Source organism: Arvicanthis niloticus, unplaced genomic scaffold (genome assembly GCF_011762505.2).
Source record: "Arvicanthis niloticus isolate mArvNil1 unplaced genomic scaffold, mArvNil1.pat.X S10, whole genome shotgun sequence".
NCBI classification, from domain to species: domain Eukaryota; kingdom Metazoa; phylum Chordata; class Mammalia; order Rodentia; family Muridae; genus Arvicanthis; species Arvicanthis niloticus.
This window is the reverse complement of record NW_023044982.1, coordinates 368,087-429,034: the sequence shown is the minus strand read 5'-3', so window position 1 is coordinate 429,034 and position 60,948 is coordinate 368,087. Positions and strand designations below refer to the sequence as shown.

The 60,948-nt window shown below is 41.4% G+C and overlaps 2 protein-coding genes and 1 pseudogene across 2 annotated transcripts; all 3 read left to right on the top strand.

The window, feature by feature from the left end:
* The first annotated feature begins 15,024 nt into the window (after positions 1-15,024).
* On the top strand, positions 15,025-17,965 carry LOC117696040 (PRAME family member 12-like; annotated as a pseudogene).
* A 5,371-nt stretch (positions 17,966-23,336) lies between these two features.
* LOC117696073 (oogenesin-3-like) lies at positions 23,337-29,357 on the top strand. The gene is made up of 4 exons (XM_034486667.2): positions 23,337-23,399; positions 26,545-26,852; positions 27,369-27,917; positions 28,562-29,357. The coding sequence occupies exons 1-4, from the start codon at positions 23,370-23,372 to the stop codon at positions 29,124-29,126; spliced, it is 1,452 nt and encodes a 483-aa protein (XP_034342558.1). The 5' UTR covers positions 23,337-23,369; the 3' UTR covers positions 29,127-29,357.
* Positions 29,358-44,072: 14,715 nt separating this feature from the next.
* LOC117696039 (PRAME family member 12-like) lies at positions 44,073-50,896 on the top strand. The gene is given in 5 exon segments (XM_034486645.2): positions 44,073-44,356; positions 45,525-45,604; positions 48,946-49,161; positions 49,164-49,515; positions 50,332-50,896. Coding segments are annotated over 5 exon segments (1,497 nt in total).
* Positions 50,897-60,948: the final 10,052 nt, after the last annotated feature.

Sequence of the window (60,948 nt, the reverse complement as noted above, 5' to 3'; positions counted from 1 at the left end):
GCTGTGAGAGGCAGCTGGGTACTTTGGTGAGTGCAGGCCTAGAACCCCAGAACTCTAAAAAGCAGGGAGTTTGGCCTTGCTCCTGGGCCATGGTTCCTTTAATTTATCTACAACCCCTCCCAAAGAAAGGTTTGTGACCTTAGGTCAACTTGCACAGGTAGTACAGGAAGAGGGAATGACTACAGGCCATAGAGCCTCAAGAAATCTGCATATTAATGAGATACCTAAAGGCCAGAGGGCAAAGCCAATTAAACATTCCTCCCCAGACCCTCCTCCTTGCAAAAGTTATTTAACCTCAGGCTTCCCTTGGGGACATGGGGTACAGCTTTATTCACTTTCTGCCATGACAATAAACGTTTTAGAATCATGGAATTCCTCTTGACTTTGGGGCCAGCCATAGGGAACTGTTGAGGCCCACACTGCCCCTCACTTGGGGGCTAAGTACTCTGGCCTGAGGGGATCAGACAACATGATCTAGCAAGAGTGAGGGTGGAGTGGCAAGAGACAAAGAATGGAGACAGGACAGAAGGTCTGATCAAGTCTCTAGTCTCTCATATTGAAAGGAAATCCTGGGTATTTATACAATTTGCCATGTGCCTTGTAGGCGTGGATTCTACATGTGTCTTGCAGCAGTGGATACCACATGTACCTTGCAGCTGGGGGCACTAAACAACAAAGTAAGTTATGTGGGATAAACAAGATGTTTATCAGAGTGTGTTCAGCTGTTGTAGGCTGTTGAAAACAAGTCTCTTGTCAGAGTATATATGGCCTGAGATGGCTGCCCAACAGGGAACTTTAAAGGGGGCCTTCAACCAATGAGCCACTGCTTAATCTCCTGCCTGATGACCTCTTTGCATTCCAGCCATGGAGGCCACCAACTCAAGCAAGCTAGCTGAGCCAGCTATGACCTAGCCAAGCAAGTCACTTAGACCAAGAGTCTCTACCCTGCAGGGTGCCACCAGAGCTTCTCTCCCTTGTCCCTCTGAGCTGCAGGCCAATCCAGCCCCAAGTCTCACCTGACCTCAGGCTCCCAGTGGTGCCTGGGAGCCCAGGAGTCTGAGGCCAGTCAATCCTCACATGCCTTCTTGCCCAGGGGCCACACCCAAGAGCTCTGCACCTCCTGGTCTCAGACTGCTTTCTCCCCACACCCTAAGCAATGTTCTATGACTTCTCATGGCTCTGCTTGGAGTGAATTCAGTCAAATTCCTGAGCTTCTAGCCCTCCCTGAGCTGTGGTCACAGACACATGGGAGACAGAGACATAGGACCACAATTCACCCAATGGGACCCATGCCCACGCACAAGCACCACATACCCAACTTAGCCCACTATAAACAAGCAGGACAGGAAAGACTCAGGTCTCAGAAGGTAGAGGTTGAACATTTAGTGTTTCATGGTACTTGGCTACATATAGACTTTTGGCTATCCTGGGCTAAGTGAGGTTTGCTTCTTGAAAATAACCAAACAAAGAAAGCAGGCAAACATTAAAGGAAACAAACAAATGCAAAAAAAAAAAAACCCACTTCAGATGAAATGGACACTGTCAAGCCAAGTCATAAGGGGTATCCTGACGGGTATTAATGACTTACTTGCTTTGGACACTGCTCTCAAAAGCTTCAATCCCAGAGTGGTCAGGCTGGCAATCTAGACTCCAAGGCTCAGAGGGTTTTGTGCAGCCTTTTGAGGTCTTATATACTATTTCTCCCTCACACCTCCCCTTTGTAGCCACACCTCTCAGGCCAAAGCTGCCATCTGATAGGATGATGAAGATTCCACCCATTTCATCTTAGTTTGACCTAACTATAGTGTATCATGTCCTCATGTGGAAATGCACAAAATCTCATATTATGGTCAGGATCCAAGTCCAGCCAGGATCCTTTTTCTCAAACTCTGAGCTCTGTGATATTTCTTTGTCTGCCACATTAATTTGCAACCTGTTTCTCAGGTCTCCCTTAAGTATTATGTAGCTAGAGCTGACAGGTAGGTCCCAGTAACAGGATTCAGTATGGTGACATGAGATAGGGTGTGTCCACTATGATTAGATCTCCAGGCAGAAAATGAAGGACCCATAAATGAAGCAGCATTCAGCAAGTCAGTGTACAAACACTAAATATACCTCTCTGTTTATCTGTCTGTCATTTTCTCTGTCTCTATCTCTTTGTCTCTCTAAGTTTTTCTGCCTGTGTCTGTCTGTCTTTTTCCGTCACTTTATCTGTCTCTGCCTTTCTTTTCTCTCTGTCATTCTCTATCTTTGTCTCTGTCTCTCTCTTTCTCTTTATGTCTCTCTCTTTCCCCCACTGTCCCTCTCCCTCTCCTTCTGCCTCTCTCTCTCTCCAATCCTCGTCTATCTTGATTTGATTTGATTTCTATACCAGCTTTGCCTTTGATGAAATCATTGAAGGAGATGAGTTCGAAACTGTTTAGGGACTGTATGGATGTCTCAGACTTTTCAAGCAGAGGTCTTCTTCCATAGGACCAGTGTTCTATTCCTAGCTTCCACATGCCAGCTGATAACCATCTACAACTCCAATTATAGGAGCTCTGTCAGGCTCTTCTGCCTTCTGAGAGTAGTGCATGCTAACTCATAAGCAGGGATAACAAATATTCCTAAAATAATACAAAAACTGCTGAATGTGGTTTTGGAGATGTTATTGTGTTATATGCCTTAAATACGACTTTTTGTGAAGCACAGAAAGGTGGATCTCTCTGAATTCAGTCCAGCATGCTCTCTCTTGAGAGTTCAAGGACAGCCTTAGCTACACAAAGATACCCTAACTGAGAATAAACAGAGATAAAAGAATACAGAAAACTGAGTGTTTACATTTAACACTTTAATACCACCACAGCACAGGAAGAAGAAGGGAGATCTCAATGTGTTTGACACCAGTCTGTATAAGATATTTTTTATTACCTAGATTAAAAGTTTTTTCTTAAGAAAAGCCAAAAAACTGAGACTGGCTTGATAGAAAAAACACATTAACTAAACCAGTCTGATTCACTGAGTTTTAATTCTTCCTTAATTTTGTAGCTCGTTATACATTGCTTTTTACATTTATTTTTGAGGAAGAGACTTTTATTCTAGCTGAAGTGATCTGAAACACCAATTAGCAACAATCCTCCTGCCTCAACACTATTGTCTAAATAAAGATACCTACAGCAAATAGCTGGACAGAAGAGAGATGTGTGAGACTTTGGCCCAAGCTTGGGGTCTGAGGAGAGTAAATGAGGAGAAGTGGAGAAAAGAAAGAATCACAACAGCAAGAGGGTTGGCCTGATAAAGTAGGAGCAGAGCAGAGACACCTTGATAAGTTATCTCCTTGGGATAGTGACAGTGACATGGTCAAAATAGTATAGACAGTTATATGTGCCAAGCTCCAGTGTTATTAAGGCTTCCTAGAAATATAAAGGTTCTATGTCACTTATTTGGAATCTGAATGATCAAAAATGGTGTAAAAACTCCCAAATAATTTTTACTACAAATATCCTGGAGAGTTTAGCACTGGCTATTCATCATGGAATCATGGGCTGAGACTTAAATTTTCCTGGTGATCCTTTCCCAGCCAGATGTATTCACCCAAGTTATGGTTGGATTTGAATATGGTCTCTGGGAAGAAGGAGACTTTGTAGAGTTTTCATAGCCTAGAGAGGAGAATTTTGGCATTGAAACTATTGAGGCCAATTACTGGTGATACAGCCAGCCAGGGTTGATCCACACCTTTAATCCCAGCATTTGGGAGACTGAGGTAAGCAGATCATTGAGTTGAAGGACATTCTGATCCATAGGGCATGTTTCAGGATATCCAAGGGCACAGAATAATCCTGTCTGGAAAAACAAATACTAGACCTACACACTTGAGAAACCCTGTTTGGGGAAACAAAAAAATAAACAAACTCTCTGTGGAGTCCCTGTAAACAGATCTCAAGTAGGCAATGTAATGAAGACCAACATATGGATGGAATTAACAAAGACACCATCATTATGTAGGGTTTTTCTCATGCTATTGTTAGCAGAAGCTCTTTTTATCTGTGTCTGCTTCAGCTAAACATTCCTTCACCAGTCTCCCTTAGCCTTCTGCCTGTTTCTGCATCAGTGAAACATTCCTTCATATGTTTGCCACAGCGAAACACCATGCAGTGGAGTGTCTCAAGAAGGCTGAAGAAATGAGGACATTGTCTTAGGATTGATCTCTATCTCCTTCCTCACTTTAGTTAATCGAATTCACATCCAGGCTGGTGTTGCTGCTCTGGATTTAATGCCCTGAGCCTCTCCTTTACAGGTTTGTTATGGGTCCCTCTCCTCTGCAACATCTGGAATGCTGAGATTAAAAATGTGCACCACCATGCTGGGCTCTTTTTCTTAAAAGAGAACGTTTGTGCCTGGATGCTCTTCATGAAGCACTGTGAATGACCCAAGACAATTAAAAACAGGGGTTTTATGGTCAGGTCCATTTACAGAGAAAAACACTGTCCTGGATGGATTCAGGAATGAAAGAATGAGTGGTTATGCAAGGGTTACAAGTTGTATGCGTCTGGGACAGATATGTCCAGAAGTGAACTTACAGCTTCACAGATTTCCAAAATAATGAAAATAATTTCATTTACACTACTCAATCCAGTTCAGGCTGATTTGGCCCCAAATTGAATGATACCCAGAAATGCTTACTTAGACACTTGAACAGAAATTCCCTATAATTGATTATTACTGGGGGCAGAGAAATGTAAACTATACTTTACAAGTTGAAGTATGTGTAGCTCTGTATAGGGAGGGCTGAAAAGTTTGTGCATGCTGTTGATGAATTATTTGTAAAACGGTGTGTGTGTCTTGGACATGCATATCAAGGTGCTGGGATGCTAACTACATTAATGTAAACAGGGAGTGTGTACAACTCATACAATGGGGCTTGACTGGAAGTATTTTCTATGTTTTTCTGACTTCAAACAACTTCAGACTCTTATTGTCCCTGCAGGAAGACATGGAGGTGCAGTCTTAGATACCTTAGGAGCTACAGTTGTCAGATGTGTATAGCTCAGCCCACAAGCTGACTTTCTTTCAAAATTTGATCCTTTCAAACTTAAGGTTTTTATTTACTGGGTGACTTTAAGACTGTAGAATAATTCAAGAACAGGAATGGGGTGTGCCCTTGTGCTTGTATGCATGTCTAGAAAGCCTGAGTCCTCATAATCCATCTTGAAGCTTCACATGTGCACACACACACACACACACACACAAAAACAATAAAATAATGTGTTTATTGGGAAATGCACTTTCAAAGCAAAGGTTACATGTAGAGCACTCATATTCATGTGTATACTATTTATATAATTAGAAGAATAGACAATTAGAAACCTATATGTGTACCTTCTCCCCTACTTAAGGCACTGGTGTTCCCATTATGCTCTTTCTAACATTTAATCTCTATCTTTCTCTAACCACTTGCAAAAATGATCAAGAAGAAGCAAGATTTGGCCAGGCTGTGGTGGTGCACACCTTTAATCCCAGCACTTGGGAGGTAGAGGCAGGCAAATTTCTGAGACATTAATGGCCAATATTTTCTTTCTTTTGTTTTCTTTTCTTTTTTCTTTCTTTTGGTTTTTAGAGACAGGGTTTCTCTGTGTATTTCTGGCTGTCCTGAAACTCACTCTGTAGGCCAGGCTGGCCTGGAACTCAGAAATCTGCCTGCTTCTGCCTCCCAAATGCTGGGATTAAAGGCGTGTGCCACCACTGCCTACTGAAAGACCCCCAAAAGGAGACCCTCACCCAAGTCCGGACCTGCACCAACCCAAGGACACACGAGAACCCATCTTGATGCAATTGCAGAGGAGGTTTAATGACGAGGACCCTCAGGCCGGAACATATCTCATGCAGGAGATAGAGGTTCTGACCAGAAACCCAGGAAACTTGGGATATTTATGGGTAGGGGTTGGGGAGAGCAGGAAAATTTGGTGCGGTTACATATGATTGGTTGCACTTTCATGCTGCTACACATGATTGGATATTTCAAACATCAGCAACTTGCAGAACTGGCAGAACTTGCAGAACCTCGGACCTCCCAGAAAGGGAGGGAGAGAGAAGTAAACACCAGATAGCCCATTACTCACTTGGGCTTGTTTGGACTTGTCTGGGCACACCCTTGCATGCCTTTATTTTTGGTCACCCTGCCCCTGCAGGGACTTAATATTTTATTATGACTAAATTTAACAAATTGTTGGTGGTCTTTGCTGACCATGAATTTTTTTTGTTATTGTTTCAACGCTGCTTTCAAATTTTATTTTCACACCTACCACGGCCAATATTTTCTAATTCCTGGTATATTTTTGGTGCTAGTACTGTAGGAATTTGGTTAAACTTAATTTTTAGTTAAAGGTAATTTTTAACTGCTCCAGGACACATCCTGGGAGAAACAAGTTCCTTAGTAAAAGGACACCTGCTGGATTACCCAGCTAGATTACCATTCAGAGGAACAAGGGATTAACATTCCTCAAACCACAGGGAAGAAAACCCACCTGCCTGTGGGGAAGGCCCAGAGCATGTAGACAGACCATCCCTTGGCACCTCATTCCCCAAAGACCAATTGTCCTTTTGCCCTTCGACCTGAGCAAAAAAATGCAAGTTCCAGAAAGCAGAACTGAATGTAAGATTTTAACTGTCCCGGGACATATTCCGGGTGGAGGACATTACATTATCCCTGAATCAGAGGACACTTGCTGGATTAACATTCCTCAAGCCTCAGGGTGGGCCTATAACAAGTGAGAAATAGTTAACCTGAACTGGTTGGTAATGACAGGGTAGGGCACAGTGACATGGTAAAACTACATTTTTGAGAATGCAGAGTGATTTTCACGTGGCTCTAAGTCATTTGGGTGGTTCCAAGAACTAGCTAACTTTCCACTGTTCTTGGTTACTCCCCCTTGAGGTTTTCCCAGTGTTACAGCCTGATGTTCAAAATTTGTAAAACAGCCAATCATGTGTAACAACACGAAAATGCAACCGCTCATGTGTAATCCGCGACAAAATTCCTTCCTTTCTCCCACCCCATGCTATTAAAAAAAACCCCTCAGCTTGCTGGCCCTTTGTCAAAATTCTGTTCCTAAGTGGACTGAGCATGTTTTGACCTTGGCTAGCCAACTCCCCAATAAACCTCTGCTGATCACATCCAGGTATGGTTTCTTGTGATTTTGGGTGTTTGTGATATCCCAAGACTTGAGGAAGGGTCTCCTGAGTTTGGGGGTCTTCACAATCAGTTTAAAAGTCACACTGCTCGGCCAATCATATCATGCCTAGTTGCTATTTCTCTCATCCACACCTTAAACTGTATAAAAACTGCTCTTAATCTCAACTCAGGGTTCTTCTTGTCTGTGTGTGAGAGAACCCCAGTGCACTGGATTATTATTATCATTAAACCTCATGCTATTGCAGCGAATCCCATCTGTGTGAGTTTCTGGGGGAGGATGTTCCCTGGTTTTAGATTTTAGAGTCCAAAAGTATATGTATGTGTGGTTCTCTTCTTTTGATTTTAGTGATGTGAAATCATTTATTCCTTGTATTTTCTTCAGTGCAGTTAGCCTCTTTGTATTGGACTTTTCCTTCTAGTATCTTCTGACTGGCTCCCTCTTGGACATTTTTTTCCCCAAGTAATTTCTCCTAGTATACCTAACAGCTATAAGCAACTCATTATGTAGCCTATGCTAACCTGTAGGTCAAAGTAATCCTCTGGCCTCAGGGTACTGTTATAAAATAGAATGTATACAGTTTTATTAGATCTCTGTGAAGACAATAAAATAAACTGAGACCTCTTGAATATGAGAACCCTTTCACAGAGTCACTGCAGAGACACTAATGCTTTCTTCTTCTTTTTGCCTGTTATAAGTTTGAGTAATTTTATATTTACATCTATATATTTAAATGAGTACATTCATACACTATATAGTTAAGGACATTTATATCAAAATGAATACAAACACAAAATTTTAGTATATCTGGTCTTGATTTAACTTTAGTAAGTGTTATTTACCTAGAAAATGATCCATTTCTTTTAGATTTGCTAGGTTTGTCACTGCATGATTTTAAATATAACACAATTATTTGTGATTTTGCTTAAGTATTTGTTATGTTCTCATTTTCTCTTTTGATTTTATCAATTTGAATAGTTTCTCTCCATCATTCAGTTAGTTTCAATAAGGGTTTATTGCTCTAGGTGATTTTTTTTAAAGAACCAACTCTGTTTCATTGATTACTGGTATCTCTTCTCTCTCCCTCCCTCACTTCCTCTCTCCTACCCATCCCTCTTCATTTTCCTCTCCCTCTCCCCATCACTCTCGCTGTCTCTGTCTCTCTGTCTCTCTGTCTCTCTGTCTCTCTGTCTCTCTCTCTCTCTGTCTCTCTCTCTCTGTCTCTCTCTCTCTTTCTCTCTCTGTATTTCATTCATTTCAACCCTCACTTTGATAATTCCCTGCCATCTACTCCTCTTGGATATGTTTACTTCTCTATATTCTATAGTTTTCAGTTGTGTTGTTAATATGGTAGTATGGGATCTCTCTATATTTTATGTAAGCATTTAATTCTATGTACTTCCTCTTAGCACCACTTTCATTGTACCCATAAGATTGCCTATATTGCATATTCATATTTATGTTTGTTGATATGTTTTTAGACAGAGTTTTAACCTAGCCTATTTGAAACTGAGTAGACCAGGACAGCCTAAAAAAGGAAATCGCAGGGATAGTCTGGCCTCTGCTTACCTGTTGCTGGAAATAAGAAACATCCAAGATTTTCAGGCCTAAATTGAAATAAAAACTAGCATTAAAAGCAGTTGAGTTTTTCCTATCTGTGAAGCAGAAATTTACCTGTTCTTTGGAAACCAGTTTAGGTGGTGTTTTGCTGGGGCAACACATGAACAATTGTTTAGCTGAAATGGACAGGGGTGAAAGACTAAGGCAGACACCTGAAGAAATATTTTCTGAGGCAGACACAGTAGACAGGATACTCTGCTAATGCAAGCATAGGGAAATACAAGTGATGAAAGATTCTATGCTAATAATATGCATGTATTGGTATGCTTTACATGGCATAGTTGAGTTGCATTGGTCTGGAATCCAGAGAGAAAAAGGTATGGGAAAAAAAATCTTGTTGTATATAGCAGTTTCTTACAACTTCTGAGGTTTTGAGCTGTTTGGTAGTGATGTCACTGAGAAAGGTGAATGTGTTGAAGCAAGACCCATGAAGGACACATGATGTTTGGAAAGAGTATAAAGAGGATTTCACAGATAGTGATGGAGGCTGAGCTTGGTTGTTTTTAGATGTATCTCTGCAATGCTTGTGAGTCACAATTGTTTGCTGATCTTTGCTTCCCTGAGAGAGGAACAGCAAAGAAATTCTTCATGAATTCCTCTTGGTCCCTCTTGCTGATTCCAGGCCAGGCTGTGGCCTAACTGTTTCTGCTAGGTAGTATTACCACTGCTCTTTCATGTTTGCTAACCAGACTCTACTGAACTGGACTGTTGGTGTATCCATGGAGTGTTTGTGACTGGATTGACCTGACACTTCCTACCTGTGAACAGAGACCACACTTGTTCCAGAAAACCTTTCTAAACAGGTCCACTTCCCCTCTTACCCTTTCTCTCTCACTATCTATGGTGCGTGGTGGGATAAAATGGAGGTTAAAGTATTTAAAAACCATCATTAAATGTCTGCTTTTGAAAATATTAAAGTTCAATACCTGTCATCCCTGCCAAAATTGCCACCAGCTAAAGGTTTCCTAGAGATTCCTAGTGATACAGTCTAAACACACAAAATGATACAAACACACTCAGTCTCACACACACACACACACACACACACACGCAGAAAGAGAGAAGAGAGAGTGTGACAGAAGAGAGAGGAGAGAGAGAGTGAATCCAGCATGTTTAGTTCACTAAATGCATTCGGAGAACAGAAACCAAAGAGCTGTAGAGAGAAATTAAGGTGTCCTGATTCTAAGGAATAATTTCCAATTGACTGCCTCTGGAGAATAACTGCCTAGTGAAAATAGATGCAAGCCATCCTCCTTCCTCAGTCCTCTAAGTAGATAAGAAGCTAAGAGGACAGAGGATTCAAGTCACCTATATATACTAGAAGATAATGTGCATTTGTGACAATACGGGTGTCACAAATTTTCAGAGCATATTTTAGGAGGTTTTGTGTGCATGTCTAATGTCAGGAACAGAGTAAAGCCAATGTGGTACTCACTCAGAACCATGAGAAATTCACATGTGAAGAAAACTCAACCAGGTGTGTTGGCTTACAACAGCCAGCTCACTGAGTAGAATGTGGAGGCAGGAGGATTTTTTGCTAATTGGAGTTTCAGATCACCTATGCTAGAGTGAAAGTCTCTTCCTCAAGAATTAATTTAAAAAGCAGTATATAAAGAACTACTAAATTAAGAAACAAATAAAACTAAGCGAATCAGACTGGGTTAGATAATGGGCTCTTGGCTATCAAGCCAGTCTCATATTTTTGGCTTTTCCAAAAGAAACTCAAGTTAAATAAGGAAAAATATCTTATACAGACTGGTGTCAAACCCATTGAGATCTCCCTGCTTCTTCCTGTGGTGTGATGTGGTTAAAGTGTGAAATGTAAACACTGGGTTCTCTGTTTTCTTTGATTCTTGCTTATTTTAAGTTAGGGTGTCTTTGTCTAACCAAGGCCATTCTTGAACCCTCCAGAGAGACTATGAAGGACTTGAACTCAGAGAGACCATCCTGTTTGTGCCTCTTAAGAACTTGTATTAAAGGCATATAACATGATAATAACTGCAAAGACACATCAAGCAGTTTTGTATTATCTTAGGCATATATGTTTCCCTGCCGACATGTTAGCATACCCTACCCTAAGAAGGCTGAAAAGAGTGAGAGGAGAGTTGTAGTTGGTTATGAGCTGGCATTTGGAAACTAGGAATAGAATCCCTGTCCTGTGGAAGAACAGATCTTCTTGAAAAGTCTCAACCATTCATACAGTCCCTAAACAGTTTAAAACTTACTTCCTGCAATTATTTCAACAAAGGCAAAGATAGTACAGATAAAATCAAAGAAAGAGAATCACAGGAGAGACAGAGAGAGACAGACAAAGAAATAGAGAGACAGAGAGGGACAGAGAGGGGGAAGAGAGAGGCAGAGATGAGGCAGAGAGACAGATAGAGACAGGAAATGGCAGAGAGACTAACAGTGATATATTTAGTGTTTGTACATTGTCTTGCTGAATGGTTCTTCATTTAGGGGTCTTCCCTTTCCTCTCTGGAGACCTAATCATACTGGACACACCCTATCTCATATCACCACACTAAATCCTGTTACTGAGACTTACCTGTTAGTTCAGGCTACCTAATCATTCCAGAGAGACCTGAGAAATAGGTTGTAAATTGATGTGGGAGAACAAAAAAAAATCACAGAGCTCAGAATTAGAGGAGACATATCCTAGCTGTGCTTGGATTGTGACCATAAGTTCAGATTTTATACATTCCCACATGAGGATCTGATTCACTCTAGCTGGGTCAAAATAAGATTAAATGGCTGGAATCTTCATCATCCTATCAGGTGGCCACTTTGGCCTGAGAGGTGTGGCTTCAAAGGGGAGGTGAGAGGGGAAAGGAGTATATAAGGACTCAAATGGCCTCACAAAACCATCTGAGTCTTGGAGTCTGGTGTGGTTGTCTGACCTTGCTGAGATTGGAGCTTCTGAGAGCAGTGTCCAAAGCAGGTAAGTCACTTATGCCCACAAGTCAGGACACCACATCTGACTTGGCTTGACAGTGTCCATTTTATCTTAATTGTTTGTGTGTGTTTGTTTCATTGTATGCTTGCTTGCATTCTTTGTGCGGTTATTTTGAAGCAGCTGTCCTCATTTAGAGATAGATAGCCACAAGTCCATATGTAGCCAAGTGTCATGAAACTCTAAATGGTCATCCTCTACCTGCTGAGACCTGATGAAGCCAGGCCTGGCATGTGTATAGTGGGCTAAGGAGGTAATATTCAAGGACTCAGGCATACTGGACAAGTACCACATATCCTGATCTACTCTAATCTACCTTACAAAATTTTCACTCAAAGTGAATATAAATTTATAAAATGACAAAGAAGAAAATTTTTATATGGAAGAACACCGGAGCATGAGTTCTTGGAAATCATCAAATTGACAATTTTAAGCATTCAATCTGTTTTTTGATTAATCAAGTGATTAATTTTTACTTTCTGACTCCCACTCAACCCTTCTCCCACTCCTCTAGTCTTCTGCTCTGAGTGAGCAGGCCCGTGGTAAGTATCTTCCCAAGGTGATACATCAAGTCTGTGAGATTAGGTGCTTCTTCCCCTGCTGTGGTCCCACAGGGCAGAGCAGCATGATGAATAAATCACACATACAGTTTACTGCCTTTGAGATAGACTGCTTAACCAATTGTTTGGGCCTATGTGAAACAAGCTGCATTAAAGCTACACATATGTGTAAAGCCCTAGGTTTTGTCTCTGTATATTTTTTTGATGGTGGTTCAGTCTCTGAGAGCCCCAAGGGTCTACATTACTTGGCAGTGCTAATCTTTCTGTGGCTATTCTATCCCTTTTGAGGCCTGCAGGCCTAACTCCTATTCTTCTAAGAGTCCCCAAGCTCCATTCACTGTTTGTCCATGAGTCTCTGAATCAGCTGCTGTGTGGAGCCTCTCAGAGAATAGGAATTCTCGCCTCATGTCTGCAAGCAGAACACAGTATCATTAATAATGTCAGGAATTGGTGGTTGTCCATGGGAATGGTCTCTGGTTGGGGGACATTGTTATTTTGCTATTCAGTCTCTGTTCCATGTAGCATCCTGGCATTTCTTGTACACAGGATACATTTGTAGCCATGTTTTTGTAGTTGGGTTATTGTTCCCATTACTGGTGTTTCTGCCTGGCTAAAGTAGATGGCCACTTCATGTTCAATTTCTCCTATGCTGAGAGTAACAGCTAAGGTCAACCCCATATATGATTGGGCACCTGCCTTATCTCAGTTTACTGCCTGATCCTGAACATATCCCAACTTCTATCCCAGTCAGCTGAAACTTCCATTCATTCTCATTGACATTTTATATCTTTCCTGTCTCTGCCCACACCTGATCCTGACCCCAAGCATTATCTTCCCCACCCTCACTCCCACCCCATTTCCTCCTTCATCTGCCTATGATTATTTTATCCTCCTTCTATGTGAGATTCAAGCATCCTCACTTGTTCCTGCCTTCTTGTTGAGCTTCTTTGGGTCTGTGGACTATAGCATGCATATCCTTTATATCATACAATGTCCACTTTTTAGTGAGTATATACCATGCATTTCCTTTTCAAACTGGGTCATCTTACTCAGCATGATGTTCTTTAATTCCATTCATTTTCCTGCACAATTTATGCTGTCTTTGATTTAATAGCTGAATAATATTCCACTGTGCAGATGTACTACATTGTCTTTGGCAGTCTTCAGCTATGACCATCTCTGGCTGTTTCTAGTTTGTAGTTATTAACAGAAAGCTGCTATAAACATAGCTGAACAAGTATCCTTGTGACATGGGGGAGCATGTTTGAGGTCACCAGAGAATGTGCATATCATTGGGATATTACTCTGCTCACGATGGCTTAACTTGGCCCAGAGGACTCATCATGTGGCAAAAATAACTTGGCTTATCATGTGGCTTCTCTGTATAGTTCAGGACACCCCAGTCTGTTTAAGTGGAAGGAGAGGTGGCAAGAGAATTGAGGGTCCCCTGAGATAGAAGGATGTTCTAGGTATTTTGATTTGTCCCAGATGTCTTCTTAGTGAGCAGGTGTTGGGGACCACACTGCCCCATGCTTTGGGGCTACTATGTTGCTGTCCACACTGCTCCATCTTTGGGGCTAAGTGCTCTGGTCAAGAGAGTGGGGATGGAGTGGCAAGAGACTTGAAGAATGGAGACAAGACAGGGTGTGTGGTCAAGTATCGTTTACTGTCTCCCATAGACTATATTCACCACCTTTTATCTCTCATTGACCTCTCCTATTGACTTCTCCTATTGACACTATTTGACTTCTTTTATTGACCTCCTACTATTGACTCTATTGACACTATTACAAGAAAATCCTGGGTATTTATAAGCACAAGCAGGAGAACACAGCTGAAGGCATTTTACCACATGCACCATGCAGGTGGGGTCACTAAACAGAAAAACAAGCTATGTGGGATAAACAAGATGTTTGTCAGAGTGTGCTCAGCTGTTGTAGGTTGTTGATAAGCAAGTCTCTATCAGGGTATATGGCTCCAGATGGCTGCAAAGATGATAGCTGCTTTCTAGGGGCTTTCTGCTAAAAGTCGGCTCCCAACAAGCAGAGAAGATGTGAGAGGGAATGGACGCTTACCTGTATGGTTTCTGATCCACAGGTCTGCTGAAGGTGGCAGGAGATTGCATATCCAGAGGGAACACGGTGCTTAGGGCAGATTAGGAGGCCTGAGAGGACTCAATGAGCAGGGAAGATGGTGGAGAAGGGAGGGTTACCTGAATGGTTCAGGTTCCCGAGGTCTGATGAAGTTTGAAGGAAAGATGGTGGGAAGAATGAAGGAAGCCTTTGATAGAAGGCTGCTCAGGGCCTCAATGCATTCAGTCTCTCAAAGAACAGGTTAGCATTTAGCATGGCTCCTGCTTTTAAATATCATGGAAGAAAAATTTTATTCATTTTATACAATATATTGTTCCACTGATTATAGTAAAACTTTAATTGTTTCCCACAAAAGTGTCAGATTCATGTGTGAGTCTCCTGTTACATCTTAGAGCAGGACTCACAGGAAAACTACAGTAGATTGTGTAGAATATCAGGGAAGATCTGTTGAAATGGGTGCTTACATATTACCAGGAGGACCTTGAAGGAACTGTGACAAGGAGAAAGACAGATATCTAGTAATCTGAATCACAAGGTTTGCAATGTCACCAGACCAGCGATTGGTCCCCCTTCCTGGTTCATGTAATTAGCGTGGGTAGGGTGTGAAAGGCTTGCTAAAAGAGTTTTAAATGAAATATTTTCTTTCCTTGGATATTTCCATAGCATCTGCATAACTGAAAATCATGATGAGCCTCATGGCCCCACCAGCACTCCAGCAGCTGGCAAGAAGAAGCCTGCTGAAAGATGAAGCCTTGGCCATCTCTGCTCTGGAGGACCTGCCCTTGCAACATTTCCCACCACTCTTCAAGGATGCATTCACCAGCAAACAACCTAACATCCTGAGGCAGATGGTAGCAGCATGGCCCTTCCCATGCCTTCCTGTGGGATCCCTGATGAAGATGCCTCACCTGGAGACCTTGAAACCTCTGCTTGATGGCCTGGATTTGCTGTTGGCACAAAAGGATTGACCCAGGTAAGTAAGACCTTGGTAGCATGGGGGAGGGGGAAAGTTTGTATGGATGGAAGTTTATACAGTACTCACAATGTGGTCCTAGGTGAAGAAGAGGATTCTGATCATAGTGGTCAGTATCTTCTAGAACAGAAACGAAGAAAAAGGACAGTGGTGTATGTAGGACAGCTTAGAATAGAAAGAGTCAATATGCAATGATTCTGTCTCTGCCTCTGGCTCTGGCACTAGAAATGGGACCTGAGTATTTTCTTTCTTTCTTTCTTTCTTTCTTTTTTTTTTTTTTTTTTGCTTTTCGAGACAGGGATTTTCTGTGTAGCCATGGCTATCCTGGAACTCACTCTGTAGACCAGGCTGGCCTCGAACTCAGAAATCCACCTGCCTCTGCCTCCCAAGTGCTGGGATTAAAGGTGCAAGCCACCACCGCCATGCAGACCCAAGTATTTTCAAGGAATTGATTTAAGGGAGTTTGAATTATGGGTTATGCGGATTACACATTGTGTCTCCTGTCATATGAACTTCCTTCTACTTTACCCACAGAACGTGGAAACTACAAGTGCTTGATTTACACGATGCGCACCATAACTTCGGAAATGTTTGGGCTGGAAGACAGCATATCATTTGCTCTCCAGATGTAAATGGCAACAACCAAGCAGTGGGAAATCATCGCATCCTAGGTGGGAAACAGGCCATGACTGTATTGATGAACTGTTTCCTCATGTCCCACCTTCCCTCCAAATATCTAAAATATGTTTATCGATGGGCCAAGCAGAGGAAAGATGTGATAGAGGTGATCTGTCAGAAGGTAGAGTTTGGAGCGTTTCCTGCCTATGACCCACTGGAGATTTTGGAGGTTTTTGACACAGGCTCAATACAGGAATTGGAAATAAACACATGCTGGGACATTCACACCCTTGCTTTGCTAGCCCCTGGCCTGGGCCAGATGAAAAACCTCCAGAAACTCACTTTCAAGGAAATCTATGTCCCTGTGCATTTGCCTCGGGACCAAGAGATGGAAGCCTGCTGTTTTACAGAGATCTTTTCCCAGTTCTCCAAACTGAATAAGCTCCAGCATCTCTATTTGATTGATGTCTACTTCCTGAATGGTCATCTGGACCAAGTGCTCAGGTAAGAAAGGACAGAGAGCTTTTTGCTGGGGTGAGCAAAGTATTTTGTTGTTGGTTTGTTTTACATTAAACATCTGTTTATATAGTGGCTTTCCAGCTCATCTTAAATTTATACAAATGTGAGCTTAGAATAATTGATATAGTACTTTATGCTGTTGTTGCATCCTGATTTCTCACCTTAGTAAAGCAGATTCCATCTCCTCTCCCCTGACTTTCCATGTTTCAGAGGAAATTTGAGCACAGGAAGGGGCTGAGTAGATGGGAAATGAGTGAATGACTGTGGTCAAAGAGAAACCCTATGAACAGAACAGAGGGTGTGTGTGGAAGCTGGAGTACATTGAGATAAATTTTAGCAGGATTGTTCTGAGTGGTTCCCAGTTGATCCTACTGGGTTTCTGTGCTTCCATCATCTGTCCCAAAATATGTTTTCCACTTACCAGTTCAGAAGGAACTGTGTGGAGCTAAGGCAGTAGCAGACACAGTGATTGCTTATGTCCTACCTAGAAGAACGTGACATTAGTTGTTAGCTCTTCAACAGGGAGCATCTTGTCCTTGACCTTAATAAAGGTCTGAGAATGACCTTGAGCTAAGGAGACTCTGCAATGTTGATTTCACAGCCTTTTCTCTGCAACCGTTAAACTTCAATGTTGTAAAGTCTTTTACCCCTCTCTCTTTCTCTCTAGGGGCTTGGAAAGTCAATTAGAGACCCTTGCTATCACTCAATGATTGCTGTCACAATCAGATATGAAGTATCTGTCCCAGTGTCCAAGCATCCATCAGCTCAAACACCTGGACCTGAGTGGTGTCACCTTTGTACATTTATTTTATTTATTTTTTATTTTTTTATTTATATATAATTATTTAAATGAGTACACTGTATCTGTCTTCAGACACACCAGAAGAGGGCATCTGATCCCATAATAGATGGTTGTGAACCACCATGTGGTTGCTGGGAATGGAACTCAGGACCTCTGGAAGAACAGTCAGTGCTCTTAACCCCTAAGCCACCACTCCAGCCCCATCTTTGTACATTTAAATGATGCATTTCTAGGAAGCCTGGAACAAAGACTGAGAGCTACTCTGCAGACATTAAAGTTGAAGGGCTGTATGATTATGGACATGCAAATCAGTGCCTTCCTGCCTGCACTGAGCCAGTGTTCCCAGCTCACTGAAGTCAATTTTGTGAAGAACTTGTTGTCCATGGGCAGCCTGAAGAAGCTGCTGCAGCATACTGCCAACCTCACACAGCTGACCCTGGAGAAGTACCCTGCCCCTGATGAAGTCTATGGTGACATTGGTGATGTTATTCCATACAGATTTGTACAACTTTGTTCTGAGTTTATAGACACACTCAAAGTTATAAGGCAGCCAAAACAGGTCTACTTTGTGAGTAAGAGATGCTTAGATTGTCGGAAATTTTTTACCTATGATGTGGAGGAGGCCAGGCTATGTTCTTATTGGGAATATACAAAATAAGGTCATTGCTGGGCTCTGATAAATGAAAGACAGGACTCAAGTGACTGATTAGAGACATAGGCCATGTGTACTAAAGCATTTCTGGATGAGCTGTGGAAAATAATTATTTCATGTCATTTGAATTCCAATCATATTCTTCAGATTTAAAGTAGTTGTGTTGACAAGAAGAACCATGATCTTATTTTCAGCCTAATGTCTACAGTACAGACCCACCATTGGTTAACAACAGTATTCCATAATTGTAGCCCTTCCATCCCAGCACTTTCATAATATGAGGGACCGTAGTGGAAGCACAGGTGATAGAGAGGACATTATAAAGAGCATAATGGAATTGAATAGGAGGACTCTGTGCCATTCTGCCTCTGGATGACATCCTCCTATTGGCTGAACTGAACCTAGGAGTATTTTTGTATTAGACTGCTATCACTTTTAAGCTGTGTCTCTTTCATGGAGTGCTCCTGCAGCCTGATATTATCTTTTCACACCACCATTCAAATTATAATCTGTCATAGATTGCAATAAATCAGTTCTGTAAGAACATGTTTATTTTCTTCTTTTACTGAGTTAGTTTTCTGACAACATTATACTTGTGTATTGTGCTAACTCTGGCCCTATAATCATGTGTCCCCTTGTCTCTGCCCCTTCCTTCTCTTGGATCTTTCAGAGTAAATAAAGACCACCATGTTTTTTCCTAGGGGAGATTTTATAATCTCATGATTGATTCATGAGACCCTATTCAAAGTCCTATATGGAATCATTTGGAGATGTTACTCAGAGGCAAACAAAGCTTGCTGCTCTTCCTGAGGAGCAGGGTTGATTCGCAGTACCCACAACCACCTGTATCTCCAATTCCAGGTGAATGACATTTTCCTCTAGTCTCTGGGAGCCCTTGAGTCAGTTGAGGTGACTAAAAGGTTAGCCTCTCATAATCCAGTCATGGATTTTTAACTAGGAGCCTGACTTCCCAGCTCACAAGGTGTGAAAGCGGAAGTACAGACAGGATCTTAGTAGGTATTTTAGTGCAGGGCCATGGAGATTTGGAGAGCTCAAGTGGTTGGAAATGGGGTTGATTTAGAGGAAGAAGAAGCATGTGGTCTGAGTGCTGACTAGATGTATAGTTGAGGCACATCTTCCAAAGAGAAGAGTGAGGGGCTGCTTGGAGAGATGGTCTCAGCAAATTCTGTTTGTCTCACACATCTCTCAGGGAAAAACATGCAATCTTCAAGCATCTTCCATGTTCTTCCTGTCTGAAGAAAACACCTAACATTTTAAACAACTGTTCCCACAAGGGTTAGGACCAACTGCAAGTTAATGTGGGTTGTAAATATTTCCCTAACTTGTTTCTTCTGAGGAAAAAAATCTTTTTATTCCCCTGAATAAAAGAGAAAGAAAAAAGGAAAGAAAGATATAGTATGAGGCCAGCCTGGTCTACATTGAGAGATCCAGAATAGCCAGTGGTATACAGAGAGCCTGAATGTCAAAACAAACAACAAAACAAACAAATTCCCATGTTTTCATTTCATTCATATTAATCTCATCACTCCAGAGTAAGAAACAGGCAGATCTCAATGGACTGATAGGATAGTGTCTAGACTGAATGATTTCCTTTTGGGAAAACCACAAAACTAAAACTAGAGTGGAACTCAAGTGCCCATTAACTAAACCACTCCCCCAATATAAGGTTTTTGTTCATTAATTTAGTAGCTATTTATCTACTCATTTTTAACTTGTGTTTGGGTAAGGTCTTGATCTGTAGCTAAGGTTGATGTAAAACCCCAGTTCCCAGCACTCCTGCCTCAGCATTCCATGTGATAGGATGACTGTTGTAAACCAACACACCTGGCTGAGTTTCCTTTGCATGTGATACACATGGTCCTGAGTGTGTGTCCCATTGGCATGGTTCTGTTCCTGACACTAGACATGCACACAGATTCTCCTAAAAATATTTTCTAAGGACTTTGTGACTTTGTGACACATCGTCACAACTGTGTATTCTTTCCTGTAATGTGTAGCTGACTTGGATGTGCTGTCATTCTTCAGTTGTACTAGCTAGCTACACAAGAGGGCTGAGTCAGGAGGATGGCTTGCAACTGCTGTTGTGAGGCAGCAGTTCTGGACATGCAGTCTCCAAATGGACTTAATTGAATTTGGTCATAGGTGCAACAGTAGAGAGAGAAACTCACTAAGATGCTAAGCCTTCATTACTGAAGGAACAGAGGGCTACAGCCTCTCAGGGAAGACTGACACCTAGCTAGCTCACACTAGTTAGTTTATTCAAACATCATACAAAGTTAATTGGGAATGGGAAAAATTCCAGCTACCAAGATTATCTTCCTCTTACTGCTCATTGGAACAGACAACCCACACCAATCTCAGTCCCCTTTGACTTTGGCTAGCCATAATCAAAAGAAAGAACTTCAGGTTTGCCAGAAGTGTCTCAGTACCAAGATGAATGCAGCTGCATGCTCTCACATAGCACCACGTGCAGACATTCTAAAGAGAAAATATTTCTTCAAGGGTCATACCTTCTCAAGGCAATTTCTCAGCTTCTCCTAATTGACCCAGACATACCAAAGGATTATGGATCATTTAAAGCAGTTTCAAATTTACATCATTTACACAGATGGTGTCCTTGTCTCCTAGTAAAAAAAAGCATGTCTCAGAAGAATCCATCCAGGAAACTAAGTGGTTGATATCAATAATTTGTGCTAAACCAGGCATGGACAAACACACACATGTTTAGAGCACAGGCTAGTCTTTCAAAGGACCCAAATAAAATTCCCTGCACACATATTAGGTAGCTCACAACACCTAAAATTCCAGATCCAGAGAGATTCTACTTCTTTGGCCTCTGGGATCTTTGATCCATGTTAACATTTCTCATTAAAGACACACATACACATAATTAAATATAAGAAAAAAATTTAAAGTGTGATAAATGAGATTATTACTCCAGCAATTTAGCAAATGAATGAATGATTGCATAAATAAATAAATAAATAAATGTATATATACAGATGTATACAGTAAAATTAATTTGAAGATGCTTTCTAAGCACTATTTTATTTATGCACAGCAGCCAGGAAAAATCTTGTAATTAAATACTCACAAGTACTTTTCATTTAAAAAGCATATTTTTTTATTTTGGCTTTTTTTGGTTTTTGGTTTTTCTCCTTTTTTTTTTTTTTTTTTTTTTTTTGACAGTTTATTTGTTTAGTGCTGGCTGTAAAGGAAACTGCTATATAGAAAAGGCTGACCTCCAACTCTGGGATATCCCTGAATCTACCTCCCTTGTGAAGAAGAAACTAGTGTCTCTGGAAAGTTAGTTATAACAAATGATGTTTTTCTGGGCCACACAGGTGAAAGGATATCTTGGTAAAGCAGACACGTGAAGAATATTTTCCTGCAGCAGGCACAAGTGAAAGGATGCTTTAATAAAGCAGACATGTAAAGGTTGCTTGATAAAGGAGTAACTATGGCCCTACAGACAGTAGGAGACCAGCACTGAGCTTTGGTTTGGATTGCTCTTCCCACTCTTTTCCACTATACAGCACCCATGTATTGGTTTGCTTTACATAGCAATGTTGAGCTCAGCTTGTAATAAGGCTGCTATTGAGAGAAACTTGCCAAGAACTGCTTGTGAGATTCCTGTGCCAGCTTCTGCTTCTATGGCATCTCCTGAAGCCAATTGCCAAGCCTGGTGGTTTCTTCAGGATTAAACTACAGCTACAGGTTCCTGCCTAGTGTCTGCCTGCTGAGAGGACTTGATTGAAGCCACTGGTTTCTGCATCTTGGGCTGCCTTGGGTTGCCTTTAGGCTCTGTGCATCCAGGAGCTCAGGAAATCATTCAGCACACCTGTCCACAGGGACATGTCTGAGTCAGAGGCGGTCTGGTAAAGCACTCAGGTGCCATATATTCATGCTATGCCTTAGGAAGTATAAGTCTCCCCCATCCCAGGCACCATCACAAGGCCAGAGTCCCTGCTCTGCAATAATAGAGGACTCAGTGTGCCCTGTTGTACTCTCTAGAGGTCTCAAGTCCAAACACTCATCAGTCTCAGCAAATGGAGGCTCTCATAAGAACTGACCCAGGTACAATTAACCTTTGTCCCACCAGGGGCCAAACCCTGCTCCTTTGAATCTCATTTCCCTTTGGAAAGGTTATTCAGGAGAAGGTAATGTGAGCAGCCTCTTCTGGCAAAAAGACACTGATCACCTATAAAGGCCCTCAAAAGAGACAGTCCTACTGTCATAGGCCCAACAACCCAGGTTCTGCTTTCCACACATTGAGTCTGCCAAGCACAGACTGAGGAGAATCTCTGAAATGTATGGCATTACTCTTTACTTTTAAAGTTGTTACCAGGTCCTTTGGGACATTGGCCTTTAGGATACTAATTTGGAGAGTGAGGTAGAAGTTCTGTGAAGTAGTGACCACCTGGCTTCACACCCAAACTGTGTCTGAAATTTGAAAGTGAACAAAGACATGTAAGTTTCCCATAAGCAGCTCTGGAGTCATGTGACTACACAAGAGTACTCTGAGAGACTGTGAATCTGAGAAAGACATGCCAGCGAACCCTTCTGCTTACATCACTTTCCCTCCTGTCCTTTCTCGTTTCTCTTTCTGTGGGTAGCTATGGACTATGCACACTGAGACAGGATGGTTTTGACTTTAAGACCAGTCTGGGCTATATGGTGAGACAAAGAAGAAGGAATCCAACAAATATGAATGTTGGGAAAGCCTTACCCAGGAGAGAAGAGTAAGAATTTCCAACTTTGTTTTTTCGATCTCATTTTCCATGAAGTGCTGGAGCAGGGAGTACATGTAGGAATCACTGGGTGGGGACCGGGATGAGGATAAGTGCTTACGGAGGATGCAATAGACCTTCCTACATGCACCATGTTGGCCTGATATAGCCATTGATATGATTTCCAGCCATGTTCTTAATCATGTCCACGCTGATACTCACAGGCCTCAGACTAGAATATGAATTGTGTGAGCACACAAGAGAAGGCCATGTCCTGGGAGTTGACCACAATATATAGGCAGAAAGAGATTGGATAAGTACCCTATGCTTGTAGACTCAGAGATCCACCTGTCTCTGACTTGCAAGTGCTGTGATTAAAGGCACGAGGCACAACCACTTGGTTTCAATAGATAAGTTCTTAACTATCTCTCTCGTCTAAGAATCTTCCTGTGTACAGATCTGATCCAATTTACCTACACCATCCAAATCTGAAGATAAGGAAGTGGGTGGAGACTCAATATTTAATCAGAGACCTACTTTTGTGGTGAGGGTGTGGCTACAAAGGGAGGATACAGCTGAGAGGTATATAAAGAGTCAGAGCAGGCAGAGAAACCCTCAGTCTCTTGAAGCCTGGAGTTACAACCTTCTTCTGCCTGAATATGGTGATCTGTTTCCAGTGTCCAGATGCAGTAAGTCCCTCAGCTCCATGAGGATACCTCATCTCATGCAACCTAGTCTAGCCTTGTCCTCACTTGAAATTTTGTTCATATAATTTTCTACTTGGTGGTTCTCCTTTTTTAAGATGAGTTCTCTCTAAGTAAGTTTGCCTAGCTGGTATCCTAGATATTCTGTACTTTTTGGTTAATATCCACTTACCAATTAGTACACACCATGCATGGCATTCTGGGTCTTTGGTAACTCATTCAGAATGATATTTTCTAGTTCCAGCCATTTGCCTAAAAAATTCTTGATGTCCTCATTGTTTTATTAGCTGGATTTTTTTCCATTATGGAAATGAACGATGTTTTCTATATCCATTCTTCAGTTGAGTGCTATCTGGGTTGTTTCCAGCTTCTGGCTATTACATATAAGGCTGCTATGAACATAGAGGAGCAAGTGTCCTTGTGATATGGCGGGACATCTTCTGGGTATCTGACCAAGAGTAATATAGCTGCCTATTCAGGTAGAAGTGTTTCTAATTTTTTTGCCAAACAACCAAATTGGTTTCCAGAGTGCTTGCACCAGTTTGCAATCCCATAGAAATGGAGGAGTGTTCTCATTCTCCACATCCTCACAAGTAAGTGCAGTCATTGTAGGGTTTGATTTCAGTGATTCTGATTATTGTAAGGTGGAATCTCAAGGTCATTTTGATTTGCATTTCTCTGCAGACTAAGGACTTTGAACATTTCTTTAAGTGCCTCTTGGTCTTTAGAGCTTTTTCTACCTTTGAATTAGGGGAAGGATTGAAGAAACTGAAGGGCAGGGCAACCCTATGGTAATCCCACTAGTCTAAACTAACCTGAAAGCCTGGAAGCTCCCAGAGCCTGAGCCACCCAACCTGTCAGCATACACAGTCTGGTCCAAAGTCCCCAGTACATATATATAGCTGAGGACTGCATGATATAGCTTCAGTGGGAAAGACTTGAGGCCCTAGAGAAGAGAGATACCTGAAGGTTTAGGGGTGGGTGAAGCATTCTCTTGGAGGAAACACTGAAAAAAATTAGATGAGGGTCTGGGGGAGGGAATCAATGGCTGGAATGTAAATTAATTAAAAAAATATCACCAGGCCATAAACTCACAGAAATTCTCCTACCTCAGCCACCTGAGGCCTGTTTAACCAGAATATCCAAGTGTGTTCTCAATTACATCTAATTATTAACTGGGTTATTGTGGTTTCTGTAGAATTTTTTTGTTTTATTAGTTTTGATTCTGTTTTTTTGAGACAGTTGCACTAAGAATGTCAGGGTGATCTTGCATTCTCGGCACTCTAGTCTGGAATGTCAGATATGAGTTACTCAAGTGCCTTGAGTGCTAATCTTTCTGTCAGTTTAAGCCTGGCATTCTTTGGTGTGCTTTCAATCCCAACAACAGGGAGGCAGAGGGAGGCTGTGAGTGTCAAAATAGCTGGATATTACATATATTTTTTGAAAAGGCGAAACAAGGGGCTGCAGAGAAGGCTCAGTGGTTAAGAACACTGAGTGCTCTTCCAGGGGTACTATGTTCAATTCCCAGTAAGTAAATGGTGGCTCACAACCATCTATAATGTGGTCTGATGCCCTCTTCCTCTTTGGGTGTGTCTGAAGACAGAGACAGTGTACTCATATACACTAAATAAAGAAATAGTTATATAACTAAATAAATAATGTAAAACAAGCAAACAAACACAAAATATCAAAAAACAAATGGTATTTGCATTTGCTCACTGATAAATAGCCTCTCATTATAATCGAACCCAGGATGTCCTCAAACTTGCAGGAAGAAATGTATATATACACATACATGTGTGTATATATATGTGTGTGTTTGTGTGTGTGTATAATATTCATTATATCACAATAACAGTCTTGCTCTCTCCTCTCTACCGATACCTACTCTTGACTGAAACAGAAATGCAGAGGCTGGATACTCATTAAGTTTGATGACAGACTAATATATATATAGAAAGTTTAAAAACAGCTATAAGATCATGTCTCAGAGAAGAAAAAAATTCCAAACCAATAAAATCAACAACACACACACAAAAGATATTTATATCTGCTGATTGATACATGGACTACTCTTTTCAAGGAAATCAGTATGTCTTCAAAGTTTCAGAAAGAATCCAGGTTTTTGTTATTATTAAATATTCAAACAGAAAAATCTAAATATTACTTAATATCTGCTCCATTTTTGTTACATGTTGGTCTTCATTTAGTTTCTGCTGGTCTCAGGATAGCTGGTCTGGTGCTGTATAAGTAACCAATTATAACATGGAGCTAGTGAGCCTCCTGGCTTCAGCCTGTGAATTATAATCTCTACCTCATAGTCTCTTTATTTTATAAAGGGTCACCAACCATGTCAATGGCTACTGAAGGATAAGTGACTTTAGTGTTTCTTTCCCACTCTGTTAGCTCTGTAGTTTGCAGACCTCAGGCTTGGAACTTTACCAACACCTTCTCCAAAAGACATGTAAGGGTCACAATCAAAGATTGATGTCAATAACTAATGATGGGTATTTCAAAGATGAGGTGACTCAATCTATGCACTGTAGCTGGATAGATAAAGATTGTAGACAATTTGGAAGCTGATTTTCTTTGCTTTCTTTGAGGGCCTGGAAAGCTAAGCACAATCATCATCCAACAAGTGGCTGAAGCTTCAGAGTTCCTCGTGATGCCTTCCCAGTGGGATGAATTCACCCTATCTCTGGCTGCAATTAAATGTGGCCTTTGGGAACTAGGATACTTTGGAGAAAAATCATAGCATCAGAGAGAATTATGGGTTTAAAACCAGCACAGGCCAGACCAAGCAGTGCTTGATTAGTCATGCTGTGGTGGCCCAGGCTGAACAGAAATGGAAAACACATGTAATGTCAACACTTGGGAGGTACAGTCAGGTATTTCTCTGTGGGTCCAGGCCACTGAGATCTATAAAGCTAGTTTTAGGATAGCCAGGGATATAGGTAGTTCTGTAAAGATATTATCTCAAAGAACACATGAAAAAAATTGGTTATTCAAAGTGACAAACTGGGTTCTCTGCCCTCATCTTTAGTAATCTAGCTCTCACATTTCCTTGTGTGTACAGAAGGGCTTCCTAAGTTTCTTGTCATTCATGGTATATTTTTCCTGGCTTCCCTAGGATGACTCTTCAGAAGACACAAAGAAAGTCTACTCTCCACTCACCCTTGAGAAGCTGGCAATGCAGAGGCTACTGAGGGAGGAGGCCTTGGCCATTTCTGCTCTCAAGGACCTGCCCCATCTTCTGTTCCCAGTGATGTTTGAGGAGGCCTTCATTAATGGGCATACAAAGGTCTTGACAGCCATGATACCTGTGTGGCCTTACCCATACCTTTCTGTAGGAATAATGATAGAAAACCGCAACTTGGAGACTTTGAAGGCTATGCTTGAGGGACTAGATATACTGATTACACAAAAGGTTCGCTCCAGGTAGGCAAGATTGGCTGGGGTTGGAGGGTGGGTCTCTGAGTGCTGAGGAGAAACTAGGGTCTCAGAATATTTGGCCAACTGTGGATCAGAAGCTTCTGATCATCAATTCTTTCTTCAACCCACAGTCTGAACTGTTACCTTCTGAATGTAGAGGCTGAGAATGTGTCAAGGTTTGTGCTTAGTCTCAACTCTCTGGGCAAATAATAAATAATGTAGAAGATAGAAAAGAATAGACACACCCAAGAGGAGTGGGTCTTTTCCTGCATCCCTCAAAGGTACAAGAGAAATGACATTAAGATTAAGGAGCTTGGAATGAAGGGAAGTAAGACAGGGCTAAAGATGCCTGTCTTGCAAAGAATGCTATTCATTCACTGAGCTTAAGTTTCAGGGTTTGATTCTAGACACAGGAAAACAAAGTTTTGAAAGAAGCTGCTTAAATGTAATATGTAGAGTAGAATCAGACTATTAAATGTGTCTTCTTTTACCATCTGATAGTTATACTCATTTCTCCCACAGTAGGTGTAAACTCAGAGAGATCAATTGGAGGAATGAATACCACGATGTTACTGGCATATGGGCTGGATCCCATGAACTCTTACCAAGATTAATGACACAGAAGCAGCCAGTGCAGAATAGTCCTGGCTGTGTGGTGAAGAAGGAATTGAAGGTGACAACACAACTTGAAATCATGGAGGGCAGACTTGATGAATCTGACAGATACTTGTTTCAGTGGGCCCAGCAGAGAAAAGATTCCATTCATCTGTGCAATAGAAATCTAGAGATTCGGGGTTTAACCAAAGCTACAGTCATAGAAATCTTCAAGTTTTTACATGCAGACTGTGTACAAGATCTAATGCTATGTCATCTTTCTATAGAAGATTTTGATTTTCTTAATCCCTACCTGAGACAGCTGAACAATCTTCTCAATCTCACAGTATGTCACATCACAGATACCCTAAGGATGGGTGATTCTGACATGTCTCTACTTCCCCCATTCCACTGTCTCCAGAAACTTTCTGTAGTTGAATGCCCTTATATATATGGCAACCTAAAAGGATTCCTCAGGTAAGGAAGGGTCCCATAGTAGACCAGAAAAAGACTAATCTCTTTTCTTTTGCCTTGATTTTGATGTGGTTTTGTTTTGTTTTTTGCAAGTTATAGAAGATTTTATCATCTGGCAAACATAAACCTATCACTCTCAGAGACCTAGCATATCGAGGCAATGAGCCCTGTGCCAAGATCTGTATGACTAGACACAAGCAACCTCTTATTGCTTATGTGTAAATAGTTTTAAGTTCAGAAGAAGATTGAGTGGATGAGAAATATGGGACAATGGGTTTCAAGGTGAAGACAGGATCATGGAACTTGGAGAAACAAAACCTCACAGAACTCTTAAAAATAGTACTAGGAAGTTGTTGAATTTTGTTTTGGGTAGCTAGTCCTTCTTACATAGACCATGTTACCCAGATATATCCATTGTTTTGGTTTTCTATCAGGCCCTGGGTCATGACTATAATGATATCTTAAGGACTCAGACTAGAATGTTGGGAGGTATGTGAGCAAAAAACAAAAGGTCATGTCCTGAGGGTTGTTCTCAATATACATTCAGAATGATTTGGGGGGGGGGCGATGTCATCTGCATAGCTGTCAATCCTATCCACCCTCTTCAACACAATTTGACAGAAAGCAATAATGTTTTCTCTCCTCAGGTGCCTGAAGAAACCCTTGGCGTCACTCAGCATCACTGACTGTAATTTCTCACAGTCAGACTTGGATTGCCTGTCCTATTGCTCAAATATTTTTGAGCTCAAATCTTTAAACCTTGATAGTATTAATTTATGTGATTTACTCCTTGAGCCTCTTGGGTTTTTCCTTGAGAGAGTTGGACATACCTTGAAATACCTGGGATTAGAGTCATGTGGTATACAGGACTCTCAGTTGAATACCCTGCTGCCTGCCCTAAGCCAATGTTCCCAGCTCAGAGTTGTCAATTTCAATGATAATGACTTTTCTCTGCTTTTCCTGAAAGAACTTTTACACCACACAGCCCAGCTGAGCCAGCTGGAAAGTGAGGCATACCCTGTCCCTCTGGAGTGCTATGACAGGGATGTAATACTTAAACACAGATTAGAAAAATTGTGTCCGGAGCTCCTGGATATACTCAGGGCCAAAAGAATGCCCAAGGAGGTCACCTTTGAAACATCCCAATGCTTCAATTGTGGTGGGTACTATATTTATGATCTGGAGACCGAAAGTTGCCATTATGAAATATAACTACTGTAAGGTTGATTGTGGAAGACAGAAATGGAAGCTGATTATTGGAGATTGATGAAACCCTAAGTGAATGTCCACTGCTGATTGGAGCATGGAAATGCTAATCACTTACAGGCCTGAAACACACTGGAAAGGCAAGATCTTTCTCTGAGCTGGTAAATGAATGTAGCATCTACAGAAAATGTCAAGCACTCTTTACTTTTCTAGGATTATTGTAGGTTGTGTGTATTATAATAGAGGTAACCTTCCATGAGGACATTGCCTCCCCTTTTGATTTATGCAATGAATACTTTGATATTTAATAAATATTTTGGGTTGATGGTATGTCTCTATTAGAGCACAGAACATAATCATCCTTAGCATTTCTGCACCTGTATCTGGTTTCTTCATTCCTCATCACCATAACTAGAACAATCTCAGATTTGTGCAGTTCCTTGCATCCCAGGAACAGTCTCATAAATGGGACCCAAACACAGAGCTTCATAAAGTGCTCAATGTTTTGGAAAGACATTAGTATGTAGTACACTCAGATCACAACAACTGAGTTGGTTATAGAGAACAATGGGATGAGGGGAGAGGCATATTTAGCAAGCATGAAAAATGAGGACCAAGACATTTTAGGACAGATGTCCTTGTATTTAACCTTTGCTGAAAAAATATTTGCAACAAATGAACCCTCAGAGACCTGATATCAAAATGAGAAGAACATGATGTTACCTTAATCCTTAATCTAGTTCTTCATAGTTTTTTGTTTTTGTTTTTTTTTTTTTTTTTTTTTTTTTTTTTTTTTTTTTTTTTTTTTTTTTTTTTTTTTTGGTTTTTCAAGACAGGGTTTCTCTGTGTAGTACTGGCTGTCCTGGAACTCACTCTGTAGACCAGGGTGGCCTCGAACTCAGAAATCTGCCTGTCTCTGCCTCCCAAGTGCTGGGATTAAAAGACGTGCGCCACCAACTCCGAGCTCTTCATAGATTTAAAATAGTTTTTTGGTTGGCTAAGAAAAGCTTCACTCCTTAGGTAGAGAAATATGTCCTAACACCTGCCCTGGTTCCCTGTGACATGTCTTTGTGGGGGACTCCAACCTTCATGTGTAGTGCAGCTTCTTTCAGATAGTGAGGTGACTCACAGTAGGCTGAGGAGAAGAGGATGTTCTCTATGGAACTTCCCACAGTCTCCTTATACTCTTCAGTTCATTTTATTAACATCCAGGCTGGCCAATGTCTCTGGACCTAATGCCCTGGGGCCCTTCCTCACTGGCTTGTTATGGGTCTAATTTTCCACTATAGAGCCCCCTGGAAAGATGAGATTAAATATATTCACCTCCATGCCAAGCTGTTTTCTTTAAAAAAAAAAAAAAAGTGCCAGGCTGCTCTTCATGAGATTCTATGAATAGCCTAATACAATTTAAAACCATACGTTTTTTTTGAAGGGATGCCCATACAGAATGAAAGGTGTTTATGGCTGGAGTCAGGAATGAATCATGTTCTTATCCTCAGAGTCTGCCTAAGATACCCTAACACCTACTTCTCAGCACAGAGAAGATCTATGTGCCCCAGAGGGACAAAGGTTAAGGGGAAAAACAGGGATTAAAAATAGAAAGTGAAGGTGACAGGGGAGAGGGTAATAGACTGTTTGTTTCTGAGGGACAGGGCAGGAGCAAAGAACTGCCTCAGGATAAAGAAGAGACAGAATGGCTAGCCTATAGGAGGAAGGCTTGTTATGAAGGTAAAAGGTAAACTCCATGTGAGGATGAGGCATTTAATTTTAATTGGGCTTCATAATTATGTAAGGCAAATGACTGGAAAGCTGGGCCCTGGTTGGGAGCCTCAAGAAGAGGAAGCTGCCATAAAAAGAAATGAACTTTGGGGGATACCTTTCAAAATATAAACTAATAGTTTTCAGTCAGGCACAGTGTCAAGGAAAAAGGAAAAGAGTTGCCACGGCCATGTTTGCTACTGTCAGGCTGGCAACAAGTTCCATAACTGAGGCAGGAGGATTGATGAGAGTTGAAGTTTCAGAGCAGAGACTGCAGGAAAGTGCATCCAGAGACTGCCCCACTGGGGGATCCACCCCATATAAAGTCACCAAATCCAGACACTGATGTGGATGCCAAGAAATCCATGCTGACAAGAGCCTGATATAGTTGTCTCCTGAAAGCCTCTGCCAGAGCCTGACAAATACAGAGATAGATACTAACAACCATTTGACTGAATATGAGGTCCCCAGTGGAGGAGTTAGAGGCAGTATTGAAGGAGATGAAGGGGTTTGCAACCTCATAGGAAGAACAACAATGAAAACCAAAAAAAGCCACCCAGAGCTCCCTGGGACTAAACCACCAACCAAGGTTTACTCAAGGTACTCAAGGCTCCAGCCACATATGCAGCAAAAGATGGCCTTGTTGGACATCAGTGGAAAGAGAGGCCCTTGGCCCTGTGAAGGCTCAATGTCCCACTGTAGCAGAATGTGAGGGCAGGGGGGAAGGAATGTGTGGGTGGGTGGGGGAACACCTTCATAGAAGGCAGAGAAGGGGGGATAAGATAGGGCATTTCGGAGGGTAAAACCAAAAAGTGGATAACATTTGAAATATAAATAAACTATCCAAATAAAAACAATCTTTGTGCAAAAGAGGCAGATGTAGGCAGATATCTAATCTCTGGGCCAGCCTGGTCTACAGGGTGAGTTCCTGGACAGCCAGGGATACACAGAGAAATCCATAATCACAGAGACAGTGCTTATGATGTCAAGTCTATTATATAAGCACACGCATATATTTGTATATACATACGTATATATATGTGTATATATATACACACACACAGACACACACACAGGTATATATATATATATATATATATATATATATATATATATATATACATATATATGTATATATATATGCATGTATACATACATATATATGCAGGTTTCTTTCTGCCAGTTTGAGAACTTCGTGAGCACCTTGAAAATAAGACACTGTGTATCAGGGAGGAGATGCAAATGCCATTTGTTTTTGGTATTTTGTGTTTGTTTGCCTGTTTTACCTCATTCATTCATGTATTGTATGTGAGTACATTGTTCCTGTCTTCAGACACACCCAAAGACGGCATCAGATCCCATTATAGATGGATGTGAGCTATGAAGTATTTAGTGGGAATTGAACGCAGGACCTGTGGAAGAGCACTCAGTGTTCTTAACCACTGAGCTTTTTCTCCAGACCCTTCTTTTGCCTTTTTAAAGACACATATAATACCTGGCTGTTTTGACAATCATTTAGGCTTCAAACTCAGAGATCAGCCTCACTCTGCATGTTTGTTGCTGGGATTAAAGGCACACCAAAGAATGCCAGACTTAATGTGACATAAAGATCAGTATTCAAGGCACTTGTGCAACTCACAGCTGTCATTCCACCATGGATTGCCTTGAGTTAAAAAGGTCACCCTGAAACTCTTAGTGAGACTACCTCAAAAACCAAAACCAAAACAAAACAAAACAAAAGTACCCCACGGAAACCACAATGACCCAATTAATACTTAGATATAATAGAGAACTCACTTGTATATTCTGGTTAAACAGCCTTCAGGTGGCCAAGATAGGAGAATCTCTGTGAGTTTGAGGCCAGACAAACTATTTTATTTAGTTTAATTCTATTTACATTCCAGATCTTGCCCCCCCCAAACACAGTTTTTCATCTAATTCTTTCTCCCCTTTGCCTCCAAGAGGGTGCTTCCCTTCCCCATACTCAGGTATCCCCCTTCCCAGGGTCTAAGTTTATTAAAGGATTTGATGCATCTTTTGCACCTGAAGACAGAACAGGCAGTCCTCTGCTATATATGTGCTGGGGGCTTTGGACCAGCCTGTGTATGCTGCCTGGTTGGGTGGCTAAGTCTCTGGGAGTTCCCAGGTGTCTAATTTAGATAAGACTGCTGGTCTTCCTAGAGGGTTGTCCTCTCCTTCAGTTTGTACAATCCTTCCACTAATTCAATCATAGAAGGATCTCAAATGGCTCAGAAGCATTAAAGAAATGTTCAAATCCTTAGTCATCATGGAAATTACAATGAAAATGTGTTGCGGCCTTTACTCTACCTCAACGGTTTTGCCTCAACACTTTTGGGGCTAAGTGCTCTGGTCAAGAGAGAGAGTGGGGCTCTTCGGGCAATAGACGAGAAGAATGGAGACAAGACAGGGTGTAATCAAGTCTCTTCTATTTTCTCAAGTCTCTCTTATTGAAGGGAATTCTGAGGTATTTATATACACAAGCAGGAGAACACAGGTGAAAACATTTACCACGTGCACCATACAGCTGAGGTCACTAAACAGCAAAACAAGCTATGTGGGGTAAACAATATATTTATCAGAGTGTGCTTCAGCTGTTATAGGCTTTTGACAACCAAGTCTTTCATCAGGGTATATGGAATATACCTGATATATTGGAATAACTTCAAAAGTAAAGAGTAATGCCTTACATTTCAGCGATTCTCCTCAGTCCATCCTTGGCCAACTCAACCTGTGGAAAGCAGAACCTGTGTTGTTGGACATATGACAGTAGTAGTGTTTCTTTTTAGGGCCTTAGTATTTGTTCAGTACCTTCTTGCAGTGACAAGTGTCTGGTCACATTGCTTTCTCCTGTATAACCTTTCCAAAGAGGAATGGGATTCAAAGGAACAGGGTTTTTTTCTGGTGGGATAAAGGTTAATTGCTGTGTTGGTTCTTGTGAGAGCCTGCATATGTTGAGGCTGATGAATGTTTGGAATTGAGACCTCTAGTACAACAGGGCACAAAGAGTTCTCTACTATTGCAGAGCAGGGACTCTGGCCTTCTGGTGGTTCCTGGAATTGGTGAGACTTACAGTTCCTAAGACATAGCATGAATATATGGCACCTGAGTGCTTTACCAAGCCCCTTCTGACTCAGGCATTTCCCTGTGTACAAGTATGCTGAATGATGTCCTGTGCTCATGAATACCCAGTGCCTGAATGCAGCCCAAGCCAGTCCAAGACACAGGAACTGAAGACCCCCCAAACTCGGGAGACCCTTCCTCAAGCCTCTGGATCGTGACCACCCAAAAATCACAAGAAACCATACCTGGATGCAATCAGCAGAGGTTTATTAGGGGAGGAGCCGGCGGTCAAAAAACGACAAGCTCTTTAGCTCCAAGAGCAGGGTTTTTGGCCCTGAGTGATGGGTACCGGGGTCTTTTAAAGAGCAAAACCACAAACCAGGGGAGTGGGGGAGGGGGTAAGAGGCTACCAAGGATACATAACATGAGAATAGTGATACATTACAAAGAAACCCACCCTAAAAGGTTAATGGCCATGGAAATTACCCAGTACAATCATTTTCACAAAAATCTGGTTTCACCAAGTCACTGTCCTACCTTGTCATTTATCAACTATTTATTCTCACTAGCTCCAGCTGTAAAGCCACAGTCCTGTCATTGTGTTTTTACCACCTGAATGACTTTCACTCCTTACAGCCAGTTCCTGGAACTGGCCTGGCTTGTTTCAGAGAAAATTTTCCATGTCCCTAAAAGAACTTGAAAGGCATCTATATATGTATATATTCTATAAAAATGATTTTTATAATTTTTCATTCTTCAGAACCAGCAGCTTCAGTCCAGGCCTTTTGCAAACATATTGCAGACAGAAATCTTCAGATGTAGTTTGATACTGAAGGAACCACCAGGCTTGCAAATTAGCCTTAGAAGAGGCTACAGAAGCAGCAAGCTGACACAGGAATTTCATGAGCATTTCTTTGTTGGGAGCCGACTTTTAGCAGAAAGCGGCTAGATCATCTTTGCAGCCTGGAACCATAGACCCTGATAGAGACTTGGTTTTCAATAGCCTACAGCAGCTGAGCACACTCTGACAAACATCTTGTTTATCCCACATAGCTTGTTTTGCTGTTTAGTGACCTCAGCTGCAAGGCCTACATGGTATCCACGCCTGGAAGACATGAGGTACACGTGCTATCCACTCCATACAGGCCTGTAAGGTGCAAATGCTATCCATGGTATATATGCCTGTAAGGGTTATGTCATATCCACACCTACAAGGCACGTGGCAAAATCATATAAGTACTCCGGACTTCCCTTCACTAGGAGAGACAGTAAGAGAGAAGAGACACAATAAAGGAGACTTAAGACTTGACCACACACCCTGTCTAGTCTCCATTCTTCTTGTTGCTTGTCCCTCCATCCTCTCTCTCTCTCTCTCTCTCTAGACCCTGACCCGAGGACCAGAGCAGCAGCTTGGGCCTGGACACAGTGGCCGCCAAGTGTGGAGCAGAGCAGGCCTCAACATTTTTGGCCCCCAAGCTTGGAGCAGAGAGGGCCGCAACATTTTTGGCTGCCCAAAGTGAGGCTCCAGCTTGGGCCACACAACATTTCTTGACAAGTTTTTCTCCCTGGGGATATTTTCACATTGGGTGCTGTTATTCAAATACAATGAGGAAGAAAAAAAAAAAAAAAAAAAAAAAAAAAAAAAAAAAAAAAAAAAAACCAAACCTGTCCTCCATGCTGGTCTCCCGCTGTCTGTGTCCTCTATTAAGCATCCCTTCACATGGCTGCTATATCAAAACATACTTTCACACATGTGTGCTTCCAGAAAACATTCTTTCTAGTGTCTGCTTTAGCAAGACATTTTTTTCACCTGTGCGCCCCAGGAAAGCATCATTTGACAGGAGTAACTTTCCAAAGAAAGTCCAAGTTTCAACTTCACTTGGGAGGTAGAGGCAGGGAGATCTCTGAGTTGGAGGCCAGCTTTTCCTACAGAGCAAGTTCTAGGAGAGCCAGTACTACAAAAATAAACTGTCAAAAGAAAGACAGACAGACTGAAGACCAAAACCCAAAAAAGCCACAATAAAAAATACTTTTTAACTGAAAAGTGCTTGCGAATATTTAATCACAAGATTGGTTGAATCCTCTGTGCACACACAAAAAACATACTGCTTAGAAATCATCTTCAAGCCAGGCAGTGGTGTCGCATGCCTTTAATCCCAGCACTTAGGAGGCAGAGGCAGGTGGATTCCTGAGTTCAAGGCCAGCCTGGTCTACAGAGTGAGTTCCAGGACAGCCAGGGATACACAGAGAAACCCTGTCTTGAAAAACCAAAACCAAAAACAAAAACAAAACCATCTTCAATATAATTTTACTGCATACATCTGTATATATACATTTATTTATTTCTTCATTCATTAAATTGATGGGTGATTGTCTTATTTTTGTTGCGCTTACTGGAGCCCGATGTTGGACACCAAACTGTTGCAGCCCGTACTGCCCGTTCCAGTCCGAGGGTCAGGGTCTAGTGAGAGAGAGAGTGGGGATAAAGGGGAAGAGATGCGAAGAATGGAGACAAGACAGAGATTCTGATCAAGTCTCGTTTATTGAAGGGAATTCTGAGCTATTTATAGGCTTTTGCCACGTGCCTTGTAGGCGCGTGGATACCACGTGCCTTGCAGGTGTTGATATGACGTAAGCCTTACAGGCGTCTATAGCGTGGACAGCACGTGCACTGCAATGCCTTGCAGGCTTGGATAGCACGTGCGCCTTATAAGTATGTATGGTGTAGATAGCACGTGGACAGCACGTGAACTGCAATACCTTGCAGGCGTGGCCACCACGTGCACCTTGCAGCTGGGGCCAGTAAACAGCAACACAAAATATGTGGGATATCAGAGTGTGCTTTAGCTGTTGTAGGCTATTGAAAACCAAATCTTTCGTCAGGGTATATGGTTCCAGATGGCTGCAAAGTTGATCTAGCCGTTTTCTGCTAAAGTCGGCTCCCAACAATTTTTTACACTTTAAAGTTTTTTCTTACGTTTAATTATGTGTACATGTGTGTTTTTAATGAGAATTGTTCAGAGGGATGAAACTTCTGAGAGGCCAGAGGAGTTAAATCCCTCTGGATCTGGAGTTTTGGGTCTATGAGCTACTGAAAATGATTGCTGGGAATTTTAGTTGGGTTCTCTGAATGTCTGTGCTCTAAACATGAGTCATCTTTCTTGCCACAAATATTAATGAAGATGAAGTCTCACTGTGTAGTCATGACTGGGTTGGGAGTTCCTATATAGAACAGGTTGGCCTTGAACACTGAGATTAGCCTAGCTATTCCCTTGGACCACTAAAATAAAAGAGTCACACAGACAAGCTTGACTAACTGTTTGCTCAGAAGAATTGACAACTATTTCTGGTCCTGTTGTGATAAGTGTGAGCCAACATCCTGTCTCAAATCTGTGTTTTTTAAACAGGGTCTGACCATGCAGTTCTGACTTTTCTGAAGCTTTTATGTAGACCAGGCTGGCTATAAAAACACAAAGATCAACCTGCCTCTGTCTCCAACATGCTAAGATTAAAGGTGTGTTTGACCATGCCTGGTTCAGCTCAAATTATTGACATCTATTACTTAGTGTCCTGGCTGATTTGTTCTGAGGCGCCCTCTTTTGACTGAGAGTTCAGGACATAATCTCTATCCATCATGTAAATTTAAAACTGTTTTTAAGGACAAATAAGTGTTTGGTACGTTTCGGTCAGTCAGTAGAAGCTGAGAAATTGTCATGAGATTGTTTGAACCTTGAAGAAATATTGTCTCTTTGGAATGTCAGCACTTGGTGCTATGGGAGAGCTTGCAGCTGCACTCATCCTGGTTCTAAGGCACTCTGAGTAAACTTAGAGTTCTTTCTTTTGATTATGGCTAACCAAGGTCAAATGGGACTGAGATTTGTGTGGCGTGTGATCTCATAAGCAGCAAGAGGAAAATAACCTTGGCAGCTGGAACCATTCCCACTCCCAATTAACCCTATATGATGTTTGAATAAAATAAATAGAGAGAGCTAGCTAGGTGTCAGTCTTCCCCAAGAGGCTCTTGCCCTCTGCCAAGCAACTTAAGCAGCCATTCGAAGGCTAGCCCCACAGTACAAGTTCAAAATGATTACTGTATTTCTCCATGGGCCAAACATGGTCAGATGCTGCAGGCTGTTGGGGAACATGAGTGGGGGAGGCCTCAACTCCAAACTCAAGACAGGTAGAAGTCATCAGTGAGAAGTCACAGTAGAAACAGTGGAGGCTGTTTCCTGCCTCCACCTTCTCAAACTATTTTATAATGAGTTTTTCTTTTATGAATGCGGGTGCCTTTGCATTTGGGGCATAGATATTTGCAATGGAGAAGTCCTCTTGGTGTGTTTTCCTTTAATGAACATGAAGTGTTCTTCCCAATCTCTTTTGCTTGAAAACTTTTTAGTAGATATTAGACTGCTTTCTATATTTTCCCTTTTGGTCCACTTGCTTTATAACCTTTATTTTCCAGCCATCTACTCAGAAGTAATGTCTATCTTTGTTGCTCAAATGTGTTTCTTGTATACAGCAGAATGATTGGTTCTGTTTATACATCCATTCTGTGAGCCTGGGTCATTTTATTGGGGAATTGAGTTCATTAATCTTGAGAGATATTAATGTCCAATATTTTCTAATTCCTGGTATATTTTTGGTGCTAGTATTTTAGGAAAATTTAAAGGTAATTTTTAGTTAATGCTTAACTGCCCCAAAACACATCCTGGGAGGAACACATTCCTTAGTAAAAGGATACCTGCTGGATTACCCAGCTAGATTAATATTCAGAGGAAAAAGGGATTAACATTCCTCAGACCACAGGGAAGGGAACCCACCTGCATGTGGGGAAGGCCCAGAGCATGTAGACAGACTAACCCTTGACACTTACAGACAAGGGAGGTCCTTGCCACCTCATTTCCCAAAGACCAATCAGTTTAAAAGTCACACTGCCCTGCCAATCATATTGTGCCTAGTCACTGTTTCTCTAGTCCATGACTTAAGGTGTATAAAAACTGCCCTTAACCTCAACTTGGGGCTCTACTTGCCTGCATGTGAGAGAACCCCAGTGCACTGAATTATTATTATCATTAAACCACATGTTATTGCAGCAAACCCTGTCCATGTGAGTTACTGGGAGAATACATTCCCTGGTTTTGGATTTTAGAGTCCAAAAGTATATGTATGCGTGGTTGTCTTCTTTTGATTTTATTGATGTGGTATCATTTATTCCTTATATTTTTTTGAGTGTAGTTAACCTCTTTGTATTGGACTTTTCCTTTTAGTAATTTCTGACCGGCTTTCTCTTAGACATTTTTTTTTTCCCTAAGTAATTTCTCCTAGTATACCTAACAGCTATCTGAAACTCATTATGTAGTCTATGCTAACCTGTATGTCAGAGTAATCCTCTGGCCTCAGGGTAGTGTTATAAAATAGAGTGTGTACGGTTTGATTAGATCTCTGTGAAGACAATAAAATGAACTGAGACCTGGTGAATATGAGAACGCTTTCACAAAGTCACTGCACAGACACTAATGCTTTCTTCTTCTTTTTGCCAATTATAAGTTTGAATAATTTTATATTTACATAAAATAATACTTTCATGCATTATATAGTTTAGTACATTTATATCAAAATGAATACAAACACAGAATTCAAGTATATCTGGTCTTGATTTAACTTTGGTAAGTGGTATTTATCTAGAAAATCATTCATTTCTTTTAAATTTTCTAGGTTTGTGTACTACATGATTTTAAATATAATTATTCATGATTTTGCTTAGGTATTTGTTATCTCCTCATTTTCTTTTCTGATTTTATCAATTTGTATATTTTCTTTCCATCACTCAATTAGTTTCATTAAGGATTTATTGATCTAGGTGATGTTTTTTAAAGAACTAACTCTTTGTTTCATCGATTACATGTACTTCTCTCTCTGTCACTCACTCCCTCTCTCCTATCTTTCCCTCTTCCTCTTCTTCTTCCTCTCCCCATCCCTCTCTCTGTCTATGTCTCTCTCTCTTTGTATTTCATTTATTTCAACCTTCTGTTTGATAAATCCCTGCCATCTACTCCTGTTTTATATGTTTACTTCTCTATATTCTATAGTTTTCATCTGTGTTGTTATTATGGTAGTATGGGATCTCTTTATATTTTATGTAAGCATTTAGTTCTATTTACTTCCTCTTAGCACCACTTTCATTGTGCCCAGAAGACTGGTTATATTGTGTTTTCATTTTTATTGAATTTTCAAAGTCTTTCTTTATTTCTCTCTTGACACCGTTTCATTGAGTAGAGAGTTGTTCAGTTTCTATGAGTTTTTATGTTTCTGGTTATTTTTTCTTGTTCTTGAAATCCAGCTTTAATCCATGGTAATTTGGTGAAAAGAAGGGATTTTTTTCAATTTCCAGTATCTGTTGAAAATTGCTTTGTAAACAAGTATGTGGTTAATTTTGGAGACAGTTCTCTGAGGTGCTGAGAAACATGTATATTCTTTGGTTTAGGGTGAAACGTTGTACAGTATTTGCTATGTCCACTTGGTTAGTATCTGTAAGCTTCAGTGTTTGTTTGTTAACTTATCTGAAAGCATAACAGAGTATCATTGATAAAGTCAGGAATTTCTGCTTGTCCATTTCATCTTAATATTTTTTGTGTGTATGATTCCTTGCATGCGTGCTTGCTTTCCTTGTGTGGTTATTTTGAAGCAGCCAACCTCATTTAGCCCCAGGTAGACTGAAGTCCATATGTAGCCAATTGTCATGACACTAAATGTTCAGCCTCTACCTCCTGAGACCTGTTGCTGCCCTGCTCTGCTTGTGTATAGTGGGTTAAGGAGGCAATATTCAAGGACTCAGGCATACTGGAAAAATGCCACATCTCCTGAACTTCTTCTAATCTACCTTACAAAAATTTTCCTTCAAAGTGAACATAGATTTATGAAATGACAAGGAAGAAAATTCTGTATGGGAGAACACCTGGGTATGAGTTCTGGGAAAGCATCAAACTGACAATTTTAAACATTCGATCTGTTTTTTTGATTAATTGATTGATTTGTACTTTCTGACTCCCACTCACTAACCCCTCCCTCAATCCTTCCCTCACTCCCCTAGCTTTCTGCTCTGACTGGGTTGGCCCTTCCTATGTATCTCCCAACCCTGTCACATCAAGTCTGTGAGGTTGGGTGCTTCTTCCCCTGCTGTTGTCCCACAAGGCAGAGCAGGGAAATGGATAAATCACACATATAGGCAACTGCCTTTGAGATAGACCATTTAAACATTGTTTGGACCTATGTGAAACCAAGCTGCATTAAAGCTACATATATATGGGGAACCCTAGGTTTAGTCTCTGTATATTTTTTCAATGGGGATTCAGTCTCTGAGAGCCCAAAGGGTCTATGTTACTTGGCAGTGTTGATCTTCCTGTGGAGTTTCTATACCTTTTGAAGCCTGCAGACCTACCCACTGTCCTTCCATAAGAGTCCCCAAGCTCCATTCACTGTTTGTCTGCAGATCTCTGAGTCAGCGTCTGGGTAGAGCCTCTCAGAGAATAGAAATTCTAGCCTCATGTCTGCAAGCAGAACAGAGTATCATTGATAAAGTCAGGAATTGCTGCTTGTCCATGGGAATGATCTCTTGTTGCTATCATTGTTACTTTGCTGTTCCTTCAGTCTGTCTCATGTACCAACCAGGTATTACTTGTACTTGGATAAATTTGGAGTCATGTTTTTGTAGTTGGGTTATTTATTGTCCCTATTGCCCTACTGAAGTTTCTGCCTGGCTAAAGTAAGTAGCACTTCATGCTCAATTTCCCCTAAGCTGAGAGTAACAGCTAAGATCAACCCCATATTATTTGGCACCTACCTTATATCAGTTTTAGGTCTGATCCTGGAGATCTCTCCAACTACCCATCCCATCAGCTGCAGATTTCCATTCACTCTCATGGCCATCTTGCATCTTTCCTGTCTCTGCCCACACCTGTTCTTCACCCCAAGCATGATCCTTCCCATCTCTCTCCCACTTCATTTCCTCCTACATCTGCCTCTTAAGAGTGTTTTCTCCTCTTTATATGTGAGATTCAACCATCCTCATTTGATCCTTCCTTCTTGTTCAGCTTCTTTGTGTCTGTAGAGTATAGCATGCTTATCCTGAATATTGAGGCTACTATCTACCTTTTAGTGAGTAATACCATGCATATTCTTGCTGACTGGGTTATCTTGCTCAGTATGATATTATCCTACGCCATTCATTGGCCTGCACAATTTATGCTGTCTTTGTCTTTGATAGCTGAATTATATTCCATTGTGTAAATGTACAACAATGTCTTTGTCAGTGTTCAGCTGACCATCTCTGGCTGTTTCCAGTTTGTGGCTATTAACAGAAAGCTGCCATAAACATAGTTGAACAGGTGTCTTTGTACCATGGGAGAGCATGTTTGAGGTCACCAGAGAATGTACATTAAATTGGGATAGCACTCTGATCAGGGCAGCTTAACTTGCCTCAGAGGACTCAACATGTGGTGAAAAAAAAGTGGCTTATCTGTATATTTCAGGACCCACAAGTCTGTTTAAGTGGAATGAGAGGGGGTTAGATAATTGAGGGTCCCATGATGTGGGGAGCAGACAGAAGTCGGTAGCATCCTTGCAGCCATCTTGAGCAGTGTATCCTGATAAGAGATTTGATTACAGTAGCCTGCAACAGCTGAGCACACTCTGATAACATCTTGTTTTAGATACCCAGGATCTTCCCTTGGGTGTGTGAGACTTAAAGCTGTGATTTAGAGCTGAGACTTAAGGGTGTGACTTAGAGATCAGATTTAGAGATAAGACCTTAGGGCGTGACTTAAAGGCGTGGCTCACAGGTGTGGCTTAGAAGTGAGTCATATAAAAGGAGAGAGGCAGACAGAAGAGTTCAGTACAACTTGGAGTACAACTTGGAATGAGTTATTAGGCATTAGGTGGAAAACACTTGGACAAGAGAACTCAGAAGAAAGCAACAGATTATTAGGCATTAGATATTAGGCACTTAGCACTTGGGAGAAGTACCTTGGAACTTGGAGGCACTAAAGTCTAGAAACCAGGGACTAGGAACTCAAGACCTGGGTCTTGGAGAGAAGAAGAGAGATTGAAGAATAAACGGGATTGAATCACACTCTGTCTGGTCTCCATTCTTTGAGTCTATACTCACTCTCTCTCTCTTGCTGAACCCCAACTTTCGGACAGGAGCTGCTTGGGGCAGTGTGGGCTAACAAGTTAGTTCCCAAGGCTTTTGACAGTACAGGTTCCAACATTGATACAGCAGTACCTGACATTTTGGCCCCAAATGTGGGGCAGCTCGGGCCACAACACCCTGAGATAGAAGGATGCTCCAGATAACTTGATTTGCCTCAGAGGTCTTAGTGAGCAGAGAAGACAGGAGAGGAAATGGATGCTTACCTGTATGGTTTCTGATCCACAGGTCTGCTGAAGGTGGCAGGAGATTGCACATCCAGAGGGAACACAGGGTGGTTAGGGCAGATTAGGAGGCCTGAGAGGACTCAATGAGCAGGGAAGATGGTTGGGAAGGGAAGGTTACCAGAATGGTTCAGGTTCCCCAGGTCTGATGAAGATGGGAGGAAAGGTTGTGGGAAGAATGAAGGGAGCCTTTGATAGAAGGCTGCTCGGGGCCTCAGTGCATTTAATCTCTTAAAGAACAGGTTAGCATTTAGCATAGCTCCTGCTTCTAAATATCATGGAAGTAAAATTTTATCCATTTTGTCAATATATTGTTCCATTCATTGTAGTAAAGCCATAACTATTTCCCAGAAAAGTGTTAGATACATACATGAGTCTCCTGTGACAGTGTAGATTAGGACTCACAGGAACATTGTATCAGATTGTGAAGATTTCAGGGAAGATGTGTTTAAATGGTGCTTATATATTACCAGGAGGACCTTGAAGGAACTGTGGCAATGAGAAAGATAAATATCAAGTAATCCAAATTACAGGGTTTGCAATGTCACCAGACCAGGGATTAGACGCCTGCCTCGTTTATGTAATTTTAGCGGGAGTGGGGTGTGAAAGGCTTGCTAAAATGTTTTGAATGAGTTTTTTCTTTCTTTGGATATTTCTTTAGCATCATCATACCTGAAAGTCATGATGAGTTTCACAAACCCACAAACACTCCAGCAGCTGGCAAGAAGCCTGCTGAAAGATGAAGCCTTGGCCATCTCTGCTCTGGAAAACCTGCCCATGGAACTCTTCCCACCACTCTTCAAGGATGCATTCACCAGCAAACAACCTAATATCCTGAGGCAGATGGTGGCAGCATGGCCATTCCCATGCCTTCCTGTGGGAGCCCTGATGGAGACGCCTCACCTGGAGACCTTGAAAGCTCTGCTTGATGGCCTGGATTTGCTGTTGGCACAAAAGGATCGACCCAGGTAAGTATGAACATGGTAGCATGGAGGTGGGAAGGTTTCTATGGATGAAAATGAATACAGTATTCATAAAGAGGCTCAAGGTGGATCAGGATTCTGATTGTGGGAGTCAATATCTTCTAGAACAGAAATGAAGGAACTGGGCGGTGGTGTATGTAGGACAGCTTAGAACAGAAATAGTCAATATGCAATGAGTCTGTCCCTGCCTTTTCCCCAGGCTCTAGAAATGGAAAATGTCTCTGTACAAAAAACTGATTTAAGAAAAGTTGAATTATGGGTCATGCAGATTAACATTGTGTCTCCTACCATATAAATGTCTTTCTACTTTGCCCACAGGAGGTGGAAACTACAAGTGGTTTGCGACACGCTACCTCGCCGATGAGGAGCATGTCACACTCAAGATTCTTCTGACAGCGTCTTTTATTGTTACAACTCTCTTAGTTAGAAGGATGCAAGATGGAGAACAAAGGAAGGACCCCAAGCCCCAGAATGTACTGACTTATATACTATCAAAGAGACATGATCTGTCCTCATTGGCTTACAGACTGGGGTCTCATTTACATATCCACTGATAGTACTATCAGCGGGAGAATTCGGGCCTACGCCTGCACACAGCTGAAGACACCAAGGCCAAGAAGAACCAGGAACAGGAAGCCAGCGCCATCTTCTAATGGTGAGCGTATAGCTACTTCAGCAAACACAGCATGGCTCCTAACATCTCCCCCTTCTTTATAAATAGCATAAAGTGACTAGAGACCTTTTGTGCCTTAGTCCCATGCAATGGGAACCCGAGCCCTGGGAGACATCAAAAGGCTGTCCCGTCTACAGCTTGGTGCAATGGGATCCTGTGCCCACAAGCATGCATAAATGGAACAGCGTCTCAGCACTTTAGCATATTCAACCAAGCTTGAGGGGATGCTCCAGTCTCAATGGCCATAAATGCCTGAGCAATAAGTACTTTATCACGTTGTTGTTGAGTTTTCATTTTACAGAACAACCAGAGTAAGATCAATGTCCCTCCAAGTAGCATACAGCCAAACAAACCTACCCCCACCCACTCCTTAAAGAAGGAAAATGCAGAAAAAAGCCAAGAGGTAAAGTCTTTAAAACTGATTATATCAAGGCTTGTATTTTTGAGGTCTAATATCTTCAACTGTAATTCTTCTTGAAGGAACTCCAACTCCTGGGTCCAATTCCCCTTCAGATATTCTGAAATAATAGAACTGTTAACAAGGGAAGAATTATCAAAAAGTAAGGGGGTTATACATAGGGAACGTGTGGAAGCCACACAAGAAAGTTGTACGACATCTCCAAGCGCTTGTAATTGTTGTTGTAATAAGTCAATGCACTGATTGACCAGTAAGACCCCTGAGGCCAAATGAGCATCAGTTCTTTTCACTGTCTCAAGTGCATCAGATGCCTTTTCAGTAATTTGACTAATAACTGAGGCTGTTTGCACTTGATTGGCCATGGCAATACCTGCAGTCACTGCAGCTGTAGCAGAAACAGTAATGGCAGTGATTATAGCTGCTGTAATTCCAAAATCTCTTTTTTGTCTCAATAATTGTATGATAGGAAAATCTTTGGGGTCAGCTTCAACAGGTACTGGTACAAATGTGGGAATATTCACCACAATTGCTGTCCGGTTTTTTCCATTCCAGCATTCTGTTAAGTAACATGTAATATTAGGACTATGGCAATTAATTATTGAGCTGTTTTCAAACAACTCTTCATCACATATAAGGAAAGAATATGGTGCTTGAACACACACTAGCGATGGCTCAAGCGTATAATTAGAATATTGTTGATTAATCTTCAAATTAGATAAACTGATCTTTGTTTTATTACTTTTCGTGGTCTCCAATCGTGTACCACTGACATTATTAGATGTATGGAAGCTTCCTTGTAGATTAGCAAAAGCTGATATACTAGTAGATGCCTCATTTATAATTAGAGATTATCATTTATAATTATCATCATTTATAATTATCATTTATAATTATCCATTAATAATTATCATCATTTATAATTATCATTATTTATAATTATCTATTCGAAAAATGGCCACTCACTCCCAGGACCAGAGTGAGTGTTATTTGTTTTAAATCTTTTTAACTTTTGATTAAAATAGAAACCCTCCGATAGTTTAAATTTCCGTAATTCTGGTGGTTGACATGCTGTAAATGTCGGAGGAAAATCCAATAATGGATAGCACCATTGTATCTGTCTTTTAGCGGTCACATTAAGAGGAGAATTATCAGGTATTGGTATAGTTATATTGCTAGTGAGCATAATGGTAGTGATATTAGAAGATGTATTATCACCACCAGTTCCACTTCCACTAGTTGCTCCAGTACTTATTTGTGACAGAGCATTCATTAATATCCCTGTGGGAATTTTATTAGCAACAAGTGGATCTTCCCAATATCCTAATTTCATTTTTGTAATTTTAATACATGGCCCTTTCCCAGAGCTAATAGTCTCATTTTGGAAAGTAAAACATAATGCTGTATTTAATTTTATTGAAGTGGCATTATATGGTTCTGTTTCAAACTTAGGCGTTTTGATGCATGGTGCTTCCATGGCACAACTTGTAGATAAGAATAAAGGAAGTTTAGTTGAATTAGCATGTACAGGCATTGGAATGGGCCATGTTCTCACTATTGCCCACAGAGGTAGGCTGCTCCTTATGGGAGTCCAAAGAGTTAATATCAGAAACATTGATGTCCACAGCCTCTGGATCCGGATTTTCTTTTTCTCCATCCTTCACTATTCTTGTCAATTTTGTTGGTACCCAGATCGGATTTTCTTGCTCCTGTGGGAAAACACAAATAGCTCCCCTGGCCAGTTAGCATATCAAAGCTCCATTGGGGGTGATTTTGTGCCATGTTATCTCTGGCCTGTGTAGCACACAAATCATGATAAAGAGATTTCCATTCTAAATATTTGCCTGTAGGGACAATTGCCTTGATAGTACTACACCAATCCCCAGGCGTCATAGCACTTTCTGCAAGTCTCTCTATTAAGGCTTGGGTAAAAGAGGCATTTATGCCATATGTTTGCACCGATTCTGCCAATGACTTTAATTGTTTCAAGTCTAAACTTCAATGGTATCTCTGCTGATTCTGATCTTCAAAGACCGGAAAGGCTAGGCTCTAATCCTTCTTCTCTCCTTTTCTGGATTCAAGGAGGTGGCTATTTGAATAACATGTCTCTTAGCCTGTTCCTGTTTTGTCTTCCGCACAAGCAGCTGCGGCGCCGATGGCAAACTGCCAGGTGCATAAGGAGGATCCGGATGATATCTTCCTTTCTCATAACGAGCTGCCTCCTCATTAATTCTGTTTGTTCGTCTGAATCCAACCCATCCTGGGACGAAGTATCGTCCTCGTTTTCTCCATCCTCAGAGGACGTCTCCTCTGAGGCGGAGTCATTCAGTGTTAATTTTCTAAACCCAGACAAGGCTGGATATATTTTTTTATATTTCTCTGACTGAGCTATTTTCTCAGCTCCATTCTCTTTTTTCTTTTTTCTTTTCTCCCCCTCCTTCTTCTTCTGACATGGAGGGCTTAAAGGCTGTTTATCATTGCCTTTTTTTCTGCTAGCATTCCCTTCCTTTTCTGCTTCTGATAGGCTATCCTGACCTTGGCATTTCTCATCCGCTATGCATGCCTGAATCATCTTAAAAATAGGTAACGTGCCTGCTCTCAATCTTCCCTCTTCCTTTTCCCGGGCTAAATCAGCTCCTAACTTTTCCCATGATTGCGTGGTAAGGGATCCTGTAGGACCATACCACGGAGCAACTCTATCTACCTCTTTAAAAAACTTCAAAAGAACCCCATCTGAAATAGTCAAGCCGCTTTCCTGCAGCAGCGCCTGCACTGCCACAAGAGCCGGCTTAAACTGTTGATTGCCCATAATTCTTTATCTACAGAACTGGGCGAACCTGCACAGTTATCTACCTGTGATTTACGGTTCACTTTGAAAAGGAGGACATGTACACTCCCGTCCCTTAATAGGCCAATTAAGGCAAAAGCAAAACACGAGAACAACCACCGCTCAGACAGGGATAGCAAAAGCAAGGCCAAGCATAGGATTCACCATATCTTACAGAAAAGTGTCTAGACTTACTGCACTGTCAGGTCTGAATCTTGTTTCTTCGAGCTAAGCAGGGTCCTTCAAGGTAGACGATCCTCGGGGACGTTCGGCTTCACTCCCGGGTTTCGGCACCAAAATGCGACACGCTACCTGGCCAATAAGGAGCACGTCACACTCAAGATTCTTCTGACAGCGTCTTTTACTGTTACAACTCTCTTAGTTAGAAGGATGCAAGATGGAGAGCAAAGGAAGGACCCCAAGCCCCAGAATGTACTGACTTATATACTATCAAAGAGACATGATCTGTCCTCATTGGCTTACAGACTGGGGTCTCATTTACATATCCACTGATAGTACTAACAGCGGGAGAATTCGCACCTATGCATGCGCACAGCTGCAGACACCAAGGCCAAGAAGAACCAGGAACAGGAAGCCAGCGCCATCTTCTAATGGCGAGCATATAGCTACTTCAGCAAACGCAGCATGGCTCCTAACAGTGGTTGATTTACGAGATGCCCACCATGACTTCTGGAATATTTGGGCTGAAAGACAGCATATCATTTGCTCTTCAGATGTCATTGGCAACAACCAAGCAGTGGGAAATCATCCCATCCTAGGTGGGAAACAGGCCATGACTGTATTGATGAACTGTTTCCTCGTGTCCCACTGTCCCTCCAAATATCTCAAATATTTTTATTGGTGGGCCAAGCAGAGGAAAATGTGATACAGGTGATCTGTCAGAAGTTAGAGTTTGGAGCCTTTCCTGCCTATGACCCACTGGATGTTTTGGAGGTTTTTGACACAGGCTCAATCCAGGAATTGGAAATAAACACATGCTGGGACATTCACACCCTTGCTTTGCTAGCCCCTGGCCTGGGCCAGATGAAAAACCTCCAGAAACTCACTTTCAAGGAAATCTATGTCCCTGTGCATTTGCCTTGGGACCAAGAGATAGAAACCTGCTGTTTTACAGAGATCTTTTCCCAGTTCTCCAAACTAAATAAGCTCCAGCATCTCTATTTGAATGATGTCTCCTTCCTGAATGGTCGCCTGGACCAAGTGCTCAGGTAAGAAAGAACAGTGAGCTTTACCCTAGGGTGAGCAAAGTATTTTGTTGTTGGGTTGCTTTACATTAAACATCAGTTTATATAGTGCTTTGCCAGCCAATGTTAAATTTATATAGATCTGAGCTTTGAATTATTGATATAGTACTTTATGCTGTTATTGCATCCTAATTTCTCACCTTAGTAAAGTCAGACTGTAAGCATGTGTCCATGATTTATAGAAGGTCACTTGAGAAACCCAGATGACAAAAAATTACATCTAGAGAATGTATGAGATCTTATACCACATGTCCTCTAATATCAACTCTGTTCTCAGAACTGTATGAACAGTTTCCATCTCCTCTGACTTCTCATGGTTCAATGGAAACCATTTGAACACAAGAAGGAGCTGAACAGATGGGAAATGAGTGAATGACTGTGGTCAAAGGGAAACCCTATGAACAGAACAGAGGCTGTGTGTGGAAGCTGGAGCACATTGAGATAAATGATAGCAGAGATGGGGATGGTTCTGAGTGGCTCGCAGTTGATCCTTCTGGGTTCTCCTACTTACATCATCCGTCCCCAAACATGTTTTCTGCTTACCAGTTCAGAGGGAACTCTGGAACTGCCATAGTAGCAGACACAGTGATAGCTTACGTCCTACCTAGAAGAACATGACATTAGTTGTTAGCACTCCATCTGGGAGCATCTTGTCCTTGACCTTAATAATGGTCTGAGAATGACTGAGGGATGAAGGAGATTCTGCTATCTTAAAGTCATAGGTTTTGTTCTGCCACTATTCATCTTGAGTGATGTTAAATCCTTTCTCTTTCTCTCTAGGTGTTTGGAGAGTCCACTAGAGACCCTTGCTATCACTTGCTGCATGCTGTCACAATCAGATATGAAGTATCTGTTTCAGTGTCCAATCATCCAGCAGCTGAAACACCTGGACCTGAGTGGTGTCACCTTCCTACATTTAGATGATCCATTTCTAGGAAGCCTGCTACAAAGACTGACAGCTACTCTGCAGACATTAAAATTGAAGGGCTGTATATTCATGGACATGCAAATCAGTGCCTTCCTGCCTGCACTGAGCCAGTGTTCCCAGCTCACTGAAGTCAATTTTATGAAGAACTTATTGTCAATGGGCAGCCTGAAGAAGCTGCTGCAGCATACTGCCAACCTCACACAGCTGACCCTGGAGAAGTACCCTGCCCCTGATGAAGTCTATGATGACATTGGTGATGTTATTCCAGACAGATTTGTACAGCTTTGTTCTGAGCTTATGGGCACACTCAAGGGTATAAGGCAGCCAAAACAGGTCTACTTTTTGAGTAAGAGATGTTTAGATTGTGGGAAATGCTTTTTCTATAATTTGGAGTCTTGTTGGGAATATATAAGGTGAGGTCATTTCTTTGCTCTGACAAATAGAAGGTAGGACTCAAATGACTGATTAGAGGCATAGGCCATTTATATTAAAGCATTTCTTGAAGGACTTTGGAAAAATAATTATTTCACTTTATTTGAATTACAATCAAATTCTTCAAATTTAAAGTAGTTGTGTTGACATGGAGAACCATGAGCTAATTCTCAGACTAATGTCTGCACTACAGACCCACCATTGTAAAGCAACAATATTTAAAAGTTGTGAAGCTTTTATTCCAGCACTTTCATAATGAAACACTATGAGGAAGTGAAGGAGATAGAGAGGACATTACAAAGAGCATAATGGACTTGAATAAGAGGACTCTGTGTCATTCTGACTCTGGATGGCATCCACCTTTGGCTGCTACATTACATACTTTTCTGCAGTGTATGGACATATATTTTTATGAAGTATAAGTCTGACTGAACCTTGAAGTACTTTTGTATTAGACTGCTGTCACTTTTAAGTTGTGTCTCTTTCTTGGAGAGGTTCTGCTGCCTGATATCATGTTTTCCTACCACCATTTGAATTATAATTTGTAAAAGATTGCAATAAATCATTTCTGAATAAGAACATTTTTGGTTTTATTTTCTTTTACTGAGTTAGTTTTCTGACAACATTATACTTGTGTATTGTGCTAACCCTGCCCCAATAATCATGTGTCCCCTTGTCTCTGCCCCTTCCTTCTCCTAGATCTTTCAGAGTAAATAAAGACCAACATGTTCTTTCCTAGGGGAGATTTTATAATCTTATAATTGATTCATGAGACCCTATCAAAAATGCTATATGGAATCATTTGGAGACGTTGCTTAGAGGCAAACAAAGCTTGCTGCTTTTCCTGCATAGCAGGGTTGATTCCCAGTGCACACAACCACCTGTATCTCCAATTCCAGGTGAATGACATTTTCCTCTAGTCTCTGGGAGCACTTGAGTCACCCGCACAGGCTGAAACAAAAAATCTCACACACCTAAGTGTATAAAATTTGAAATAAAAATTGAAATGAAAGTTAATACATCAAAATATTAAAACATTAAATTTCTCAATCCATTAGTTAAACCCATTGGGAACACTTGTGCAAAATACAAAAATCTAAAGTTAGGTTGGCTGGTGATGGATGTGTATAATCTTCAGTATAGAGGCTGAGGAATTCTGTGTTTGTGCTTCATGGCTGTTGTTCTTTCCCTATGAAGAATAAGTGCTCGCCGGGCGGTGGTCGCACACGCCTTTAATCCGAGCACTTGGGAGGCAGAGGCAGGAGGATTTCTGAGTTCAAGGCCAGCCTGGTCTACTGAATGAGTTCCAGGACAGCCAAGGCTACACAGAGAAACTCTGTCTCAAACCCCCCCCCCCCAAAAAAAGAATATGTGCTCTACATGAAGATTTTAAGGATTCTAGACATTTCCTCCATGAAGAATGACAACTCTTAGTGCCTTTAGGATGCAGCATATATTTTTTTTTACTCTTGAGAAATGGCAGGACATACACAGAAAACTCTTTGCAGTCTCTATCATCTTGAATGTCTCAGGAGACAAAACCTACACAGACATGATCTCGTCTTGCTCTCCCCCCCCCCCTCTCTTTTGTTTTCATTACTTCTGTCTCCTCTCTCTGTCATTCTCTCTACTTCTCTCTCTGACTCTCTGTCTTTCTATCTGTGTGTGTGTGTGTGTCTGTGTGTCTATGTGTGTCTGTGTACCTCAATCTCAATAGCTCTGTTGCTCTGGCTGCCCCAAACTCATTATGATGACAAGGCTAAGACATAAGATTCATCCAAGACGTAAGATTCAGATGCAATCTGAGTATGGGGATTGAAAGTGTATACTGCCAGACCTTGCAGAATAGCTGTTGCCTGGCCCAATGAAATCCCTAGATGCAGTTATTAGAACTATGAAAGTGGAATCTAAAGAAAGAATGGAAAACAGTCACAGGAGGAAGCTAAGCTGATGTCTTGGGTACTGAAAAGTACAGAATATATGCTTGAGGCTACTCTACCATTTGAGTCATAACTGGGTTGAGAATCAACTGCGATGTAAATCGATTATTTTATTGTTTTATAATTGGAATAGTTATACTGGAAGAACCAGATATATCACTTCTTAGCACATTCCAAAAAGATGTTCCACTATGCCAAAATGACACTTCCTCAACAATGTTGATAGCAGGTCTCTAGGAACCACTCTTTGTAGATGATACGATAGTATACATAACTGACTGCCAAAGTTCTGTCAGAGAATTCCTACAGTAAAAAACAGCTTCAGCAATGTGGGTAGATATAAAATTAATTCAAACAAACCAGTAGCCTTCCTCTATATACAGGATACAAAGGCTGAAAAGGAAATTAGGGGAAACAACACCCTTCACAATAGTCAAATAATATAAAATATCTTGGTGAAACTCTAACCAAGCAACTGAAAGGTCTTTAAGAGAATAATGTCAAGTCCATGAACAAAGAAATTGAGGATGATCTCAGAGATAGAAAAGCTGTCTGATAGCCAGGCAGTGGTAGCACATGCCTTTAATCCCAGCACAGGCAGAGGCAGGCAATTTCTGAGTTTGAGGCCAGCCTCATCTACAGAGTGAGTACCAGGACAGCCAGTAATAAACAGAGAAACCCTCTTTCAAAAAAACCAAAAAAGGAAAAAGAAAAAAGAAAAGAAAAGAAAAGCTGTCTGATGCTCATAGAATTGTAGAATCACTATAATACAACGGCCATCTTACCGAAAGCTATCTACAGATTCATTGCAATCCCCATGAAAAGTCCAACTCAATTCTTTGCAGATATAAAAAAGCACTTCTCAACTTTATATGGAATAACAAAACAACCCAGGACTGCAAAAACTATTCTGAACCATAAAAAAAAAAAACTTTTTGTGAGAATCACTATCCCTGACCTCAAGGTCTACTAAAGATAAATAGTGAAAAACCCACATGGCATTGATAATGTGACAAACTAGTTGATACGTGGAATAGAATTGAAGACCCAAAAATATACCCACATACCTATGGACATTTGATCTTTGACAAAGAAGCCAAAACCATACAGTGGAACAAAAAGAAAGCATCTTCGACAAATGGTGCTGGTCTAACTTGAAGTCTTCCAGTAGGAGAATGTAAATTGATTCATTTCTATCTCTTTATAGAAAGCTTGCTTTGAATCTCATAGGTCAGAAAGTGGAAAATAGAACAGATTGGCACAGGGGAAGGTTTCCTGAGCAGGACACCAATGAATGGCTCACTCTCTAAGATCAACACTTGACAAATGGGACCTCATGAAACTGAAATGTTTCTGTAAGGCCAAGGACACCATCAATAGGACAAAACAGCAACCAACAGACTGGGGAAAGATCTTTACTAATCCTACATCCAATAAGGGCTAACATCCAAACTATACAAAGAACTCAAGAAGTTAGACGCTAGAAAGCCAAATAACCCAATTAAAAATGTGGTACAGAGCTAAACAGAGAATTCTCATCTGAGGTATCTGGAATAGCCTAGAAGCACTGAAGGACACAGTCAAAGTTCTTAGTCATTAGAGAAATGCAAATCAAAATGGCACAGAGTTTCTACCTTGTAACAATCAGAATGGCTAAAATCAAAAATTCAGGTGACAGCAGATACTGGGGAGAATGTTGAGAAAAAGATACACTCTCCCATTGCTTGTGGAATTGTAAACTGGTACAAACACTTTGGAAATCAGTTTGGTGGTTCCTCAGAAAACTAGAAATAATTCTACCTGAAGGCATAGCTATACACCTTCTGGGCATACACCCAAAGATGTTCTACCATATCACAAGGGCACAGGCTCCACTATGTTCATAGCAGCCTTATTTATAATAGCCAGAAGCTGGAATCCACCCAGAAGTCCCTCAATGTAAGAATGAAAACAGAAACTTTGGAAAATTTACACAATGAATATACACCAGGGACAACCTCAGGATGATCGTGTAGGTCTTATTGCTCTTTCTTGTGTACCCTTGTGGTCCTAGGGGCAGCTGCGTGTTTCTTCCTGTCACCGAATAACTGTAGCTGACAACTGTGCACTCGCACAATCCCACATTGATGGTGACACTCATCAGTCTAAAATTGAGCGATTTGAGAAAAAAACTCAAACAGGGTAAACTGGGAGCTCACTGTCATTCCAGGGTCACTCTGCACTGGGCATAGGTCTCTTCCCCTTCATCTCTTAGTGAACATTATCACTATGAGGAAAACCAAGCCCAGAGTGTTGTCTTAAGCTGTAAGCACTCCTGTCTCTCCCAGTCTACATAGTGCTAGTTCTGGATAGAGAAAAAAACAGAGACAGTCTTTTATTTCATTTAACATATAACTCCCTGTCTTCACTTTTATATTCTTCTAGTTATCCCTCTGGTAAATTGAAAGGCTTTTGTTTCATCGTGTCTGAATCTACTTGTTTTTATTAAGTGCTTTAAAATTTTGACATTTTTGACCAACTTTCCAAAGGTTAAATGCTTCAACTAATCCTTTTGACCTCATCCTGAGAGTCTCAGAAATTCTCCAAAGAATTAAAAGAGCAATATTAAGCTAATTAGCCTTATTTCATATGATGGAAAGAATACGAAAAGTCATGTGCACTGGCACACAGCTATAGTCCTAACTCTTGTGAGGCAGAGGCAAGAGTATAAGAAGTTCAAAGTCATACTTAGTTACACAGAGAGTTCATGGACAGTCTGGGTTACCTGAAGCAATGATACACATTGCCTGGAGATGTGCCCAGCATGCCTGACACATGGTTCAATCCTCAGCACTAAAGAAAATACACAGCAGCTCTTAGCATCTAATCACATCATTTAGAGTACTGTTTCTTTGATTCTTTAGGGCAACTCGTTTGTGACAGCAATCAAATATTCCACATATCATATAGTTACATTAAAATTCATAACAATAGCAATACTACAGTTATATAGTAGCAAGAAAATAGTTTTAGGTTGTCAGGTCACTCCAATGTATATAACTGTTTTTAAGGGCTGCTACATTAGGATGGAGAGGTGAAAGGAGAGGTGAGGCCAAGGATCAAGAACTCGAGGTCATCCTTGTCCAGACAGCAAGTTTGAAAGTGGATTATGCTACAGGATGTCTTTGGATGGATGGCTGAGTGGGGTAATGAAAAGAAAATTGTGAATGGGCAGATGAAACTTGTCTAATTCTGTTCTTAGATTAGCTGAGAAAACATTTCCTTTTTGTTGATATGCTTCAGTATAGAATGAATTTCTTTGGTTTGTTGTTTTGGGTTTTTTTCATTTTGCTTTTCAACAAAGTACCTGTGTGTGTGTGTAAGAGTACGAGCGTGTGTGTGCTTATGTGTGTGTGTGTGTGTGTGTGTGTAGCCCTGGCTGTCTTAGAACAAGCTCTTATAGACCAGTGTGTGTGTGTGTGTGTGTGTGTGTGTGTGTGTGTGTGTGTAGCCCTGGCTGTCTTAGAACAAGCTCTTGTAGACCAGGCTCACCTGGAACTCACAGAGGTCTAATTGCCCCTGCCTCTGGAGTGCTGGATTTATAGGCCTCCAGCTGAAAACCAGAGTAAAATCTCAGGAACCCCTGTAAGAGTGGAAGGTGTAAGATGTGCTTTGATGCCTATTCTCATGCAGTGACAGGCTTACCACTCCTATCTGACAAGGAGACCTCACAGACAGCACAGGGAATATATAGTTTAGATGGTTGTGTTTTGAGACAGGCCTTCACTAATGTTGGTAGGTTTGGAATTTTCTTTGAAAATTTACCCTTGAATTTCACTGTTTCACTTTTAATTACTAAATACAAAGAAAAACAAACCTCATTAAGATGATATCTCAGTGGAGTTTCCAATTTTTAACCAGCTAGTAGTACTTTGCTTTCAGAGTTCCAGCTGTGAAGTCTAAGACTTAACCAGTAAGGTGTTTAACTCAGTAAGCTTTGACAAAGCCATAGAAGACACAGTTTGGGGGCTAGAAATCACACTTGGCCTGGCTTGCAAAGAAAGCTTTCTGTCCCATCGGATAAGTATCTCACCTCCACTGAGACCCTCCTTCTCCCATCCCCCAAAAGAGGCTCCTGGTGTTGTACCTAAAATTCTCATCTATTGAGTTTGGAGGGTCAGGTCACTTCTTGATCTGGGAGTTCTAAGCTAGACTGAGCAATATAGCTGGGCTGAAAGGGGTGCTGGAGGATCTCAGCACTGTCTACAGCCAATCTCTGCTAGCCAAATGTACACTTGATATGTTATGGTCTTGATTCAGACTCTTAGGTGCATGGAATATTTTTCTGTTTTTGTGACAAATGGAATATTTTTGTGTTTTTGTTATGTATCCCAGGCTGACCTGAAAGTCACAATGATTGATTTCCTCCACTTTGTATCACATGAATGCCTGGAGCTTGTAAAGTCTAGAAGAGTCCTAGAATTGGAACTGTAAGCCATCATGTGGCTGCTGAATACTGATTGTGGCAGGAAGCACTCGTGAACCCCTACACACCACCAAAAATCCATATCCAATGTAATGATACCATTAGTTACTGTTTATTACAAGCTTGGGATTGTGCTCTCCTCCAACCCAATCATGAGAAAGCAGGACAGAAAAGTGTTGAGGACCACACTGCCCCATGCTTTGGGGCTATTATGTTGCTGTCCACAATGCCCCATACTTTGGGGCTAAGTGCTCTGGTCAAGAGAGAGAGTGGGGTGGAGGGGCAAGAGACGTGAAGAATGGAGACAAGACAGGGTTGTGGTCAAGTCCCCTTTACTGTCTCCTATTCACCTCCTATTGACTTCTCCTATTGACTTCCCATTGACACTATTGCAAGGAAACCTTGGGTATTTATAAGCACAAGCAGGGGAACACAGAAAAGAAAGAAAACATCGCATTTACAATCAAAATCAGTGTCTTCAACCAGTTCTTCTTAAGAGACTGAATTTGAGCTGGGCAGTGGTGGTGCACGCCTTTAATCCCAGCACTTGGTAGGCAGACAGAGGCAGATGTTTGAGTTTGAGGCCAGTCTGGTCTACAGAGTGAGTTCCAGGACAGCCAGGGATACACAGAGAAACCCTGATTCAAAAAACAAAACAAACAAACAAAAAACTGTCAGCAATCCTACTACCTCACCCTTCTTCCTACTAGGATGACAGTTTAGAGACAAAACACCTGGCTGAATTGTAGTCACCAGTGACCCACATGATTCTCAGTGTAAACCAGGCTGTTGTTACTTTATTTTTTTGACAGTAGGGACATCCACACCAAACCTTCTCAAAAAATCTTCAGAGAACCCTGTGGAAACATGTTGTAACAACTGTTACAGGCAGGAGCATGGCTTTCATCCATTGATGGTAGCCAATGGTTCTAGATATGTAGCAGAATAGGAAGATATCCCAGCCTGAGCTGCTGCTCAGGTCCGCACATCAGGGTCTAGCAAGAGAGAGAGGGGTATGAGGGGAAGAGATGCAAAGAGTGGAGACAACACACAGGATCTGATCAAGTCTCAAGTCTCATTTATTGAAGGGAAATCTGCGTTATTTATATGCCTTGCCACATGCATTGTAGGTGTGGATAAAATGTGCACTTTGAAGCTGGGGGCACAAAACAGCAAAACAAGATATATGGGAAAAACAAGATATTTATCAGAGTGTGCTCAGTTGTTGTAGGCTGTTGAAAACAAGTCTCTTGTCAGAGTATGTGGCTTGAGACGGCTGCAAAGATGGCCTCTTTCGACTAGGAGTCAGCTCTCAACAGGAAGAGTCTTTGAAAAATATACAAACTCAAGGGTCACCTTCTACAGCACTAAGAGTAGTTGGTACCAAACCATTCCCCTGCAACCTGAAGCCTGAGAGCTGCTGCTGCGAGCCCTGTGGACTCAGGACCCATCACCCACCAAAATCCAGCCCTCCTGAATACCACTCCCCTTCTGCACCTTCTCCCTGGTCTTTTCTGCTGGGGCAGACTCTTAGCTGGTCTACTCCCATGGATCCACTGCACTCAGAGCAGTTGACACCACAGCTTGAAGACATGCAGGGCAAGTGAACTCACAGACTGAAAGCCTCCCTGAAATTCTGCTACACACATGGAAACAGAAACCAGGGTCCCTAGGCTCCCCTGGAGAACATCTTCACACACTGCTCCACTGAAGACCCCATAGTCTGAAGTCCTCCTAGGAGATCTACTGCAGCCAGGGTAACGGAGCAGCAACTTCTCTGCTCCTCTGAAGAGCCCCCACTTGGAAGGCCTCACAGGTGGTGTGCTACAGCCAGAGCCGAAGGTTTATTGGAAGACCTAAAGCAATCCATGGACAAAAGAGACAGACTCTAGACAGAGTCACCCAGACCAACAAACACCATGGACATCCAGATGGCAAGAGGCAAGGGCAAGATGATGAGCAACAGAAGCCAATATACATGGGCTTGTGAATATTTAATCACAAGGTTGGTCGAGTCCTCTGTGCACACACACAAAAAAAATACTGCTTAGACGTCATCTTCAATTCAATTTTACTGCATACATCTGTATATATACATTTATTCATTTCTTCATTCATTAAATTGCTGGGGTGGTTGTCTTATTTTTCACACTTTAAAGTTTTTTTTCTTATGTTTAATTATGTGTATATGTGTGTCTTTAATGAGAAATGTTCACAGGGATAAAACTTCCCAGAGGCCAGAGGAGTTGGATTTCTCTGGATCTGGAGTTTTGGGTCTATGAGCTACCTAATATGATTGCTGGGGATTCTAGCTGGGTCCTCTGAAAGATCACTCTGTGCTCTAAACACGAGTCACCTTTCTTGCTGCAAATATTAATGAAGACAAAGTCTCACTGTGTAGACATGACTGGGATTGGAGTTCCTATATAGACTAGGTTGACCTTGAACACTGAGATTAGCCTAGCTCTGCCTCTGGAGCACTAAAATAAAATAGTCACACAGACAAGCTTGACTAACTATTTGTTTGCCCAGAAGGATTGACAACACCATTTCTGGTCCTGTTGTGATAAGTGTGAGCCAACATCCTGTCCTAAATCTAATTGTTTTTGAAACAGGGTCTCACCATGCAGTTCTGGCTTTTCTGAACCTATTATGTAGACCAGGCTGGCCATAAAAACACAAGGATCAACCTGCCTCTGTCTCCAATATGCTGAGATTAAAGGTGTGTTTGACCATGCCTGGTTCAGCTCAAATTATTGACATCTATTACTTAGTGTCCTGACTGATTTCTTCTGAGGCTCCCTCTTTTGACTGAGCATCCAGAACATAATCTCTATCCATCAAGTAAATTTAAAACTGTTTTAAAGGACAAATAAGTCTTTGGTACGTTTGGATCAATCAGTAGAAGCTGAGAAATTGTCATGAGATTGTTTGAACCTTGAAGAAATATTGTGCCTTTGGAATATCTGCACTTGTTGCTATAGGAGAGCTTGCAGTTGCACTCATCTTGGTTCTAAGACAATCCGAAAAAGCTTGGAGTTCTTTCTTTTGATTATAGCTAACCAAGGTCAAATGGGACTGAGATTTGTGTGGCTTGTGTGATCTCTTAAGCAGCAAGAGGAAAATAACCTTGGCAGCTGGAACCATTCCCACCCCCAATTAACCCTGTATGGTATTTGAATAAAATAACTAGAGAGAGCTAGCTAGGTGTCAGTCTTCCCTGAGAGGCTGTTGCCCTCTGTTCCTTTCAGGAATGAAGGCTAGCCTCTTTGTGAGTTTCTCTCCCTACTGTGGAACCTATGACCAAATTCAATCAAGCCCTTCTGGAAACCCCATGTCCAAAATTGCTGTTCCACACCAAAAGTTGCAAGCCATCCTCCTGCCTCAGCCTTCTTGAGTAGCTAGCTAACACAACTGATGAATGACAGAGCATCCAACTCAGTTATATATTACAGGAAGAATGCACAGTTGGGATGATGTGTTTGTCACAAAGTCCTCAGAGGATAATTTTAGGAGAATCTGTGTACATGTCTAGAGTCAGGAACAGAGCATTGCCAATGGGACACACACTCAGGACCATGTGCATCACATGCAAAGAAAACTCAGCCATGTGTGTTGGTTTACAACAGTCA

Excerpts from the sequence above, each read along its gene's own strand:
- LOC117696073 (XM_034486667.2), top strand. The coding sequence starts at position 23,370 with ATGGTGATCTGTTTCCAGTGTCCAGATGCA. Across the intron at positions 23,400-26,544 it reads GTTTCCAGTGTCCAGATGCA|GATGACTCTTCAGAAGACAC; the intron begins GTAAGTCCCTCA and ends TGGCTTCCCTAG. Across the intron at positions 27,918-28,561 it reads AACCTAAAAGGATTCCTCAG|GTGCCTGAAGAAACCCTTGG; the intron begins GTAAGGAAGGGT and ends TTCTCTCCTCAG.